Source organism: Xenopus laevis, chromosome 1L (assembly GCF_017654675.1).
Source record: "Xenopus laevis strain J_2021 chromosome 1L, Xenopus_laevis_v10.1, whole genome shotgun sequence".
In the NCBI taxonomy this organism is placed as follows: domain Eukaryota; kingdom Metazoa; phylum Chordata; class Amphibia; order Anura; family Pipidae; genus Xenopus; species Xenopus laevis.
Window position 1 is genome coordinate 68,629,145 of NC_054371.1, and position 72,089 is coordinate 68,701,233.

Below are 72,089 nucleotides of genomic sequence, written 5' to 3' on the forward strand. Positions count from 1 at the left end.
ATCTATCGTCTATCTATCTATCTATCTATCTATCTATCTATCTATCATCTATCTATCTATCTATCTATCTATCTATCTATCATCTATCTATCTATCTATCTATCTATCTATCATCTATCTATCTATCTATCTATCTATCTATCTATCTATCTATCATCATCTATCTATCTATCTATCTATCGATTATCTATCTATCTATCTATCTATCTATCTATCTATCTATCTATCTATCCACATGACCTGCCCCTGGCTGTCTATCTATCCACATATTGGCCACATTGTCTTATAAAAGGCGTCTTTTTACCATTTACAGCCACTAAAACATGAACCAAACAGAGAAACACAAACTTTAATGTCATTTATGTTTAGTATATGAATGATAGGTGGACGTATGAATGATTTGGATTTTTAACTGCATACATCTTTGTTGGCACAATTATGTCTGTAGGCTGTTGTACTAACCTCATTTCCATAGAGTTACTTAAAGTGGACCCGTCACCCAGACACAAAAATCTGTATAATAAAAGTCCTTTAAAAATTAAACATGAAATCCAATTTCTATTTTTTATTAAAGCATTCATAGCTGTTGTAAACTCATTTAAAAATCTCAGCTGTTAGTCAAATATTGTCTGCCCCGCCTCTATGCCTAGGCATAGAGGCGGGGCAGACAATTACTTTCACTTTCCATTCAGCACTTCCTACATGCCACTTCTCTCCCCACATTCCCCCGTTCTCTTCACCATTTAATTATGTAGCTAGGACATGGAGATGGACATCAGGTCCCCCATTCTGTTGCACAAACAAGATTCTGAGATGATACAAGGCTTGTCTTAATAACAGTGTCCACAAAATGGCTCCTGCCTGCTTGTTATAATTATGAATTCCCAGACTGAAGGAAACAAGATTCAAATAATTTATATAGTGTAATTAAAGTTAATTTTTCTTGACTAATGTGATAAAATAAGATTTTGAATAATTTTTTTCGGTGATGGGTCCACTTTAAAAGAACAGCTCAGTGTAAACATAAAAACTAAAATAAAAAAATGTTTCTAATAGTTAGTTAGGCAAAAATGTGATGTATAAAGGCTGGAGTGACTGAGTTAGTCAGTGACTTGAAGGGGGACCACATGGTACATAACTGTTCAGTAAGTTTGCAATTGATCCTTAGTATTCAGCTCAGATTCAAAAGCAACAGTTATGGCCCCCCTCAAGTCACTGATTGGTTACTGCCTGGTAACCAGGGTAACCAGTCAGTGGAGACCAAGAGAGCTCAAAAGCAGGAAGTAGTGGTCTGTTCTGTTAGACATCCAGCCACTCCAGTCTTTATACATTACATTTTTGCCTAACTAACTATATTAGAAGCATGTTTTATTTTGCACATCCTATCCATTTACCCAGTTTTTTTTATAGTTATATACCCACACAGAATGGTGCCTATTCTATGAGAAGCTAATTCATCATCCTGTATGTGTTAGGATTCTTATACTGAATTGAGTGCTTAAAGGAGAACTAAACCCCTTTGGCGCTAAAATCCCCCCCCTCCCCTTTGTTGCCCCCCCTCCCTCCTCCCTCTTAGCAAATGCCCCTAAGTTGCTACTTACCCCTTGGCGCAGGTCCTTTCCATGGAGTTCATAGGAGCCATCTTCTCCCATGCGGTCTTCTTCCTGGATTGCCCGGCGTTTGGTGGCGCATGCACAGTAGGAGTATTTGCCGGTTCAACTTAACCCCCAAACTAATGAAAACCATCTCATGGGTGTCATCTTCATCACTTTGGGAATTTTTGGGTCCCTTGGCAATTTCCGTGGCTGTCATATAATGCACAGTTGTTTGGGACCGGAAAATTACTACAACTGCGCATGTGCCGATACGTCACTTACTTACTGAAGACTCCAGAAGCGGTGACAATGGCACCTGTGAGCTCTGCTGCACTGACTCTGCATTGAGGGGTAATTAAAGAATTAGGGGCATTTACAAGTATTAACACCTGTGCAGGGGGGTGAACAGGGAGGGGAACTATAGAGGGTAGGGGGTAGGGGTTTTCATTAGTTTGGGGTTTTATTTCTCTTTTAAATATACAGTTTTGTGAAAAAAGATAGAATGATACAAAATATAAATTCCGACTTCAAGTGAATAAGGAAACTTTCCGGACAAGATTTTGTGCCAGGCACAAAACAACTGATAATTAGCAATAATATTTTTCTTTTAATAGGATGGATACTGTAGGACAACGCATTTGTTTTTGTATTTACTGAAATAATATCTATGAAAGCATTTTAACATTTCCCCTGTTTGTTTGCAATGGACTGGAATAAGGATAACGGGAGAACATGTGTGCTTTCTTATGCTGACTTGGGTGCATTCCTAGATAACAGTCAATCAATTCAATTTTTTAAAAGACAGATTTATGCACATAGACTTGTTCTTCCAAAACCAAAAAAAAAAACAAGTTGAATTATAATGTACTCATTAGTGTTTAAGCTGGAAACTAAATAAATCCCTAAATGATTTAACAAATACTGTTTGATGAGAGTTGACTGCAATCCCTCTTCCCATTACCTCAATGCAAAGGCTAATGTAAAAAAGACAAAAAAGTCTAGAAAACAGTTACATATACATAAGAAAAATATATCTAGTAGAAACTCACCACCGTGTGAGATACTGTATTCCTTTTACTTTGTGGTAGAGCTGTTTCTTACAATGATCAATGTCTCCATAACAAACTGATTGTCCCTTCTTAGGCTAAATGCTGCAAGAAGCAAATGAGTGCTGAGTAGAGATAATTAAAACTCTTAATCATTTCGGCAGATCGGTCAGCATGATATATCAAAAACGAGTGTATGTAAAATTGTTACTGAAATGTTTAAAAAAAATCTTTTTTTTACTATAGTTTTACAGTTGAACGTTTCCCCATGGCCGTCCTCTGGTCTAGGTTCTGCTCCCCAGAATATAATATTTGTGTCTATAATAGTGCTACCAAAATCCTATTGCTGAGGTGAAATAATCCAATAGTATACCTTGTACCTGCCCTTTGCGCCCACTTGTTATGTCTTTGAGCATCATTCTATCCAAATAAACCAAAGGTTTCCAGATATCTGCCTTCATTTTCCCTTTTCAGGGCCCCCATAGCTAATAATAAATTTACAAATACAGGTATGGGATCTCTTATCTGGAAACCTGTTATCTAGAAAACTGTATTACAGGAAGGCCATCTCCCATAGAGTCCATTTTAAACAACTAATACAATTTTTTTTCAAATAATTTCCTCTTTCTCTGTAACAATAAAACAGCACCTTGTACTTGATCCTTACTAAGCTGTACAAACCCTTATTGATGCAATGGCTGCTGTTGGGTTTGTTTATTGGTTTAATTATTGGTTTAAAAGATTTATTGCGAATTGGTTTAAAAGATTTATTACGAATTATTGGTTTAAAAGATTTTAAGAAGACTTAAAGGACCAGTAACATAAAAAATGTAAAAAAAATTTTTGTACTTAACAAAAAAAAACTCACCAAGACACTTTTAACTTTAAATTCGCAAAGTCTTTGTTAAGAAATAACTTACCGGTTCTCCACTTGCGCTCCTCTTCAGTAACGGCTAAAGGGTGATAATCCATCGTGCGGCGCTCCTCCCTGGCTATCTCCTTCGTCGCCCTGTCGCCCAACCTTAGGGGGTTATTTATCAAGGTCCGAATTTATCTCAATATCGGCTGCTGCAAACTCCGATCTAACCCGCTCGGGTTTTTAACACTTATTTATTATTACATTTTCCCGAAAATTACCTTTGCAGGAAAAGATCAGATTTTCACGATTTTTTGGTGAATTTTCCCCGAAAACACAGAATTTTTTGGAGTTTTCACCCGAAATCTCAGAAAACATTGTGAAATTGCCGGAAACCCCCGACACAACCAAAAATCAATGGGACTGTTCCCATTGACTTTTATGCAACCTCGACAGGTTTGAGATGCCGTGTTTTTATATTCAGCCTTTTTTTTTCCCGCCTATTATAAAAAAAAATCACAAATTTGCGGATTTTGGGTATTCGAGGTTAGTTAATAACCCCCTATGTGTGTAGGGGTCAAGGAGTGATTGTAAATCACTCCTTATTTAGAATATTTACATAATAGATAGTAATAACATACTGTTTAAAATAAACCCAGTGCACTAAGAAGAACATTCCCACCATCTAACATTAAAGGTGTCTCATATATTGCCACAGTGTCCGGGACAAGTGCAACACACCATTACCCTTCCATTTGATAATAAATAAGATTGATGAAGTATTCACTTAAATATTAGACACTACAGTAAATTCTTGCTTTTCTGAACCTTTTTAGAAGATCATTTAGAAAACATTGGCTAATCTTTTTGAGCTGCTCCACTGTGAATTATTTTGCTGGCAATGAACAATTGAAATAAGGTAAGTAGAGTTTTTCCCATGCCAAGACATTCCGTCTATCTTTACTAATGTGACCTGTCATATGTTGTCGATTATTCTTGCCATTAATTTTGCCATTATTCTTATTATTAATTTGAAACCACTGTTGAAGGAAAACCTTTTACATTATATTTGAGTATAACCCCCCCCATATTTCACCTGCCAAAGCAACGAGTATTCAATCACACGAAACCTCAGTTAAAATTTGGCATGCTCTTATGTCTAGTACACCATTAAATGCTTGGGATTTGATCTTGCAGTTAAAGAAATCAGTATATAAATTTTGCATTATTTTTAGAATGTGTTCCTTTGCTATTTGTGTTGTGTACAAGTGTTTTTACCAGCCAGAGGACAGGTGCCTCTTTGTTCCACGCCTTATATTATATATATTTATATATATATAGCACCACCAACATGTAATACAGTTCTTTGCAGAGGAATCATAATTCCAATAGTGCTTACAATCTAAGTTTCACATTTCATTCACACAAAACAAGCGGTAGGGTCAATGGACACAGAGAATAATTAAAAGCTCCTTGGAGACAGTGCCCTGGTCTGGACTGAACCTAGGACCCAATCCTTACAGAGTACATGGCTCAAAGTAAAGTAGATTAAAGTAATGAGTAGAAGCAGGTTTAAATAAAAATCACTACTGTACCTCAGCTGCTGAGCAGTAGATCACTGTTACATTGCACCCTCAGATGGGCTCCCCCTGAAAGTAGAGGAAGGGTGATGTATTTAAAATACAACCTATATGCTCTATCTAGTAAAGCTAAGTAAAAAGCAAACAGACTTTCATTAAAACATTTCACAACTCATAGGAGCAGCTTCTTCAGTTCAACTGCTGAATAAAAAGCATAGCCAGAATATGTTTTTAACATTTGCAAACCCATTTGTGACCTCTTCCGGCAGTGGAAAAAAGTTTTACGCCAATGGGCAGTGAATGTAATAAAACTTCTTACTGACAAAGTTGTTTGTTCCAAAAGATTATGACACCTTCAAGCACTTCTTAAAAATAGGCAATGGGCAATTAAAATGCGCAATGCAATAACAGTTTAAGGAAGAATATTACATTGAGAAATGTGAATTTTTACACTTATTGGTGCAAATTGTTTTTCTTTTTGTGAATTTTATTACATTCCCCCACAAGTGCTCTTAATCTGGTAATATATGTTGGCTTTATTGCCATTATTTATTTTTACTGTCTAACAGAGGGTAACATTTGTACCTTTTAGCTTAGAGTATCTGAATCAGCCATTATTAGGTTGTTTCATTACGAAACATGATTCAAGATTTCAATCTCTATTACAGATCTTTTGATTTGTGTGCACCTTTGATCTTTTTAGATGTTAGACAAGTTAAGTTATCCAGAATCAATATATAGTCCTTAAAAACAACTGTGTTCATTGTCTGTATCTTTACAGATCTTTGTGAATTTGAAGAACTGAAACCACAAGGACCCCATAAAATCAGGGCTGAAATTTACTGCCAAAACAAAGATGGACAGTAAAGGGCTTTCTCTAATTTTACAGCCACAAGTCCTAGGCCCCTGATTTTTAAAAAGAAATACCATCACTTTTATTTTTTCACTGACTTATTTTCTTTTAACTGTTTTTGTTTAATGGCATGTGGTTAACCTATGTTACCTATGTTAATGTTTATTAAAAGCAATATCCTTGAATATCAACAGCAATTACTGCCTTAAAAGACTAGGCATTTCTATTGATAAATTGTTATAGTTCGAACCCTAGTATTTGCTAACGCAGATGCTGGTCTTAAAGTTTCACCAGCAGCTGCTGATCTTGTCCCTGGGCCCCACATTTACTAAGTACTAACCAATATCAGATGTGCCGCCATAGTCTGATCTAAACTAAATGAAAGTATTTTCAAGCTCCCTTGTCAATCTCCTTCCTCTGCATGAATTTTCCCCCCTGACCATAATCTGTTACAGTTGTGAAGGTTTTCCTAAGTCAATTTTAGAAAACGGATTTCAACTAAGTTACTATTGTTTGTAAAATGTAAACAACCCCCCCAAAAAACCCCAACCCCCCAAAATATTCTGCTGCTCAGACATGACAATACTATTGTACTTATGTAAAATATGGTTTTTTTTACAAAAATTTTTTTTTAACCTAATGGTTACCTAATGATTATTATATGTATTATTAATCTATAATGTAGAAGATATATATCATGAATTGTATGCTATGCGCCAAATGCAATCACATTTGTGTGCTTGTTAATCGTGTACATGTTGAAGCTAGCATTATCATGCAGCAGGTTATATTTTTGAAAACCAGACCTGACCCACACCTGGACCCACTACCCATATTTTTACCCACTTGAATTAGACCTGTAGCTGCCTTATCCACAACCCAATCTGTGACCCACTGACCAACATGAAACGTGAAGTGCTGTTGCTGTAACCTGGAAGTGACATCAACAAAAGTGGGTGGGGCAGTTTTTAAAAATGTGTAAAGGAGTGAACTTTGCTATAGTTAAAGGGGAACTCCACACAAAGATAACTTAAGCTTTTTGAAAAGTAAACACAATTTCAAGCAACTTTGCAATATACATCAATTAAAAAATATGCATGGCCATGATTTTAAATGGTTTGGAACAGTTCCCTAATCCTAGCCCCCTGCTCTCCTGCTGATCTTTCTGACTACTTTGCTGAGCTGGCTGACTACTGTTACTTTGTATCAACAGCCATCTGTCCTCAGCCTGCATCCTCCAAACCCCACAATTCCCTGCAGACACGATTTCAATAAGGAACAGAACATCACAGTGCAATGCATTGTGGGTTATGTATGCATGTGGTCTGTAAGCTGTGGAGAAGTTGTAACAATTTGTAACATCAGTGTTTAGTCCCTCCTTCCCTGCCAGGATTTCAAATGATGCAGAAAGAGAAGAACTGTTAAACAGCTGGATTTAAGCATAAAACATGGCATTTATTCATACTTTTTGAAGAAACAGGTAACTGTGATGCTTAAATTAGGGGATTATGTGTTATGTTATCTTTATCAAATTTTGGCTTGGAAGTCGGAGTTCCCCTTTAAGACCTGCAACCCGACCCACAAACCCATAAATATGCCAACCCATTTCTATAACCTCAACTGAACATGGAGGTAAAAGGAACATGTTTGGGTGAAAGTACCTCTTATGAATGGTATCAATATGTACAAAAAATTTTGTTTTTGCTTGCTTATTGTTTCAGTTGTAAATGTAGCTTCTAGCATAAACTGTATAAAAATATTGTTTTTTATATGATATAATTGTATAAATTATAACTTTTTATTACAAGTTTAGTTAATAGTTTATAACATTATATCAGTGCTTTGTAAATATGCCCAGCTAAAATCTTTCTGCGTTTGCAGCTTTTTACCCTTTCAATTTCATCTGTTAGCACTGCTTTTTATTTTTGAGATATTGGTGGTTTTTTACAAAGACCGAGGACTCAAGTGCAACAGTATAAGAGGTGCAAACGTGCACCCCTTAGTTCTTGTTCTTGCGTTTTGGGTCTGGGTGAGTTCCACACCTTATGCAGGATAAAAAAAGTGAGGTACAGCCCTTTCCTTAATATCTGCCTTAGGGCAGGCAGTAAGAAGGGGCAGAATAATGCATAGGCTTCCCAGTGTGATTATGGGCTAGTGTAGCTTTTTTTCACTTATTAATTCTATTATCTTTTCTTTTAATATATATTTTTATTTGAGGTCCGATCGGGCACACCTGCTGGGAGCATAGGCAGGCAAGGCGTGTGTGTGTGTACCCAGATACATGCAGATCCAGTAATATAAGCAAACACCAACCTGACCTGGTGTAGAGAGCTTGGATGCACATGAGCTTGGATCTGCACACATCCACCCTCAGCAGTAGCCTAGAAGGGGGGCCTGTGGATGTAGCCTAGGGGCCCCACATTTTATTAATCTGCCAGGGGCAGTGAGTACAGGGTTTGCTGCAGCTAGCTCCCTCATGCACTAACACAAGTTGGCAGACAGGTAGGGGGCAGGAGGGGGAATATCTAGGTGTCTCTCATGAATACTGCACTGCCGAATGAATGCAGTGTTGTATTCATCAGTGGAATGCAGGCCCCTGCACTCCTTTTTGCATCACAGTCAAGTGCAGGAGGGAAAGTGCAGAAAACAGTGCAGAAAATAGTGGATTGTGCCCTTTTTTGCACTTTGATGCTGTTTTGAGATCTTCCAGTATTAGAATACAAGCATATGAATAGCAATGAAACAATGCAGCTACTTTTTTTTTTTTTTTTTTAAAAACTTATCTTGTGGCATTTCAGAGCTTCCAAAGTGAACCTTCTGCTGAATGCCAAAGTCAGTATAACATTGCAGAAGCCAGAAGTAATGGAATGCTTGTCAGTAATCAAAATGGTTCTTCGTCAGTCTGGCAACCAATGCAAGTCTTCAGCAGCATCAGGTTTGCTTCCAAGTTAGCAAAGTAGTCAGTTTTCTTTGAAAAGTGCCTGGCAGCTACCACATTGCTCTTTTATATTTAATTATGAACCGCAAATGAATGGATCTGGAAAACTTAATCGTCTATATTGCCTAATTAATAAGGAGTGACTAACATTTACGTTTGAAAGAATATTTTACTGGTCTGTGAACAGCTCTTGCAAACTGTACTTCATAAATGTTTTACCTCTCAAGGTGTGCGGCAAACACTAACATGTAGTTGACAAGGGCAAGCCCAACCCGCTAGTCCAATCTAGAGCAGAGGTTTCAGACTACTTTGTTCCATTTAATAACTCCTCTTTAATGCACAATAAGGTTAAATATATGTCCAAATATATGACTGGGCTTCCAGTTGAGTTCACTGCGGTGGGGGGTGGGTAGTTTGGTAACCACGCATCTCACGGGAGATGGAATAAATTGCAAATTGTAACACTAGGAGCAGCTTTAAATGGACTTCACTGAGCCAGCTATCTTTTATTTTATTCATTTTATAACATTCTTTCTTCTTTTATGCTAAAGTTTGGAACAGGGATTTTTCTAAGCAAAAGTATATGTTTCTTTGAAGCTTTGAAGTTCCAATGTATCAGCAAAGCAGTGATATGCTCCTTCCACGTTCCCTCTCCCTTCCTTGCTACTCCCAGCGAACGTGCAAATGAAAAAGACATTATCATTTCATGGGGAGTAATTGGAAACAAGTAGGTTATTTGTTTAAATGTTCTGCTACGTTAGCTGTGCCAGTCGTGATTTATTTACACAGGCAGAGATGCGATGGGCAATATAGATGAGGGGAAAAAAAAGGTTTTGTTGAAGAAAACCAGTTACATGGCTGAATAAAAACAATATCAAAGGCACAGCAACACATGAAACATAGATAAGAATATCTGGCACGGAATAAAAGTAGAGGCACACTTTTTACTGACAGATAAAAAAAGGTCAATGGCAGGGTTTGCTGTTTGTAATTGGTGGAGGGAATCTGAGCTAAAGGGAACTGCATTGTATTCATTATGGGGCTCTAAACTGGCCCGAGACTTCACACTTTTGCTCAATTAGACTTCACAGTATCTTCAGTTATGAGAATGATGATGGACGTGTCTGGATTGCCCCACGTGAGACCCATTACATGGTACTATTTCTGTATTGAAGTACTGCAAGTTTTATCATACAAACGTATTCAACAAATTCATACATATAGAAACCCCATCCATTTCAAAATATAAAGCTGTTTTTTTCTTGCTTGAATCAGGGTGGTCTTGCCTAGGCAGCCACCTAGCTATCTGTAAATGTGTAAAACTAATCCCACTTAAAGTGCAGGAGTCCAGAACCAATTTGTAGAAGAAAATGCGATTTATTAGCAGGGCATTTTGTACTCACATTCAGACAGGCTTTCACATCGTTGGCACACACAGATTTCATGCACATTCATTTTTCAGGCAGACTCATCACAGCCATGTAAAGCTTTTCACTAGTGAAAAATACAACCCCAGTTGCCATAGACATATCCCTTTCCAGGACCTTGCACCACCTTCTGGTCCTAGCAGCCCAGCATACGCTCGATGTCACCTGCCCTACTATACAGTATATGATCATAACAACAATCATAGAGATGTTAACGTTTGGCAATGTCAATTAGGGATGTAGCGAACGTCGGAAAAAAAGTTCGCGAACATATTCGCGAACTTGCGCAAAAATGCGAGCGGTTCGCGAACGGTTCGCGAACCCCATAGACTTCAATGGGAAGGCGAACTTTAACATCTAAAAAAGACATTTCTGGCCAGAAAAATGATTTTAAAGTTGTTTAAAGGGTGCAACGACCTGGACAGTGGCATGCCAGAGGGGGATCAAGGGCAAAAATGTATCTGAAAAATCTGCCTGTGTGTGCTTGGAAGAGATAGTGTAGGGGGAGAGCTGTTAGTGATTTCAGGGACAGATGATAGTAAGTTTGCTGGCTAGTAATCTGCTTGATACTGCTCTGTATTGGAGGGACAGAAGTCTGCAGGGATTTGAGGGATATTTTAGCTTAGGTAGCTTTGCTGGCTAGTAATCTACTGTTCTCTTTAAACAACTGCCATACGTTGACCTTGTAGGCATTGTTTGCCCAGTTTTTTTGGTCGCAGCCACTGAAGCACAGTTGCCAGAAAAAATATGCCATATAAATGCTGAAAATAGTAATTTTTTGCCATATACGTTGAGTCAACGTATGGCAAAAAATGACTATTTTCAGCATTTATATGGCATATTTTTTCTGGCCTCTGTGCTTCAGTGGCTGCGGCCAAAAAAACTGGGCAAACAATGCCTACAAGGTCAACTTATACACTACTACAGCGATGGATACGGATTACGTAAAATATATTATGGCTGCTTGAAAAAAGTCACTCCGGTGTTTTTTCTGGAGACGGTAATATTATGGATATTTAGACAGAATGTGAACAAGGTCACACAGCTAGATGGCAGTTGGTTGAATAACACACTGGGCAAAAAATGCCTACAGGGCAAATAATGCCTAAAAGGTCAACTTATACACTACTACAGCGGTAGTAAAATAAAAAAAAGTAAAATAAAAAAAAAATGAATATTAAAAAAAAAAAATTAAAGTTGGTGCTGCTGAACTACTAGGAGCAGCAGATTAGCACACCAGTCCCACTCCCCAACACTGCTAGACTAATAGCACTGGGCTCTTATAGTAGTAGTAGTAGTAGTAGTAAAACAACAAAAAAATAAATAAAAGCAGTCCTTACAAGGACTACTGTTATTGCAGCAGTCAGCAGATGAGATCAGAAGCAGGACAGCTGCCCACTGCAGCTACATACAGAGCACTGCAGTAGAAGGTAGATTACTAGCCAGCAAAGCTACCTAAGCTTAAATGTCCCTCAAACCCCTGCAGACTTCTGTCCCTCCAATAACAGAGCAGTATCAAAACGATTACTAGCCAGCAAACTTTCAACTGTCCCTGAAATCACTAACAGGCAGCAGCTCTCTCCCTACACTATCTCTTCAGCACACACAGGCAGAGTGAAAAAACGCTGCAGGGCTTCGGTTTTTATAGGGAAGGGGAGTGGTCCAGGGGAGAGCTTCCTGATTGGCTGCCATGTACCTGCTGGTCTGGGGTGAGAGGGCAAAAAAAAGCGCCAACAATGGCGAACCCAAAATGGCGAACGTCGCGCGACGTTCGCGAACTTCCGGCGAGCGCGAACACCCGATGTTCGCGCGAACAAGTTCGCCGGCGAACAGTTTCGCGCCATCTCTAATGTCAATTCAAAAATCCCCCTTTGAGCTAAGAATACAACTATATTTTTAATTATTTTAATAAGAAGAAGTGATGGGCGAATGTATTAGCCAGGAGCGTATTTGCAGCGAATTTCCGCATTTCGCCGTCAGCAAATAAATTTGCTAAACTGCTGCCGACAATTCCGGCGACAAGTACTGTAGATGGACACCCATTGACTTTAATGCGTGTCAAATATCGCTGGCATCGGCATTGTTGCTGGCGTCAATTTTTACGCCCGCAAATTATTCCGTGAATGTTTCGCCTGTTTTGCGGATTTCACGGGAAATTTGCCCATCATTTATAAGAAGAAGAAAAAAAAGATAAACTATAGTAATAAAAGAAAACTATAGTAATATACAACAATCTTTTCCTCTTCCTGCAAACATTTTATTTGATTCAAAGACACATTGAGAATGTATCCACTGGTTAATATAAAATCCTGTATTTAGTCACTAGATGGCACTAACATATTGCTATTTATTTCAGCCGGCTGTACTACATAAGCAAGCTCAATTACTCTACAATTATCATTTAGTCCTTTTGTGCTAGGAGACAATCTTAATCTGGTGCAGTCATTAGAAATACAGCCGAGCCTATTACCAATAATAGCAACAATGAATGTTTTCCTTTCAGAACAACAACTTCAAATCTTGTTTTAGAGCAAAATATATCTCACTCACTCTATGTGAAAAGTTACAATGCAAAATGTACAGATATTAAACTCCTTTATTACAGGAAATGTATAGTTTGGTGGTATTTGGAGGTAGTGAGCACACAGATTTGTTTGCACCTTCTGCAACATCATACTTTTATTTATATATATTGTACATTTTAGTAATGTAAATGTAAGCAAAATCTTTATACTACCTAAGCTCCACATAGCACATCCTTTATACTTGGAGTGTTCCAATGCATATCCTTATTTATATAGCATGTATATTATATTTGTATAGGAACTGATGTGCATGAAAACAATGCATCAATAGAATAGTGAGGGAATGGTGCATTAATAGAACATAGACAACTGTATTCAAAATAAAGTGTTAAGTGTTCAGAGACTGAAGAGGAAGAAGGATCATGTAGACAGTACAGTCTAAGATGGTTGGTAACAGTTCAAATAGGAAGGTACATTGCTGTCATAAAGGAGTAGAGCATGTATATTCTAGAACCTAAAATGGAAAAAAAAATAGTTTATACCAATTTTAACTCATAAACATTATAGGAACGTCTTCATTTAAAGGTGACCATCTAATTCACTAAAACCGTAAAGCGCAGATTTTTTACAGTCTAGATAGATTTTGTGGTGGGTTGTCAGGCCCTCAAATTAAAATTCCTACTGCACATTTTAGAAACTGGAGTGCTTCACCAATGGGGCCAGGTTCTATCTTTTGAAACTTGGATTTCTTAAGCGTTCGGTTGCAGACTTTACAGTAGCCATCCAACTTTTTGCCCCATCCAAGTGCAGGAAAGGTATGCATGGAGTCAGTGATGAGTCTACTACTTAGGGATGCCTCTGGTTTTCTTTGAGGGTGATTGGATTATTTATCATGCTGTGTAAAAAGTGGAGTGAAGCATTACTGGTGATGTTGCCCAAAGCAACGAATCAGCAATTAGATTTCAACAGTTAGAAAGCAAAAGCAAAGTTCTGATTGGTTGCTATGAGCAACATCACCGGCAATGTTTCACTCCACTTTTTACACAGAAGGATAAATAAACCCCTAAGTCAATATAAAATGGTGTTGCTACAGAGATGAAGACTACTGTTAGGCAAGGCTCATTGAAACTGCTCTGTTGACTCGTAGATACCAATCTCCACTTTTATTTTAAAGGATACCTGTGTTTTGAAGTGAATTGGATTGATAGGTACTACTGAATTTTTGTCAAGGTTTTGGTTATTTTAATATAACATATGTATTTCTAGATGTTAAAATTAACATTAAATTTAAACGTTAATATTAGGTCAACTTAAAAAACCCATTTCCTAATGTCTCTTTATCTGTATGTAATTTCTCTTTTGCAGGGTTGACCTTTCTCTCCTTCTCGTGATCTCTTTTGGTTTGACCCTGAGGTCATTCCTTTCTCTTTACACACTTGTTTGTTATATTTTAGCACAGTATCATTTATGCAGATGACACCCAGTTCTTCACTGACCTCTCAACCTCTGTCTCAGGTTTCCAGATGTCTTGTGACAAATTTATCTTCAAGGTCAGAGCAACACCTGAAACTGAATATGTGAAATAATAACTCATAAATAATCCCCAATATAATATTTATTCCTGTTAACAAATCAGTGATTCATTCTGTATCCAATATCCGCTATTTTGTTACCATAACTGACAATTTATTTACTTCATCCTAGAATATCAACATATATATATGAAGGATTGCCACCCTATCAGGAAACAAATGTTTGCTTTCATATCTATGGTAACTCTCTTTCCTATTTAATTATTACCAGTCAGTGCCGGGCAACGCTGGGCAGGCGCCCTAGGCAGACCTGGCACTCGCGGCGCCTGTATAGTGTGCGCATGCGCATTTGCGCTCGCATGCGCAGAAGCGCACAAAGCGCAAAAAGTTGGCAAGAGAAGGGAACTGGAATTGGGGTAGGCAACAGAGGAGGTACGTGCCTGGCGCCCTCCCAGCTTTGCGCCCTAGGCACATGCCTACTCTGCCTACCCCTAGTTCCGGCCCTGTTACCAGTCCTGGATTTGTGCAAAGGCCACAAAGGCTCAGGCCTAGGGCGGCAGAATTTTGGGGGGACAACATTCTGCCCAACCACACCCACATTGGTTCAGAAGCACTGGGGATTCGCAGGAGATGCAATCGTTTTTAAAATTTCCTGTCCTCCAAAACCGAAACAAAATTGCACATGTACAAAAAAGAAGTGGAGGGGACAGGGGGCGATGAACAGCAGTGGGCCTAGGGGTTCCTACTACATTATATAAATCTGGCCTAAACCAGGTTAATACTAGCAAGAACCTGTATACTATTGTACTCATTCAAAAGACATCAGTCCTTTAAAGCATCCATATTGTCAACAAATCAGCGTCTATTTCCCTAGAGAGAGTAGTCTTCATACCTTAAAGGAGAAGGAAAGTTGTCTTGCACTTGGGGGTGCCAAATGTTAGGCACCCCCAAGTGATTGTATTTACTTACCTGAAGCCAGTGCTCCTATCAGCAGAAAACTGCACTGGCCCGGGGTTCTTCCAGTGAGCGCCATGAAGCAATCCTCTTCCATTTTCCCTGTTACTATGCGTGGCTGCGCATGTGCAGTAGAGCGAAAAGCCGAACTTTAACTAAAAAGTCGGCTATTTTGTTCTACTGCCCTTTGCCCTGGGAAATTTGAAGAAAGAAGAAGCCGGAAGAGGATTGCGCCATGGGGCTTGTTGGAATAACCCCAGCCCGTGCAGTTTTCTTCTGATAGGAGCACCGGCCCGGGGTTTCAGGAAAGTAAATACAATCCCATGTAAATTAACTATATATATATATATATATATATATATATATATATATATATATATATATATATATATATATATATATATATATATATATATATATATATAAAATAATTTTTTGTGTTTGAAACAAACCCGCCATTAATGCTCCATTGATCTTATTTGTATATTGTATATTGCTTCTCATATACCTAGAGCCTAGAAAATTCAGAGTCAGCTCTTTTTTACTATCCAGTGTAGTTATATCCAATTCTTGTCCATTCCCTATAGAAAATATATCTTCACACCCAAGTCAGCAACGTTTATAAACATTCCAATTTTCACACTCAACTATTTGCCCATCTGATTCCATGGTAAATGTTCTTCAGTCCTGTGTGGTCTGGAACAGTGCTGGTTTACTTTAGCTATATGTAATGAATATATGTAGTATTTATATTTTTTTAAGCCAAGGCATGTTATTTTACCTAACAGGTTCTGTCAATCAGGAATTAAAGACTGTGGTCTATAATGAATAATTTGATAATACAGAATACCTACCTAACAGCAAATTCAATAAATGAATAATTCTTTGCCCTGGCTGCCATTGATCCTGTGTGCAGTGAGACAGCAATAAAATTATTTGCTAAGAAAAAAAAGTAATATATTTTTGGACATATATTATACATTATTACAATCACCATCTTGTACAGTTTTCTTTAGCAGTGCCCTGAATATATAAATGAATCTCCAGCCATAGAGATAAATGAATTTCCATATTATGTCTACAGATGCCACAATTTAAACAACTTTTACTCTTTTTTTGGATTTTGTTGATACAAAAATGGTCACTGTAAATGGCACTGTATTTGGAAAGATAATAGTTTTTAACAGCATATACTGTATGGGTGCACTGATAAACTCTACCCTATCACAAGATATATAAATCTAAAGAAGACAAATTAGTTATGAATGGACTGGTAATAAATGGACTAGTATCGAACTATGCAAAGCGCAGAAACAATCACTACGATTAAATGTACATACATATCATTATATTTTCTGATTAGGTCTCAAATGAAGAACAAAAATGAAAGAATGAATACATAATAATACATAATTCTTAATATTATAAAATGCTTCCCTGCATACTTTATGCAGTGGCCCAACCAATGTAGGTTGTACCATTGAGGGCAGCTGCAAAGGCTACTGATATTTCTACATACCATGGTGAATAGTGCACCATTTTCTTATTACAGATGCAGTTAAAAATAATTCACTTTTGTGCTGCCCCAGCAGATAATTGTTTCACGATGTTTAATATGTATGTTCAGTTGCTTATGCTCTGCTGTCACCTACTGGCCAAGCTCACTTTGCAAGCTCTGCATTTCCTTGTTTCTAAAACCCTACTATTAATTTTTCTTACGTGTGATGTCAGTTCCTCCCTTCATCATTTTGTGTCCCTGCCTTCCATGCGTGAGGAGCTGCGCCAAAGGTTAGGAAGGGAAATATTAATTTTGACCTCCTACATCCACTCCAGCATTTTTACATCCACTCCAGCATTTGTACATCTGCGCCAAAATTTGTCCATCCACCCCAAATAAAGCACCTTCATGGGTTCCAAGTGTCTGATGAGTAGAGCTAAGATTGCCCTTGATTGCTCCATACAGAGCAGACAGAGAGGTCTTGTGGGAAAATCAGTCACTAACACAGCAATTGGAGTCTGAATATATTTTATCATTTGTAAAGCATAACATTTAACACACACATACTGTATTAGAATATTCTCCAGCATTTACTTTGACCCTCATGCCCCTTGTACTGTGTCAAGACTGAATTATCGGTTCATCATTAACTAAACTTTATGCACACATTGCCATCTGTTCTTCTACCTCCATGTAATCTTCATCAGTTATCTCATCATCAGTCTTTCACCCAAGGTCAGGCCTTTTCCATGCTGCTTTCTCCGTACCCTTCTCCCTTATATCCTTAACCCTAACTTAAACTAAGGTTACACTTTTAGGGTTAAGGGGTTTGGGTGAGGTGGGAGGAGGGCTAATTATGCCTCCAATATGTCTTAATAATTGTAAGTTAAACATTATGGAATGTCTTTGCAAGCTGAAAGTGCACAATTCATTTTGGTATTTAGACACACACTTATCCGAGTGTAACATTTTTGGGATTAACTGATCTCCACAGGCAGAAGGAGATATAACAACCACTAAACAAAAAAAAACATATCCCAGTCGGGAAAAAATAAGGTGCTGTTTTCTCTCCTGCCGATTATACATGAGGTTCAACAACAGACATTGGTAGATTGGTAGTACTTGTTAAAGATCAGTGAAACAACAGTGCAAAAAAATTACTGTTTTTTCCCATCACACCAACTAAATATTTTACAAACATGTTTTCCAATTAAAAAAAGTTTTACAATGACAAATGTGCTTCTAAGGTTATAAATAAGGCTGTTGATATGGTAAAGGAATGAGGAGTGCAGGAGGGTTTAAAATAACCAATTGTGCATTTACTGTATGTCTCCATAGGACAGCATGAGGGTTGCCCCAAAGAGGTATGACACTTTCAAGTCACTCAGCAATGTTCCCATTGCCATCCCAGCCAACAATTACCCAACACAAACCCAGCTGTTCATGTTTAGTGATGTGGGAATAAATTCGGCAGGCACAAATTTGCGTCTAATTTCCGTGTTTCGCCGGTGAATATATTTGTGAAACTGCTGCGAAAATTCGCCAGTGTCAAAAAATTTACCAAGGCGTCAAAATTCGTGGTTCGCAAACTTTTCAGCGTTTGACGAATTTCACAGGAAATTCACAAATTTTTTGGCAAAGCAAAATGGGACAAATTCGCCCATTGCTAATCATGTGATGTTAGAATACTCCACAGAGCATGCCAAGGATCATGTTTTATTGTTAAAATAAATGAATACTGTATTATAGGGCAGTGCTGTCCAACTTCTGTGGTACCGAGGGCCGGAATTTTTCTGACCTACATAAAGGAGGTCCGATGGAAGCCAGTGTTGACCACTCCCTGTTTATCAACGACATCCCCTGGTCTCGACCCTTGCTTCTGCCTTTAACAGCCTTTCACCACGGGAGGAGCCCTCGGTTAATTGGATGCTGCCAGGTCTTATTAAGAGAGGATCCAAGCGAGGGTTCTGGACGAGCAGAGGGGCACGATTGTTAAACAAAGTCTTTGGGCAGAAGTTCACAGTTCAAGGATTAGATGAAATCGTAGTCAGACAGGCTGGGTTGGTGCAGGCAGAATTCTAGCGGAGTCAGACAAGCAAGGGTCAAAGCCGGGAGATCAATCAAGAGTTCATCCAAACAGGCACAGGTCAGGTTACAGAGAGTAGAATAGTCAGGCAGGGGTCAGGATCACAGAAGTCAGAATAGTCAATCAGGCAGGGATCAAAAACAGGAATCAGATACCAGGAAATACAGGAATAGCACCCAGGAACTCACTAGGATGAACCAATAACAGGCAATGAGAAATTACAAAAAGTCACTTTAAATAGGTTTGAATTTCGTGCCATTGCGCGATGACGTCATCACGCCAGCATCAATGCGCCTATAAAAATGGGAAATGTGCACCGCGCGGACCCTAAGTAACCGGCACTAAGAGAAGAGAGGAGAAGTGTGTCGGGCGTCCCTGCCAATGGCATGGCGGGTGTCCCCGCCGGCCCCCTAGACCACCAGGGTAAGTCCTCACAGTAACATTGCCTGTATCTGTGCAGAAAGCACTGTGTTTGCCAGAATCATATATTTAGTGATTAATTAAATGAATCAGTTATAAATCAGCTGGTAAGCTATACCAAGCATGAGTCAAGACATGTTTCTTTTTGCTATATATTATTCTAATGGAGTAAGCTTGTGTGTTACAGCAGACAAGGCAATTTAATGTAAGATGTAAGATTGGAAAGAAAGGTACTTGACCTCTGTGTTTTAATGGACTGTGAATGAGACAAGAATTTGTATCAGATGTGTGCTAGCATGAGTTTTTACATATATTATGGCATTCTTTGGCTTGTGGTGGCATAAAATGAACCACATAATGATATGGAAGTCATATTTAAGATTCATGCACTGTGCTTTCTTATCTAAGTATGCATAATTTACAGGGAAAAAATACTCGTCTTTGAAAAAGGTACATAAACACTATCTAAAAAAATATATATATCCTTTTTATTTTGCACAAGCATGCTACCTGAGACTCAGAGGACACCAGAATGATTTTAACATTCAGCCCATCCTCACCAATCCTCACCTCACTCCATTGTGAAGTCATGGAATCTGGGACTTGACGTCCCTCTGCTTTCCATAGTGGGTGGTGCACAGATTCTATGAAAACTAGAGAATTGTTTACAGAAATAAACTATCACCAGGATTTGAAACATTTAAATCAATACTACTATAAAAAGATGAATACAATTAAAGTATGAACATATAAGAAACAACTTTTCATAGTCACAACATAAAAATTTTCCTCTTTAGATCAGGACATTATAAAAGTTGGCGAGATTACTTCGAAACACTTCTCTTCAGCTCTCATTTCTAGACTAAAAATACAGTTATATGTATTCTTTTGTACCAAATTACAAATATTTTTTACATGTATTTCTTTTACCCTAAAGAGGGTTCATGTTTCCTAGAATCCATCTACTCCTTCTACACGTGCCAGGTTTTTATTATAGTTCATTTATACTGCGTACAAGAGATTTTAAAAATACAGGCAAGCCAATAAAAATAAGAATAAAACTTAGGTGCCCAAAAATTATGCAAATGATTAAATAAAATGAAAGAGAGAGGGATTGCTTTTTTTTCTACAAAGTCAAGTGTGCCTGTTGAAATAGCACCATTTCTAAAATAATTGCACAGTTAGTACAGGGTCGATGATTTAACAACAATTTATAATATCCCCCACTGCATATGCTAGAATTAGAGGTATGCAACCAAAAAGTTATTTTATATTGAAGAATATTTTTAAGTAAAATTTACATATTTAGCTTCCATTAACTTCAGTTAAAGAGGGAACACTTGTATTTCATACCTAGAACATTGATTTATAGATTCTAAATGGGTTGCAACCAACATACCTTATCTCTCAGTTGCAAATCTCAGTAGAACACTAACATCAGGCCATCCAAAATGTGTAAGGTGTGCACACTTGTTTACTGGGAGAACAATAGAAGCAATATATATGGGCTATGGAAATGAGGGTCTGCTTAGGTGTGAGGTCTGCCTCACCTGTAACTAGAAATTGTGCTCTGGGAGAAGGTGCTGCTCTGCACTGAAAGTAAACTGGGGAGTGACTGTGTGAGAAGCTGAGATTACCCCTAGACACTGTGAGTGTAATTCTCATTCCGGTGCTGTTGGATTCATTTGCCATAACTGTGGCTGGGGTTCTTTGGAAAAGGGCTAATTCTTTGGTAGCCAGGACCCCCAAGAAAGCATCATGGAATCTCATAGAACTGTGAGTGTAAATCACACTGTTATTTCTGTTGAATATTTCACAGGTATGAAGCCTATTATCTAGAATGTTTGGGGCCTATAAGGATAAGGGATCTTTCTGTAATTAGTAAGGATTAATTAAATCTTAGTTGGGATGAAGTATAAGGTTCTGCTTTATTATTAAAGAGAAAAAGGAAATCATTTTAAAAATGTGAAATTTTTAAATAAAATTGAGTCTATGGGAGAAGGCCTTCCCATGATTTTGGATAACTGGTTTCCGGAAAACAGATCTCATACATGTATAACGTTAGTTAATGCCGTTCCTACAGGTAATTTTGATGATTTATGGAAGTTACAAATTGCTGAACCTACTGTGAAGTTGGATAGGCACAGTCCAGTACGAATATTCCCTGCAGTTGCTGCCACTGCTATTTTAAGGGGCAGATTTATCAAAGGTCGAATTTTGAATTTATGTGAATTTATCTTTACTCTAATAAATTCGAATGTACTCAAAACTCGAATGTTGTCTTATTTAAGAAAAAACTCGCACATCTACAATTCGAACTAATGTTACTAACCTGAAAACTCAAAACGAATTTGAATTTTATCCAAATGAAACTCAATTCAAGTTTTTCTCCTAAAAAAAACTTTAATGTCAGGAAGACAGTAACATCTTCAAATGGGCCAATGGACTTCTTGTAAATGAATTTGGCAGGTTTTAGGTGGCTAAATATCAAATTAGAACTGTTTCCATGGTCGAGGTGTGATAAATCTCACATTCAAGTTAGTGCTTTTAAATTCGAATTTGTGAGTTTTGACACAAAAAAAATTTAATTTACCATTCAAACCTTAATAAATTTGCCCCTAAGAGTGAATTCCCCACAGGTGACTAGCTTAAATACCACACTTAGGGGCACATTTACTATTGGTTGAATATCGAGGGTTAATTAACCCTCGATATTCGACCCTCGAAGTTAAATCCTTCGAATATCGAAGTCGAAAGATTTTGCGCAATTTGTTCAATCGAACGATCGAAGGAACAATCAGTCGATCAAACGATTAAAGAAGGTTTGTAATCCATCAATCAAACGATTTTCCTTCGATCAAAAATTAGTTAGAAAGCCTATGGGGACCTTCCCCATAGGCTAACATTGGTGCTCGGTAGGTTTTAGTTGGTGAGGTAGGTGGTCAAAGTTTTTGTTAAAGAGATAGTACTTCGACTATCGAATGGTCGAATAGTCGAATGATTTTTCGAAGTCGAAGGTCGAAGTAGCCGATTCGATGGTCGAAATTCGAAGTATTTTTTATTCTAGTCCTTCACTCGAGCTAAGTAAATGTGCCCCTTAAATATAAAGTTTATTTGCAGGAAAACAATATTCATTGTACACAGTAACATTGCAGAATGTTTGGAGAATCTGATCCCAGAAATTCGAATGACCAGAATCACAGTCTCTACTCATTCAGTTACTCATTCCATAGTTACTGTATGTTATGCTTTTATTCTACTGTCATGACTGAACAGAAATCTAATGCTAGCCATGGTTTCATTGCTTGAACTTGATTAATTCTTCAAGATAAATACAATTGGACCAACATATAAATAACATGCAGCCAACAAACCAGAAAGCAATATTACATGGCAAATCAACACAACACAACAGTGCTCCTTGGAAAGGTAACAAGCCCTAAATAAAGATATTTAAAGGAGTGTTGTACTTTTATTGTATTAGCTAAAACCAGCGGATTAGATGCACATGTACCTTTGTAACTTCTGTTTCTATGTCAGGTGCAGGCAACTAGTTTAACAGAACTTCCTTGGAAGAATACAATATATCCAAAAAACACACATTTCTCTCCAGTTTCCTGTCTGTAGGTAATGCTGCAGTCATTTTGGATTAGTGATAAACAGTCATGAAATTAGAAACAGTTTCTTTTAGCTTTACACAAATATCTGCAAAAACATGGATCCTTGTACCCAAAAAGTGTGATTCCAATTCAAACATTATAAAATAATATACAGTGCATTCTTAACTGCATGCACGTCTATAAGACCATATTAAATGACATTTCCAGATGCCAAGACACCAGAACAATTTCACATTAAATTTTACAGAAACATTAAGTTCACTTAAATAATTCAATGCTTAATTTTTTACAACTTTGCACATCTCATCCACCCCTGTTGCCTATCATCCAAATAACACATTTATTTATGGTCATTTTCATTATTTCACAATTGATATATTGTAACATGACAGTTTTAAAGGCTCATTGCTGTTTACAGCAGCAAAATTGTCCTGTTTATCCCATAATTCTGCATTTTCCCCATAATTTTTTTGCAAGCACGGTTCACCTGCATCATGCACCAGTATTGATACGAATAGTCAAGTTTGAAATGCACATTTCCCCTAAGTGTGTTTGTATTGGCATGCAGCATTACTAACATCATTGCTGTCCTATTCACTTGGTGCAACTTAGGCTATAGATGTGAGGGAACCCTAAAATTAGCATCAATTCCACACTAAAGGTAATACTAGGGTGTCAGTGCATGCGCATGGGCATAATTCATCTTAGCAGTCTAAAAGGATGCACTGGCGCTTGCAGCATGTATGCACATTTCTGAATACCATCAATGTATGCTCAATTTTTTATTTGTCCAGACTATTGCTTTGCTCTTATGTTCTTGCCTTACAGAGTTTTAAAAAAATATTTCCTCTTTCTCTGTAATAGTAAAACAGTACCTTGTACTTGATCCAAACTAAGATACAGGTATGGGATCCGTTATCCGGAAACCCATTACCCAGAAAGTTTCGAATTACGGAATGAACATCTCCCATAGACTCCATTGTAATCAAATAATCAACATTTTTAAAAATGGTTTCCTTTTTCTCTGTAATAATAAAACAGTACCTTGTACTTGATCCCAACTAAGATATAATTAATCCTTATTGGAAGCAAAACCAGCCTATTGGGTTTATTTCATGTTTCCATTATTTTCTAGTACACTTAAGGTATGAAAATCCAAATTACAGAAAGATCCATTATCCGGAAAACCCCAGGTCCCAAGCATTCTGGATAACAGGTTCCATAACTGTATAAGTAATCCTTATTGGAAGCAAAACCAGCCTATTGAGTTTATTTAATAATTATATGATTTTCTAGTAGACTTAAGGTATGAAGATCCATATTACAGAAAGACCCTTTATCTGGAAAACCCCCTGGTCCGAAGCATCCTGGATAACAGGTCCCATGCCTGTATTAAATACGTACAAAATACGTACAAAGCACTGCACATGTTTTTCCCTTTTAACTTTTATTACATTCACCCATTTGTGCGTGTTGCAGGAGTTGCATTCAATCAGAAGCTTTACCCTCCAGGATTTTACTGGCATCTTAGCAATCTAAAGAAACAGCTAAGCTCATCCTAAATACTTGCAAAATACCATTAGAGGATCATTTATCCAAATAGATGAAAAATGTTTGATGGAAGTATTTTTACAGTCCCATAACTGGAATCTGAAACTCAGGGTATAGACATTTGGGGTGTTTCTCATTTTGGGGTCTTTACAGCTCTTTCAGAGACACTGGCAGTTGGGTTGCTGTCTGTTCTTTTCTATGGGATCATGCAACAACCCAACCATGTAAAGCACACAGAGTTGGGCCAAGACCATAGTCCAGAATCCATGACTATTTGCAAAACCTATTGTATTATTCCCAGAATATTGGGCTCTGGCTGGGTTATGACACTTCAGACATATAAAAACTCTGTCAGTATTATTTTAATACAGATAGAACCAAAGTGCTCACCTCTGGGTAAAAATACAAATGGCTTAGTTAGAAGTGTAAATAACAACATGGAGTCTGACCATACCAAAGTTTTCTTACATTTCAAATATTCAATTATAGTGATGGGCGAATTTATTCGCCAGGCGCGAATTTGCGGCGAATTTGTGCGATTCGCGAAATGCCAGCGAAAATTTGCGGCAAAACTTCGCGGCCGCAAATTCGGCGCAAATTCGCCCATCACTATTCAATTATTCTATGTAAACAAACACAAACAATAACTACCAGTATAGAAATATAAGTCAGATGTATTATATTAAACACATGATTACAACAATATATAACAGAGAACTACGTTTCCATAAGACCAGTGTCGAACTGGCCAACAAGGATATCAGGAAAATTACGGGTGGGCCCAGGTGTCTGTGGGCCTTCTTGCTTCTAACCATTTGGTCATTCCCTATTTCTTTATGGGGAAAAATGCGTAATAATGGAGAATAGAGTATAGTAAGTAAATATAAAATACTAGGAGAATAAAGAGGTTGAATGAGGAGAGAAGGAATAATAGTTTGGAAAGTGGGCTCAAAGTATAGGGTTTGCCGGTGGGTCCACAGTCTAAGGTTTTCTAAAGGGCCACTGGCATCCCAGTCCAACACTGCATAAGACTGAAAATTAAATTATCATAATACATATTGCTAGTATTTCTTTTGGTAAATGTTATAAATGTCCTATATTTGTGCCAAGAATAGTGCAAATATAGTAACCAGTGAAATTAAAGTCTGGAGGTTTAAATATCAGGATAGGCCAGGGCTCTTTGTGGCTAATTACAAATGATCCCCCTAATATGTGATGTGGTGTTGTGTGACATTGTCAGCGGTGTTATCTTTGCTTTTTTTTACATTCTTACAATCAAGCTGTTTAATTCTTTTATTTATAATATTAGAGGAAGGCTGATAGATAGGATGATTTTTAGTTTTGCAGCTAAGACAGAAATTCCCTGGATTTCTTATTGAAGGAAACTGGAAGTGACTTTAATTGGGGAGCTTTGATTTCATCCAAATCAGCAACAGCAGCACAATCTGGAAAAACTTAAGCACGGTGGATACACAGTTCTTTTAACCTTCTTGAGTAACGATGATGGATCCCGAGGCTCATTCTGTCACTAGTATTTTATATCCTTTTACGTTGCTACTGATTTTCCGGTTACTGTACCTTCCTGCCTGTTTATTTAGACAACATATCAGTTGAAATGATACATCAGTAATATTAAATGATGTTTTAGTGTGTTAACCTTTTTTGCTCAACCCATTAAATATATAGGCTGCTAAACTACGGCGATACCTCACATGGGTGCTCAAAGCAATGCCCTGAGTGGAACATGTGGCATGTTATGATCATTGTCTTTCAAATTAGGGGCACAGCATCCTGAGGGGGGCATGGAAGCAAGCAGAGCGGGAAAGGCACCAGGTACAAAACTGTTACAGTGGTTACAGAGATTGGCTCTCTAGGGTTGGCAATCTGTGTGCTCCCGGACTTCTTGCTTCATTTTCTCCCTAATGCTGGGGGTGGAAGGGATGTTGTTAGGAGACAATGTAATACATAGATAGATGAGAAAAATCTCAACCTTCGGCTATAACAAAATCAATACACTAGCTCTATATTATGTGTCAGAAATGTGATTATAGTTTTAAAGGTAAGTTAAAATCCCTGGGTGGGTGCCACATTTTAGTCACCCCCCAATGATTATAATCAGTTACCTGTAAAGTAACCCATGGCAGGTGCACCTGTTATCTGAAAGCTGCACGGGTCGGGATACTTCTGTAGAGCAATATGTAGCGATCTTCTCAGCTTCTTTGGGTCAGGTGCGTATGAGCAGTTGAGTGAAAAGCCGAACTTCAAGCAAAAAAGCCACTTTTGCACTCGCATGCGCTGGCCCTGGGTTGATGAAGAAGAAAGATCACTCTGTGGTGCTCATAAAAAAATACCCTGGGGCGGTGCAGTTTTCAACAAACAGAAGCTCTGGCCCAGAGTATCCGGTAAGCTATTATAGTCAAACATTTTGGTATGCCCCAGTGATTTTAGCTTTCCTGATCCTTTAAATTCATAGAATTTATACTCTGGAACCCAGTTATAGTGCTGCTTTTTCTCTTCAAATGGTTGTATCTGTGTTACTACATGATGTTGTCATAAAATGCTCACTAACATTCTATTTCAGACAATAAGGGTCTTTATTTTGAATAATATTGCTTTATTTATAATAATTATTAGTATTTAAATGTAAGTCTGTGTCAGGATATTAGAAAATGTTGCCATCATGAAAATAACAAATGCTGTTTGTCTACCCTTATAGTATATCCATGTGGCAATGAGGTGCTACTTTTTGTGCTGGCAGTTTTTTTATTTTTAATGCCTGACAGTTTTTTTTCTCTTACTTCTGTTTGGGAGGCCTAATGTAACTGCCAAAAAGTGTGCTACATAGAACCTTTTAAATATCTGCCAGGAATAAAACAGCTAACCTGTTTCCTTAATGGATGTACAGAAAGAAATAGAGACTTTAAACTGGACACTCTCCTGAATATAAGGTCTGTCTAGACTGGACTTTGTTTGTGCAAACTTCTTTTCTAAAGTGGCCAACATTTTAATTGCAAAAAATAACATTTTTCTCTACTAATCCTACAAAAAAAAGTTTAAAGGACAAATAACATTTGGAAGTGTTTAGGTAACAGAAGTCTGGAGTGGAAAATGAGCAAATCCATGAAACAGGTGGGCTGAATGTTTTTCCTTTATCTTTTGCATCTGTAAATGTTCATATATTTTTAATGTCATGGTAAGGCTTCTATTATTTTTGGTGGTGTTTATGAGGGGAATGTTACAAGCTTTGGTTGAGCTATAACATGCTGATTATTACAGTTACAAAAGCAGCTTATTAATAAATTACAATTAAATAATAATATTTGCTAGTATTTTCTTTATTTTGCCCTTTAACTGCAATGGCTCTACTCTAATGTGTGTCAACCTTGGCATTGGCAACTAAAAGGTTAATAATACAGATTTAAACATATAATATTTTAGGTTTTAGTGAAAACCATGTTTATGGGTATAAATAGAGTTACAGCTCTACGGTTGTTACCTTTTCTATAAAAAATATCTGCCTTCCTATCTTTTATATCATTCTTCTGAGAGGGAGAGTTAATCTAGAACTCAAAGTATACATCATCCAAAATGGGTTAATATTACACACTAAGGGGGTTGTTTACTAAAACTAGTTTTTTTTCATATTTTAGCAGAAACAAACTTGGCCTAACTCCCATCCACGAATCTGGCTAATTTACTTATAATTAAATTCCACAAAATCAGATAAAAAATAGAAAAAACAGTTTTTATGAATACCTATTTTTTTTGAGTTTATAGGCTTAAAAAACTTGAATTTATGGAGTTTAATAGATAATATTAATTGAACAGATACTTAAAATCAGACAATTCTGATTCAACACAAATAGTGTCTGTAAACATATTTATGTCAATACTTAAACTACATATGATGGTAGAGGGGAATAGGGGTGGGATATATATATATATATATATATATATATATATATATATATATATATATATATATAGATATAGATATAGATATATATATATATATATATAGATATAGATATATAGATATATATATATATATCTATCTATATATATATATATATATATATATATATACACACACACACATACAGTTTCTCAAAGGGGCCTTAAAATGGGGATAAACTAATAGTAACATGAAACATGAAATTCTGAATTCATCCTCTGTGGTAATCTGGCATCCAATGTATAAATCCAGAATACTTCGCGTTTCCGTATAGTCCCCACCACGTCTGTTCAAATTTACCCTTTCAATGCCTTGTACCCTAAAATAATTAATATTTCCCATAGCACATGACCAAAAATGCCAAGATACATTTGTCTCCTTATTGATATGAATATCCAATAAATGCTCCTGAAATCTTTCTTTCAGTTTTCATGTAGTTTGACCTAGATACTGTGCTTGACACATGGGACAGGTGATTAAATATACAGCACAACACATGTAGGGGGTTATTTATCAAAGTCCGATTTTATCTCAATATTTTCTGCTACAAACTCCGATCAAATCCACTTGGGTTATTAATGCTTATTTATTGTTACATTTAATAAATTCAAAGAATTTGCTTGTAAGAAAAAAATCAGATTTTCCCAATTTTTTCATATTTTTTCATCCGATTTTCAAGATTTTTTCATAATTTTCACCCAAAAAGTCTGAACACTTCGGGGTATTGCACAAAACCCAGCTCACATCAAAAAATCATTGGGACTTCTCCCATTGACTTATAGGCAACAGTGCCAGGCCAAGTCGGCCAGGCGCCCTAGGCAACCCAGCCAACTTCCCCACTGTTCTCGCCAAGGATGCGCGACTGTGCATGCACGAAAGACCCGAGGCAGCGTAAGTGCACACGCACGAAAGATCCAAGGACCCGTGAGTGCGCATGCGTCGAAGAAGCACACTCACTATTCAGTACCGCTGCAGATTAAGGACACAGAAATGTTGCAGGTTAAGCGAACAAGGGTCCGAGCAGTGGATGGCGTCTGAAGAGGTACGTACCTGGTGCCCCTCTGCCTTTGTGCCTTAGGCATGTGCCTCTTCTGCCTACCCCTAGTTCCGGCCCTAATAGGCAACCTCGACAGGTCTGAGATGCCGGATTTTCTGATACAGATTTTTGTATTCAGAGTTTATTAAATAATATTGCATAATTTTCAGTGGCAGAACTACCAGGGGAGCAGGGGGTGCGAGCGGTCCAGGGCCCGCACCCCCTCAGGGCCCCCCGGCAGTCCGCGCGACATTTGCGCTGCATATTCCCGGCCAGTTCCGGGTGTACGGAGAGGGGCGGGGGGCCTGGCTGCGCGTCCTGCGCCAGGGACCACCCCCCCATGATATATTTAATATGGGGAAACTGGAGGCTATACGTCAAAATACAAGTCAGTGCATTGGATCGCAATGTTTCTCATATTTATAGAGAAGATCTGTTCTAGGGGTGTTTAAAGCTCTCTTAAAGGCTTCAATCAGAACTTGCATCGTACATCACCCCCCTCCCTCCAACACCCGGCCTCTCAATAGACAGGCCTCTGTTACAAAATCTTGTAAATTAGAGAAACATTTGAGTAAAAATTGCCCACAGGTATATTATAGACAAGATGTTTAGGATGGGATAATGTATCTCCCAAAATAGTGTTGGCAGTGCAATCGTTTCTATATAGAGAGGTGACTACCTCCTTTCCCATTCCCTCCAATTCAACACCAAGGAAACCAAGGAAATTCTGACGTAAATTGTAAATTAAGATAATTTGTATTAAGATTCAATACATTCTTCAAAAAGAACTTGGTCCCCCTTCCAGATGAACAGGAGGTCATCTGTATAATGCTCATAGAAATGAATATAGTTTCTAAAGGATTATAATCACTACAGATAAACATATACTCCCAAAATGGCATGTATAAGTTGGCATACAATGGGGCAAATTTTGCCCCCATGGCGGTCCGGAATAATGTATTAGTAAAAAGTCTATGGCTTCAACTATAAAATCCCTCAATGGCCATTCATAAGAACTATACCATTCTAAATGGAAGGAGATTGCCTTAGTGCCCAAATGGTGGGAGAATCAAGAGTATAAGGCGTGAACATCTCCTGTGGTCCAACTATATTCCGGATGCCACTCCATAGAACTTATGGTATGCACTATTTGGCCACTATCCTTAATATAACTTGGGAGAATTAACACCAGAGGTTTGAGAAAAAAGTCAATCAACTCAGAGAGAGGTTCACTGAGAGAGCCAATTCCCACAACTATTGGTCTTCCTGGCGGGGGTCTGGTTTGTGTATCCTTGTTAAATGATGGAAAATAGCCATCGGAGGGTACTTTACTTTAAAAAAATCTAGAACCTGTGGGTCAATAACCCCCAAATTGCTGTATTTATCAATTAATTCGAACAGTAACACTTCATATTCTATTGTTGGATTCTTTGTAAGAAAGATATACTGTAGGTATTATAATCAACTATTTGTCTCTATGACTCTGTGTGTACATGGATTTGTCCATAAACACAATGAGGCCTCCCTTATCTGCAGATCTAATACTGTAACTAAAGATTTTTCATTTCTAAACTAATACAAAGCTTGACATTTTGGAATAAAACTCAAATTAGTTTAGGACAAATGGAGATACTATTGTTTTTAACTTTATTTTTGGAGGCCCTTGTGGAGTGCCTAATACCCCTCTTTTTGTATTTTAAAGGGAGCTCTGCCATTGACTTTTACATGAATTCAACAGGTTTTAGCTGGAGAATTTTCAGATTTTTTGCTGCTTTAGGGCATACTAAAGGGGTTAGTTACTCAAATTTAGTTCACAAAGTTGTGTTGGGAAAAAACTAGATAAAATTGTGCGAAACCCCAGGATTTTTCAGATTATTGGATAAACCCAGCGCAGATCACAATATTTTCGATTTGTCTTATACATGACCTCAACAGGTTTGAGATGGCAGATTTTCTGTTTTGGACTTTTTGCAAATAGAAAAAAAACGTTTTGCAATAGATCTCAAAATATGCAAGTTTTTTTTTCTCTAAAAATGATTTTTTTGCCCATAAACCGTTACCAGAAAAAAATTAGGTTTAGTAAATTACCCCATGAATCTATAAAAATAATAAAAAAAATAGAATTTTTAGAGAAAACAAAACAATAACCATCCTGACATCATGAAGGCTATCTCCAAATGCTTCAAGGGACCACTGCCATTGACTCATACATGACCTTGACAGGTTTTAGCTACAGATATTTTTGGATTCCAGCTATTTACAGGGTTGGGGGTAAACCCTTAAAATATAGACCCCTAGATCTCATCAACCAAAAAAATACATCAATATGTAAAAGGGAAATGCTTTTATTGCCTATTATTATTATGGCCTTACAATGCAGGCTGAGGCAACTAGTAGCCATTGATTGACTCAGCAATTTGTCTTTAAGGAGAAACTAAAGACAAATATAGCTAGAAAATTGTATTGTATTGAAATAACTGCACCAGCTGAAGATCAGCTTCTCTAAAATAGTAATGATCAATGCCTTTGAAGTTGTCACATGGGCTCACCATCTTGGATTTTGTCAGTGGCGCTGCACATGCTCTGTGTGCTCTGGACAGCTGTTGAGAACAAGGTTTGTGTTTGCATTGTAGGGAAGGTGTATAGTTATTTCATGAGATGGGCAGCTGGTACAGCTGTATACTGTAACTAAGGTGTGGTAGCTGTGAGACAATGTTAAAAGTGGTTGAATGACAGAGATCTATTCCAAAGTAAGTCTTGTTTTAGTAATATAGTAATAGATGCCAGTGTTGCTTTTGTCTCAGACCTTTTGTTTGATAGAGATTAGGATAGTAGCTAAAGATGTTATCAATGGAAGCAGAATGCATACAGTAGATAAGAGACTGCCAACTAGTGCTGAGCCTCGTCGGCTGGGTGCCCTAAGCAACTTGGCCGGCCACCTCTTCCCCCTCGGAACAAGCACTCGAACATGTGCATGTGGTGTACTGGCACAGCAGGGGAGTGCATAAGTGTGCTAGTGGACAAATATATTGGATGAGTTATCGGTGAGGGGACAAGAGTAGGGGTAGGAATAATAAGAGTCCTCTTTCCATGGCACCCTAGGCACATGCCTCTTGTGCCTACCCCTAGTTCTGGCCCTGCAGCCAGCACCTGTCCCAGGTAACAAAGAGGAGGTAGTAACAGAAACAGGAGATTCTAACAACAGCTGTGGGTAATGGTCTAAAAATAAAATTTTCTGTATCTCAAACCCACACATAGGATTTAACACTTGTCTATTTTTTTGTTGTACTGAATATATACTGTAATGCCATAATAATGGCATAACTATAGAGGAAGCAGGCCATGCAGTTCTGGGGGAGGGGACACAGGAGCCAGGACCTTCACTGGGTAGGTTGAAGTGTGCAGGGCACTTCAAAATATCTTTATTTTTTTTTCTTTTTGCTGAGGGGCCGGCACCTTGTTATTACACTTCTGATCATAAATAATACACCTTTGTTAAAAAGTAGGAGAAGGAATAGTTTGCTCCTCATTAGAAAGAGTTAGTGTCCAAACCCACAGTAAAAGTTTAGTGTGCAGCAGAGGTCCATAACCTGGTGACATCAGAACTGACATGTAATAAACTAAACAGTCCTCCCACTCACCCTGATTTAATTTAAACTTTACATAAAGTTCTTTTAAGAGGCCTTTTTCATAAAAATGTGTTTAATATCTAAGCATCAGTCCTCGCAATAAACAGTCTTGTAAATGATCTTAATCTGAATGAGTCATTGCATGGAGGGGAAAACCTGGCTCATCTTCTTGTTCATCAGGCGAAAGTCAGCAATGGAAAAAAAAATGCTCCATTACATAAAATATGGTGAATTTCAATGTTGAATCAATAACTAATTATGCTTTGTACACTGGGGTGAGGGTTAAAAATATGTATGGATGTGCACTCCACAAACCAAGTCGGTGACCTGGGTGCCAAGTAACAAATATGTAAAGTAAAAGCTTTGTATGAGCTGGTTATGCTTCCTAAACCGCCCACTCTGTTTCCTCTGTATGCACTCTCTTTGCACTCTTTACTATCCTTACTCCTCCAATAAAATATCACTATTTGACTGTAACAGTAACAAACTAAAGATTTTTGTAAATATATAGAGTAATTACATTTCTAACACATGTACTGTCTTTATAAACTGTTGCCCCGCAACCATTTACCTTATTGGAAGGGGTATATATGTTTGTTTGCTGGTGGTGGCTCTGTTTGTTTCCTAATCCTGATGAAGGTTTCATGATTCCTGATGATGTTTAGGACCAAAAGGTTGAATGAAATAATTTTTTTTGCATATCATACAAACCCTGAGTTTTGTTATGAGTGCCAACATGGCACCTGCTTAATCTAACATCTTTATGGACTACTTTGAAAAGACTTTTATTTCTTCTAAAGATGATTTTTCTCATTTGATCCATGCGTATATGTGGACAACACATTTTTTCTTTGGTCTGGTATCCTGGAAAAACTTAATGAGTTTCTCAGCTATTTGAATAATGCCCATTCCACGATTAAGTTTACTCTGGAGGTTAGTCCCACTGAATTACATTTAATGGATGTAAATATCACATACACTAAATCATCAGATAGAAATAATTTATGACCCACCAAAGGTTTCACAAAAAGTCAATAATTACAGGTCATAAATATTACATCCACTTATAATTGTTTGACATTGAGTTAACCCAGATGATGATACCATAGTTCATTGCTAGTATTAAAAGGGGAAAGTTATATAGGCATCCTCACTCCTGTGCCCTACTCATCCCATAGCTTGCGGATCATTCAGACATGTAAGTTAGCTAAGTTAGCTAATGACAGCAAGCAGGCAGAACCATTTTTGGAGGTTGTTATCCAGGAAAGCTTTGCTTCATCTTGTATACTGTGTTTGCTAAAAAGGAGAACCGGATGCATATGTCCATGCACAAGCTACAAACTTATAGACAGTGAGGAGCCAGAGGGCATGTGAGGAGGTAGGGGCCAGATAAGGTTTAGCCATGTATGGCTGCCTTACTGGTTCAAGGGATGTACTTACCTTGACTAGGTGGTATGTGTGAGGCTCTGTTCATGTGTTTTACTGTATCTGTGCTACTTACTGGATAGAAAGCTTAATGGTCTGCCAGTTGAACTGCATGCAATTTACGCAGGAATTTTAAGAAGGAATGTTGCACTGTGGATAAAAGCACAGTCTACATTATTTAATGTGAGGATAAGGCAATATTATCTCATGGGACACAATGTTTTTGTTGTTTTTTTTTAGTTAAAATATATTGCTTTAATATAAGTATACCTGCCTAATTTCATGAAACACTTCACAGTTCAAATCCATGATTATCTGCTGCAGCCCATTATTATTTTATCCCCAAACTTTACCGTCGGCTTATGGGTGCAAGGCAGGTAGCAAACCTTGGCATCTGCCAAACTGAGATTCATCTATTCATCAGACTGCCAAATTGTGAAGCATGATTCATTACTCTAGAGAACATTTACACTTTATATTCCAATGGCAACATGACTTATATCACCCCAGCTGATACGTGGCATAGTGAGTTGGGATCTTAGGCTTGTGTGCAGCTGCTCTGCCAAACCCAGTTCATGAAACTCGCAATTAACACTTTTGTGGCCTGATATTGCTACCAGAATCAGTTTGGCAGTTGTGAAGTATTGCATATGTGGATGGTTCATTTTTAAGTGCAATTTGCTTTAGCACTCAGGTGTCCATTTCTTGGGTTTGCTGGGCTACCATTTAAAGGTTGAGCTGTTGTTGCTCGTATAATGACTGACCAAGGAAAGTTGCTAGGAAACTCTAGAAATATAACTTGCTTGGTGGCTTTTTGGGGACAACTGGGGAATTCAACTGTAAAATGTTTTTTCACCATTGCTCACAAACTTTTTATAGAAGTGAACAAGCCTGTGTGTGGGGGAAAGAACCATGAGTTCCTCCTACATACTTGTAGGTAATACTGATAGGTTAAATGACTTCTGTGCATAAAAAACTTTTGGTTACAGGATAGTTAGAATGTAAGTTCCCATGAGGCAGAAACGTGTATGAATAAATAGTAACATGCTCTGTAAAGTGCTGTTGGTGCTATATAAATAAAGGATATTAATAATACTAACAATAATAATTTAAAACAACACCTTTATTATTGAGGGCAATGATCTCAGCAATGTGGTCTGTTCCTTAGGTTAGCGAACTGAACTTTGCAAAACCTGCCTTGCATAGTGGAAACACATTGCAAATAAAATTGTTATTAAGTTTTACACTTTTATAGAACATTACCCAATAAATGTTGTCTTTCTTTCAAAGATTTTTTATGAAACAATATAACGGTAAGGTTGTCTAAAGAATGACGATGAGATGATTCATGGAAACATTTATTGACTGAAGGGGATGTGACAGGTTAAGGAATCCATGCTTTCCAGACCTTATGATTAAGTGTAAATTGGTGGCGATGCCCAGTATTTATAATTGCAAAATAGCATGTAAGGCTAAAATCAAAATAACCTTTCAGCAAGGAATTTAAACAGTGCACCATTATTCCAGATGTTCTACATGAAACAAGCACAGTGATTGTTAGCAGACTGATAGCAAAAGCAAATGTCTAAAACAAATTTAGAAGATGTTAGATGGTTACGGCACCTGCAGGATCCACGACTATGGAAAACACCCAAGGGATTGAGATCTGTGCCTTATCCATCACAAGTGTCACAAACGAAACATCCCGTACCAATGGCATGAATGAAAATCATAGTTGTGTCATTCTATAAATCAACTTTCTTCAACCTGCGACAGTTATTGAACCATGTCTCACAAAACTGCCAGATGAAGCTGGAAGTTCACAAACAGACTGTAGAGCTTTGTTGTAAAACAGACAGTAATGTCTTACATTAGATGACTTTAGTAATGGCTGGAATCTATTATTAATAAAAGCCAATATGCATCTGATGTTCTAGGTTCCCTGTGGATGTTTTCTCTAAAAAGTATGTATTTATACTATCAACAAATCTAATTCAGACTGAAGTATAAAAAAAGGTCAATGGATACTACTTCCAATCAAGGGTTGTAGTCATAAAGGTTGATAATTATTTAGATTAAGAAAAGAAAAATAAAAGGTTTCAGTAAACCAGGTACAATAATATTTGTAAATAACCTTGTAAAATATGTTGTTAAATTATCAATTTCTAAAAAATGAACATATTGAATCTAAATATTTAGAATCATTTGTAAGCCTTGAATATAATACACATACATGGCTCCTTTAAAATATTTTAAATGACTCTACTCAGTGCTTCATGTTCATTTTTTAAGATCAGTCATTCTTTTAGGATTTGCCAGTAATCAAACTCTGTACTATTTGATAATAAGGCAGTGCATGGCCTCATTGACTTTTGGGATACGGCATCACAATGTTTATAGGTATTGCTATTTGCTGTCCTATGTCTACACTCACCCCCTACTCCCTCATTAGGTCCGTGTGGTTTTGGTCTGCAATTGAGGAGCTTTGTGGGCCTGCTTCCGGTGGCAGATGGTTGCTGATTGTTGAAGCTCCCAAGCCTGATCCCGCATGCTATTTTGTTGTATTCCTGTGATTACCTTGCCTGGTTCCTGTTTAATCTCCTGATATTGACCTCAACCTGTTGACTGAACTGTCCTTTCCTGCTGCCTGCCAGTGACATTGGTCTACTTATTAGACATTCCTTGCCAGCTGCCTGCCCAGCCCTTCTGGCAGTTTTACAGACTTGTTATTTTTTTGCTGCCTGTCTCTGACCACTGGCCTGGTATAAGGACTTGAGTATTTAATTTCCCTTTGCTCTTTATCTGTTGTGCTGTTTCCTTGTTTCATCATTAAATCACAACTCTTCATGCAGCACGTTCACTGCTATTCATCAAGTTAAGTATTTGCAGTGTTGGACTGGCCCACCGGGATATCAGGAAAACTCTCGGTGGGCCCTGGTGTCAGTGGGCCTCTGGTTAACTTTTGGCCTATTTCATGGTCATTACCTATTTCCTTATGGGAAGAGTCTTATTAATGGAAGGACAGAGTATTATGCAGAGAAAAGAGACTAGGAGAATAAAGGGGTTGAGTGAGGAGAGGAGGAACAATAGTTTGGAAAGTGGGCCCTCAGCCTAAGGTATTCTGGTGGGCCTCTGGTATACCAGTCTGACACTGAGTATATGTATTACCCAGGTTACACAGCACATAGGCTCCAACCTGCCAGTCATTCTCTTGTGGCCAGATTTGTCAACTAGTGTCATATATGTAGCTTCTACCCATGTTTTATCCCTATACCTCCAGTGTAGCTTAAAGCTTGCACAGGCACCATTTCAGTGATCCAGCCATCAACAATATACAGTTGTGGTTAAAATTCTGACCACCCTCGCATTCTACAAGCACTAGCCACACACAAATTATGGTAGAGGCTGGGAGGCAAGTCTTATGCATGCAAAGGAGGAAGACAATACCAAAATAGTGGACACAAATGACGTAATTGTCTCAGTATAAGCCAGGGATTATATCTACTTTTACTTGTGGCAGTTTGCTTTGCACAGGGGCTTTCTATTTACTTTTTACTTCTCCTAACAAAAAGGGATTTAGATTATCTGACAAAATAAAATCATTTTAAAAAATTTGGATTATTTTAACAAAATTGAGTCTATGGGAGACGGCCTTTCCATAATTTGGAGCTTTCTGGACAACAGGTTTCCAGATAATGATAGCAGCCTCTTTTACCTCTTGCTACTTAACTGACCTTTCCAACTACACTTCCCATAATACCACAAACCAAACTATTTTATGGCTGTATTTGTCCCCCTAGTCATATCCTTTCACTCCATCTGTTAGGCTTGTTTCTCAGAACTAGTTATGGGCGAATTTCTCCTGTTTCGCTTTGCCAAAAAATTATCTTATTTCCAGAGAAAATCGCAAAACGCAGAAAAATTTGTGAAACTCGAAAATTAATGCTCGCAGGAGTGGGAGTTTGGTGGGAGTTTTGCGAATTTATTCGCTGGCGTTGAAACACAAAAATTTGCAGCGAATTTGCTCCAGGTGAATTTATTCCGCCATCACTACTCAGGACCGCTGCCTACTGCATCAGCAATATACAGTATTCTGTAGTCTCATGCAACATTCATTGTTCTTATGTTTATCTGGCTCCACTGCATGATTATCTTTAAATGGCAAAATTTGTACTCCTGATCTCACCATTCCTGTGTTGAAACTAATATTCAAGTGTTTGAAAACTGTACTATTGAAGATTGTGCTTTTCATTAGACTTTCTCACACAGACTAGAACATTTTCATACTACTTCAGGAGGTTATTCAAAGGTTTGTATTATTATAAAAAACATCTGCAGCCTAAAGTCTAATCCACCAGGGACAGTTATAGTGCTTGGAATTACAGGCATCAAATTGAAATGATTTAAGAGGCCATCCAACTGGGGCATTACAAGAAAAAAGTGAACGATGGTCATTGGCCAGGTAAGATATAAAATAAAGATATAATATGAGTGACATACTGTATAAGGAATTGAATGACAAAAACATCCAGGAGCTACAGCATGTGAAAGATTGAGGGAGAAAAGGTTCTCTAAACACTGGGAGTGTACAGAATGATTTTAACATGTATGTCAGCAGATGTTTTAAACTGCAATCTAAGTAACATTTTTTACTATATTGATTTTCATATGTTTCCTCCAAACAGTGGCCCAGTTTTACAAAGCATGTGTTCCTTGCTAAAGCTTTACATTGAACAGGGTGTGCCGGGACTGAAACAATACAGTTTTCCAAAAGTAACTGCCCTATTTTAGGTCATTTTATGTGATCAAAAAGATCTCTGTTAAGATGTATCTGTGTAATTTTGTGTCTGCCCTTTGGTACACGTACGCTGATTATTTACTACAGCATTCCTCTAGTTTTCCTTCACTGGAAAGGTTTAGGCCATCTGTATTTTAATTAAAATAATTTCTTTCTCATGTCAGCATGGGCTTATCGAGAACAGCAAAACATGCTCCCCACAATGAACTGATTTGGAGCTTTTGCAGTGCTGTATACAAAACATGTAGCCATATGTTTGATACCAAGTATTCTTTTACTCTCCCACATTTCTATTTATTTTCTTATTTGTGTATTAATAGGATCTCAGTCTGTCAGACAAAGGAACTGAATATATAATCAAAATAAGTCTTATTAACTATCTCATACAAAGGTGGAAATGGTCCTTTGATTGCTGGCATCCTCCAGGGTCTTTGCAGAAAATTTCACAGTACACCAGAGACGATTGCATAGCGCATCCATTATTTATGCCACGCTGTATAACACTGATTGTTGTGCAGCTTGTTTCATGTTATGATCTCCAACAATGCCAGTTAACCCTTTCATCCATAAGTAATGTCTCTCTGTATCCTAGCGAATTTCCATTTAACTGTGCTGGTTAGCCTTGTGTCCCCCCATCTTTTCTTGGGAAAAATATTGGCTGTCCTATCTTTATTATCATTCTTCCCTGTAATAACAATTTTTTTTTTACCCAGTTTTACCGGCCTGGGTATTAGCACAATTTCACAGGTTATTTTATTAGGTTTTGTTTTACTGTTTATAGCACCATCCAATATTCCATAATGTACTTCTCCTTCTACAATCCATACGTAAATAAATACCGATTAGTCAATGGTATGAAAACAAATTGAAGAAAGAATGTGCCTGCTGAAAAATTATGCAAAATGTTATGCTAATTGGTAGGTGCAAAAGATAACATAAAAGAAGAGAAAAAACATACTCCTGTAAATGTCACACATTCCCATCAGGGAATGGTTCTTCTCACCCCCCCCCCCCTCTTTTTTTAATTTTCTTCTAACATTCATGCATAGGGAAATTTGTACTTTAAAGGAGAAGGAAACTCTAAAATTAAGTAAGCTTTATCAGAAAGGTCTATATAAATACACCAGTAAACCCTCAAAGTAATGCTGCTCTGAGTCCTCTGTCAAAAGAAACACTGCATTTCTTTACTTCTTTTGTGTACACGTGGGCTTCTGTATCAGACTTCCTGTTTTCAGCATAAACCTCCAGGGCAGGGCTTGAGCATGCTCAGTTTGCTCCTCTCCCCCTTCCTCCTCCCATCCCTGCTGTAATCTGAGCTCAGAGCTGTAAGTGAGCAGGGAGAGACTCAGGCAGGAAGTGATGTCACACCAAGCTTATATGGCAGCTTCTGTCCTAAACAAACAGAGACAGTGTCTAGAGCTGTTTACTCAGGTATGGTAAAGCATTCTGCAGAATAAATATAGCGTTCTAGCTTGCACTATTGTGGCTAATCTATTGGCAATAAACTGTCTTGGAGCTTTCCTTCTCCTTTAAGCCTGGTCAATAGAAGGTGGAAAGCAGAGGGATTCCCTTGCACCTTATAACCATGAATACTACAATTGGTTCTACTTAAGTTCCAAGTGATACACATAAGGGTGTTATTGAATCCCGACAATACATGGGCATGGCACAAGTACAAGTATAGGACCTGTTAACCAGAACTCAGGATCTTTGTACAAATCATACAAAATTTTCGGATTTGACACAATTTTTTTGGGTTACTGCCTGAAAACCCTGAATTTTCTAACAAAACCCAGACCAGATCACGTTATCTTCAAATTATAAAAGGGACATCTCCCTTTGACTTGTACATGACCTCAGCAGGTTTGAGATGGCTGAGTTTAGGATTCAGACTTTTAGCAGCTTCGAGGTAAAGTAACTCACAAAATATTCAAGTTTTCTTGAGTTTTTGCCCAAAAAAACCATGACCAGAAAAAATCGATGTATACTAAATAACACCCTACGTCTACTAGGAAATCATTTTAAACATGAAATAAACCCAATAGGCTGGTGTTGCCTCCAATACGAATTAATTATATCTTAGTTTGGATCAAGTACAACCCACTGTTTTATTATTACAGGAAAAAGGAAATAATTTTTTAGATTAAAAATTTGGATTACTTGGAGAAAATGGAGTCTATGGGAGATGGTCTTTCCCTAATTTGGAGCTTCCTGGATAATGGATCCCTTTATGATTTTTTTTAACACAGACATATTCCACAGTGTACAACAGAAGGGTGCACATAAAAATGACATGTTGATCAACAATGTAAATAAAGAGGGCCCTTTTCAATAAAGCTCACAATCTACATTTTTATTATACAGTGAGTTGTGCAACATTTTACTTACTTTAAGAAGCTGTGCAGCTTTTCTGAGACCAATGATACATTTTAGAATCCCCAAACACTACTAAAAGTATTAATGTATAAACAAACAGCAATATCTCTGTTACTTTTGATGTTCTCTAGAAATCATGTCATGTCACATTTTGAACAGAGGGTTTTTTTTTTGTGCAAATGAACTACAGAAGACTCATCAACATGTGTTTGTGAAGGATGCAAATCTGTAGCCACTAAAAATCAAAGCAGAGAATTAAGGGACGTGGTCAAACTTTTTCCAAATGATGCCACATTGAGTAAAAGTTACAGCTGTAATCACAACAAAATGTAAATAAAACACATGGGGATTATTTTTTGCTGGGTTAGAAGCTTTTATTTTTGTTTTAAATGGTTTACTAAATCGTATACTATAACAAGAATCAGTTTTGTGATTCTACTGATGTGTTCAATTGTGGGACCATCAGTTTCACAGATTAAAATAAAACAAAATAATTTTTTGTTATATGAAACGTCTTTTATGAATATATGTATGTAAGGCAGATGCTGTTGTTTGAAGGGAATAACATATTAATTAGAGTGCCCAATTTGCCCCTGGGTACAGCAAATTTATGAACACTCTCCATTGTGACTGTAAATACAGGTGTGGGACCTGTTATCCGGAATGCACGGACCTGGGGTTTCCTGGATAACAGATATTTCTGTAATTTGGATTTTCATACCATAAGTCTACTAAAAAATAATTTAAACATTTAATAAACCTAATAGGCTTCTTTTGCATCCAATAAGGAATAATTATTACTTTTGATAAAGGATCCCATACCTGTATATGATAATATTAATATTTTCTAGCTAGACACAAATTGTATATATAAATACATTACTACTTTCAGCAATCGTATAACCTCAACAAGGGTAGTTTTAGTAAAAACTCAAATTTTTAGGGATAAAAAATTATGAGATTAATTATGCTCAGAAGCTGCAAAAAGCCCAAATCAAAAATACACCAGCAAAAACCTGTCAAAGGCATGAAAAAATCAATTTCAGAGGTCCCTTGACCAATTTGAAGATGTTTTTAGCCTTCATGATTTTCTAGTTTTTTTTGGTGGTTTGCGGTTTGTTTTTCTCCAATAATTCGATAAATTCGAGTTTTCCCCCGACTGAATTCAATCAAGTTTTTAACATTTGCGTATTTTCATAAATAAGCAAACATTCGAATTGTGAGTTTATTTGAGGTACAAAAAAACCTCACAAACATCGATCTTTGATAAATAACCCCCTTTAAAAGCACTTTGTGAATGTCAGAACTAAAGCTTATTAAATACGTTATAGCAGAAATAGTACAAAATATGAATTTCTATTACTTGGACAGCTTTGTTACAAATTTAAAAAAAAAATGGACAATAGGAGGAGGCAACTTTTCATTACAGTGGATGGAGGTTGTACAGCAAAAGTGATTTTGAAATGTATTGTCTACCTGCCTGAATTTAAAGAAACTTTTTAATAGCAACGGCTATTCTAACTAGGGATGTAGCGAACTGTTCGCCCGCGAACTAGTTCGCGCGAACTTCGACCGTTCGCGTCCGCCGAATGTTCGCGAACGTTTGGGAACGTTCGCATTTTGAGTTCGCGTTCGATCTTTCGAACATTCGACCATTCGAATTCCTTCGACCACTAAAAATCGAACGATTTCCATTCGTTCGAACGATTGTAAGCATTCGATTCAATGAAAAGCATTCGATCGAATGGCTTCGATCGTTCGATTCGAATAAAAATCCTTCGATCGAACGATTAAAATCCTTCGATCGTTCGAATCGAACGATTTTAGCGGTGTTCGAAGTTCGCGAACTGTTCGCGAACGTTCGCATTTTTTGCCGGTGTTCGCGAACGGCGTTCGCGAACACCAAATCGGCAGTTCGCTACATCCCTAATTCTAACAGTATTTACAGGTTTATTTTGTAGAAGCCTGGCACCAGTTAGAGGTTACCAGTTAGAGGTTGCCTATACATTATCCTGTTGCCTCCTGTTTTGCTAATAGAAAATATCCGCCCATTGTTTTTATGTTTTTGTACCAGGTGGGAGTCAGGTCTGGTATGGGGATTTAGAGATGGAGAGTGACATAATTCAGTGCTGGATTTTATGAAATCAGCTGGATTGGTGGACTATTGGACTAAACGAGGAAATGCTATTTTAATTTCTTTGCTTAAAGCTTGAAATATTCTGAAAGCAACTGATTTTGATAAGGAAACATTTTCTAATTTCAGAATAAATCTTTAGATATCTCTTTATCTATCATTCATCTATCTGTCTATATATCTAAATAAGGAATATAAATATGGTTGTTCACATATTTTACTAATCTCAGCAAAGTACGATAGGGCTACTAACTAACATATATAATATACTGTACCAGTGAGATAACCAATAACAGTCAGTCTGTGCGTTGATGTTATAACTTGTAGTATTCTGAAAAAAAACTAACTGCGGATTGATTGTTATTGGTAACTGCACCTTTGTAAATCAGCGCTCATAAGCCATAATTGTCTTCTGGATTTTCCTGTCTAACAGAAATAGAAATATATAATAGACAAAAGCCACAAATAACATGTAAAATACAGCATTTTATACCAAGCTTGGTGATGTCATTATTACATTCCCCTTACAGTTATGAGACAGCCCAAACAAGCTGCAGAAGGAGGATTCAAGAGATTATAAATTATAAATTAAGCCATGCTCCTCTAAAGCTGTGGACTGATATTGGAGCTGTCACTGCATAGAAAAGAATATTCCCCACATGCAGCTGGTAATCTATGCATGCATACTTTATATTATATTGAAAAATATTTGGTAAGAGTCTCTTACTTAGAAGCCAGGTAAGATTAAATATTAGTGAGCAAACACTTTTTAATTCTATTGGAAAGGGTTTCTCTGTTATTATATTGAATCAGGATAACGAATCTTCAAAAGGATTTAGGTCTGTTGAGAGCACAAAAAAATGATCATTTTTACATGACGAGAAATAGAAATGTTTGGCTAAAAGCATCAAAATATCACACAGCCTGTTTTCGTCTAACACTGGCCAAATGAATCATAATTCTTCTGGGAAAGTAAGCATTTTTTTATGATCATGTAACCTATTTCAGAATAACAACAACAAAAGAAAGGCAAAATATCAAACAGGCTTAGTCTCTGAAAAAGATTTTCAGATGTGCTTTAATTCCATGGCCGCTCATGTTGTGGTTGTGAGGCTGCTAAAAGTACAGTAACTGAGGCTCTTTGATAGTATTTTGAGGCTAAAACCGCTAAAGTGCAGTTAATCAACCATTCTCTATGATTATTGCTCAAATAATTTAAAAAATCTTAGCTGATAATGTATATTCCTGCTTGAGAGATTTTTACATTATTGTGAAGATGTATCATTTGTAAAGCAAGTCTAGTGTGTTTTTTATTTGGACAGGATAGCTAAAGTTGCCACAAATACACAATGTTCTTATTACAACAATGCATTTACACAGTCCCCCGAATAACAATAACAATGGGATTGCACAATGAAAAGTGAGAACAACCATATGTGTCATCACTCTCTTGGGTTTAAAACATTCAAAAATGTGATGTGTACAACAGAAGGATGTGTAAAGCTTCTAATAACTGGATATCCAAAAGATGATAAAACTGGTTCTTAATGAAGAACTAATCCCTAAAAATAAATATGGCTAGAAAGGCTGTATTTTATATAATAAATGTACTGCACTAGCCTAAAGGGTCAGCATCTCTATATCAGAAATGATCCAGACATTCAAAGTTCTTACAGGTTAACCTCTTGGATTTTCTTAGCCGTGTCAGAGACACACACTTGTTCAATGTGCTCTGGGCAGCTGTTGAGAGGCTATGCTTGGGGGTCATCGCGAATCAACAAGCAAAAAACAAGGCTCGCATATCACAAAAGCCGATTCTGAAGGGCTGATTATTAAATTATGATGCTAATTCCACTGGTTTTGGAGCTGCCATGTAATGCAGATCTGGATTACTTACTAATCAGCATTGTATCAAGACTTTATATTCTAAATTATTAGATGCTCCTAGTACAGCAGAGAATATGTCCCCGTTTTCTTCTCTGCTTTACCAGGGGCATCTTCTGAGAGACAGATCTTCATTGCTAAAGGGTTGTGGTTGCTGGTACAGAACCAAAAACATAATTTGTAGAATTTCTATTCCTACTTTGTTAACCTTTAATACCAAGCCTCACCGGGCCAAAGAATCAGCAAAACAGAGCAATCAGTTAGCAGTGCATGTCAGTTATCTTCTCCCTCTGCACCAGTCAGCAAGATCCAGGGGGTCTTGCTTTGCAGGGCTGCATCAATTAGTTGATTTTGATACATTCCCAACTGTTGCAGTTTCAGAAACAATGTACTTTTTGGAGGAATGAGCATGTACAGTACAACAGCTTTCTTTCATTGGAGTAGCAGCCATCAGGAGCAGAACTGTGCAGACAGGATAACTAGTGTGCCAGACAGTAGGGTTATTACTATATGAATAAAGTTCAGCAATGTACCTTATCAAGGAATTAGCAGCATTATTATCTAGGGGAAAACAGATAAATTGTCAAAATAAATTTTAAGGTGGTATGCTACCAGCACTGGCACATACAGACGAAGTAGGCATGACACATTTGATGTGATAAACCAAAGCCAACATTTATTGGACAACTCTCCTGGGTTCACAGAGGCAGTCCTGTGAACCTCACTCTTTCTAGTTGTTTCCATATACAGTGCCCAAGCGTCTCCCAGCTGTCTTACTACAGCTCATAGGTTCCCTCTAATCTATTAGTGATTGCTTACTTGGGGGCTGTATCCCAATACTGTATACTCTTCATCCCAATACTCACTCTTCATGGGGACTCATGCTGTCCTTGTAAGCTACTCTAACTACCTCTCGCTCCTAATGCAAAGTGATAACAATCCACTACCTCTCTATCTAATTCTAGCAAGGAACAGGTATTGTATCCACTTGTGTATCTTAAAGGGTAAGTAAAGTCTAAAATGAAATAAGACTAGAAATGCTGTTTTTTGTATACTAAATATAAACATGAACTTATTGCACCCCAAGCCTAATCAAACAAATGATTTATGCAAGACCAAGACTGTGCACATGCTCAGTGTGGTCTGGGCTACTTAGGGATCATCATAAATGATCAAAACAGCACAGATACAGCAAGACTGATTAATAATCAGAATAGGCAGACTGTACTGGGTCCTGTGTTGTCATGTAATCTAATGTGGATTTTATAGTTTTTGTATTGTTTAATACAAACTTTCTCCAACTCTGCAGAACCAGTGGCTGCAGCAAAATAATCCTCCAAATAGAATCCCAGTTTATCTGTTTAAATCTGGCTCCATGATCTTTGTCCTTGCTGCTGGAGTTGGAAACAGTAAAGGGGATGTAAATAAAATCCAATACAAATCTCTACACAGTCGCAGACTGCTCTACAGGGAAACAAACAAAGCTGCTTGAGTTCTGCATGACTGGGAAGTAAGGCGGGGGCTCCCTCTACTGTTCATAAGTATGATTATTTCCCTGCAGAGCAGTTAGGGAACGTCTGACAATTCCTATCCACAGCAGTAAATGAAGGGAGAATTTCACTGCATACAGTCAGGTTTCTTATAAAAACTGTATACTTTTTTTAATTAAAGTATATTGGAGATAGGTTTCTTTTTCATTAAAGAAAGTAAAAATGTGATTTTATTTTTTCGCCTTTACATGCCCTTTAACTGCTGATGATGTTAGTCTAAAAAAGGAAGTTCATGTCTCCTGCACTTTATAGTTTCCTGAAGGGAAACCCCCCTTTCAGACCAACCGCATTTGCTGGTGAACTGAACTTAATATTGCCTGAGCTATTTGAAAAATGAAAACAATTTTCACCTCCTAACAAGCCTTTAATAGTGAGTAGGGGAAGTGTGCACACTGAGAACCTACTGTAGAACTTACTCTGTCCTCAAGCAACACATTGATACCATCTGTGTCAAGATAGGGAATGAGACATATCCTTATACATATATTTTGAGAATCTTCGACATCCTGTCTGCATACTGAATACCAATCACTCCATTTTAATATCTATGAACATAAAATATTTACACTGAATATTAAGGTATATATAAACTACTGGTGTCTTTTCCTCTGAGAGTGTTTTCTCCAATATGACACATAATAAATACAGCACTCTCACTTGACAGAATATCTTTCTGTGATTAAGTGTTCTTTCTAACCTTTTGTCCTGCCAAGCTAGTCTGTCCCTAAGAGAGGCTTTCACAGGCCAGCAGTGATTTTAGGGTATGCTGTATGTGAGGACAGCCTGAATGAATTGATAATAAATATAATCACGAGCCTGTGATGATGGAAGAAACTGGATAATAAAGAGAAAATGAAAATAACTCTACAGAATGCAGCTCCCCAAGATACTCCTGTGATGGATAAATATAAATGACCTTTATGTTTTAGTTTGGAAGTATATTTTATATTCTAACTAGAAATTATATAAATAAATGTTTTATATGTTACACAAATACATGACAGTCACAAATCCACCATTGCTTTTCAAGAAATGTTTCTAGTTTTATCTGTCCATGCCCTTGTGATGTATATTGGGGAGAAGTGTGACATATAAGATGTGCATGCATACAACTTATACTAACTTGGCCTACAAGAATGGGTACAAAAATAGGATTGTTGGGTTAGGTCAAAGGTGTTTCCTGGTTCAAAATTATTTTTACGGATAAGGTAACTAGGGAGCATAATAAAGATAAGAGGAAGCAGCGACAAAGAGAAAGTGTTAATGATCTGCCTACCATGAAGGTTATTAGCAAGCCAGTCTCAGAGTCATAAAAAGCCCATTATATTATGTGTTAAAGGGGTGGTTCACCTTTAAGTTATCTTTTAGTATGTTATAGGATGGCAACTTTTCGATTGGTCTTTATTATTATTTTTTTAATAGTTTTAGAATTATTTCCCTTTTCCTTCTGATTTTTGCCAGCTTTCAAATGGGGGTCACTGACCCCATCTAAAAACCAAATGCTCTGTAAGGCTACATATATATTGTTATTGTTACTTTTTATTACTCATCTTTCTATTTAGGCCTTTCCTATTCATATTTCAGTCTCTTATTCAAATTGATGTGTGGTTACTAGGGTAATTTTAATCCTAGCAACCAGACTGCTGTAACTGCAAACTGGAGAGCTGCTGAATAAAAATCTATATAACTCAAAAACCACATATAATAAAATATGCAACCAAAATGCAAATTGTCTTAGAATATCACTCTCTACATCATACTAAAAGTTAATTTAAAGGTGAACAACCCATTTAATGATACTTTTGACTATACTGAAGATTAGATGTTTCATGTTATTGCCTTGTCCAATTAATAATATACATTTTCTATTTTTAAGGTTCATTTAGCATGTTCCTACCACGTAGGCAACATTATAAGCAGATTTCTAGTCAAAGGATATTTCAGAAGCCACCTTTATGACTAAATATTAATGAACCGATATACTATATGTTTAATGTTTGCTTTTTTGGTTTGTAAAGCTCTAGATATTTAGCATTTTATACGTTTTCATTTATTCTTTTTTCCCCAAGTTCAGGTAAAAGACATTCTCACATTGTTGACCATATGCTCCAAAAGTAAAATTAACTGTCATCCCTGAGGTCCCATCTGGTAACAGATCTGAAATGCGCCATGCATTCTTTGAACTTCATGGAGGTTTGTTGATAAATGTTCCAGTCAACTAGCAGTATCTCATTTTTACATTAGTTGTGGTTCATCAGTTGACCTACACATTGCAAGTCTTAGTTCCATTTTTGTCTAGGAATACAGTACGGTTTGCACAGAGCTACATTTATCATTTCTGAGGTGTGAACAGTCACAGCAAAATCAATATTTGTGTAATAAGCAATAAATAGTTATGAAGTTATGATTAAAAAAATAAAGTTTTATTTGAAATTGAGAAGGACGTTTATTGACAACTTTTCTACTTTTGCAGAATAATGAAATCCCACATAAAACACAAGGACAAAAGAGCAACATACAGTCATTGAAGCAAATATAGGTTAAGAAGATGGTTAAGAAATCATAACTAAACACAGGAGGTTTTTGGCACCATTTTCCCCATATGTTGTCTCCACTACTAGTGATACTATAATATGTATGACATTCTCTGGTAATATCTACTTCCTAAAGGCTCAGTACTGTATGTCCTGACATATAATCTGTGCTCCCAAAACCAACAGTCATCTTAAGCACTTGACAGTTACACATTTGTAAATTCATCTGTGACTGCTCGGAATTGCTTTTTTCTCACTGCTTTTCTGTTGAATCACAACATTACCATTACCCCATTTTTCTTGTTTTAATTCTCTATTGTAGCCCATTCATTATTCTCAGCTTTATTGTGCAGCTTGGTGTTAAATGTTATTGTTTTATAAATAAAATATAATGCAATCAGCCTTTGAGAGAAGTAAATCATACATATTTTAGTAAGTAGACTTAGGACACTTTTTTTTTGCTCTTAGAATCGATGTGGACAGTTACAAGATTTATTATCTGGGAAACCTGAAAAACTGTCAGCAATGCCACTTTTCATAGCTCCATTATTATTATTATAAAATATAAGACAATTGGGGTAATATACAGTAAGAAGTGCTCAGGCACACCAAAGTGCACAAAATCAAATCCTTTAGTGTTCATTTAATAACCACTTGTGTACTATACAGTAGGTCAAGCGCTGCTCCAGATGCTTCCTAACTAATGTGATTGCTTAAGTGCTACTCAACACCCACACTTCAGGATTACAGTGCTTCCAAATGCAGGCACATGTAAATATGTAGATGTTTTGAAGTCCAAGGACCTGCACCCACAGGTATAGTGGGGCAGGGTGCAAAGTGTAAAAATCATGATGGCTTACTTCTGTATTTTACACATTGCACTATGCTCCGCAAACAGTAAATGAGCCCCCCATACCTTGTACTTAAAAAGCTCAGTAGGAAATTGTAGTTTTTCACTACTTTCTATTCCACTTTAGATATATGGGCCCAAGTGTAGAGTTTTTATGGTCTCCTGTGTTTCAGTAGGTATCTACCCACTCTCTAGAAAAATACTGTTAGGCTAATAATGGAAAAAATGATTTTGATTATAAGCTATGCTGAGCCAGGGGATGATTAATTATATCTTGTAATAACTCTATGTTGTAAGCAATATTTAATTTTTAATATCTTTGTACTTTTTGAATTATTAATAAACACATTTCCTGTCTGATCTCAATGACCCAGTTCAGTTACTGTCCTCTAAAAATTGCTTTCTACCATCTCTCTCTATTTTATTTGCTTTATCTTACAGAAGGCTTCTTCCTCCATGCTCCCTAGACCTATACTGCATGATGCTCCTTTCTTGTAGTAATAAGAAACAAACACTGGTAATTTCCTGCACAACTCACTTCTCCTCAGTTGCATGTCGAAAAAGACATCTGACAGCATGTGGGATTAATTTCCTGTGCAATTTAAGATAAGCCACCCCTAAAATGGATCTTGTTTTACAGAGGAGAGTTTTTAAGCCTCTACTAGCACACTTTCATTCCTTGTAAAACCAGGATTTCCTTCAGACCCTCATGCTTGCTGGGATAATCTGGAAAATTCTATAATACAGCAGAAAGCATGGAATGCTCAGAGATTGAGACTGGGGTTACTTTATTGCACTTGTGTTATAAAGTCTGATTTTGAGGCCTAAAGTGAGAGTTGGGCCACCTTCCTGTGAACTACACTGTAATGGGCTGATGTAGGATATCTATATATTCAGCAGCAATATTAGTGATATTTTGTGGGTAGTTTTACAAACACTCAATATTAACGACGCTGTTATAATGACAGTGTTGTTAGGTTACTGAAACACAGATGTCAGACAAATGCCAGAACAAACTGGCACAGCACCCTCATTTCTTATTGTTGGCAGTCTATAATTTTTGCACATTGAGTAAGACTTTGTTGATTTATGCGCAGAGGAATCCAAATAGACGCTGGCTTCTTCAGAGAGAAAAGAATACAGAATTACTAAGATACAAAATAATTACTATGTTGTGTCTTTTCAAAAAGACACCTGGCTAGAGCACACAATGTACAATATGTAACTGTAAAGGTTTTTTTTTTTTGTTTTTTTTTAGAAATCCAACACGTCAGAGATACGGGCTTATTTAATCATACAAGTACAGTGTGTAAAGTGCAATTTTGGATGCTTTTTACCATTTTATTACCCAGAGTGAATTTCTTCCCAAAATGACATCATAATTGTGGTCAACAGGGGGAATTGTGCTTGGCACAATTGTATCTGATGTGTCAAAATGCAAGGGTTGGAATCTGTATCTATTTTCCCACAATGCTTTTTGCTCCCCTGTATTTGTCCTCTCTATGCCAGGTACAAATCTTTGCACCTGATGCCAATGGAACAATGGAGGTACAAGTTTCCCCTCTTGTAAAGGGCAGTATGCAGTTCACCCATAAACATTCATACTCTCTTACTTGTGAGCCAAATATCTCAGAACCCACTAAAATATTGAATGAATGTAAAATCGAAAGTGCTCAGGGAAGCTCTCTTAGTAAGTAAGCATTGATTTTTTTTTTCTGGGTTTAGATTCCCTTTAAAGGAGAAGGAAACCTAGACCGCGCAAACCCCCCACCCCCCACCCGTTTGTTGCCCACCCTCCCTCCTCCCCCTGGCCTACCTGTCCCGCTGGGCAAATGCCCCTAACTTGTTACTTACGCAAGGTCCAGTCCAGGTAAAAACACACGCGGCGATCTTTTTTCTATTGTTGCTCGAAATCGCCTAGCGAGGCAATTTCGAGCGACAGTAGAGAAAAGATCGCCGCGTGTGTTTTTACGCTGGCGATTTTTCGCGATTCCCCATAGACGCCAGCGCAAAAGTTTCCCCAGCGATTGCGGCTTAAAAGTCGCGGCGAAAAGTCGCCGCGAGTCAAATCGCGGCGCTATCACCTAGTGTGGCCTTAGCCTAACAAATATTTACAAAGACAATTAGAAATATGTATATGTTGGATCTAAATCCACTGCCTCTCGGATACTCATCCTTCCATTAGGTCTGTCATCTATGTCCTCCCTCCAGGAACTCCCTGCACTCTCTGACTAACTTAGCCTATTGTATTAACCTATAGAGTGACCATAAGTTCTTGTCAGGTTCTGATTGGTGGGGTAGGGCATGGATTCCTGTGGCAGTTCATTCCAGAATCAGGACAACGGAATGGGGAAAGGCAGTGTGTAAACAGGAAGGTTTGCTTTTCCAGCTGCCCCTGGTCAAAGGGGAGGGATTTAACAACTGTATTCTATATAGGGTGTCTTTGAAACTTGTCTTTGTTATGTCCTGATACTATCTAATATGTAAATGACACAGCATTCTTAGATACAAATCACAATGTGTATATATATATATATATATATATATATATATATATATATATATATATATATACAATATACACATATTGCATATAATAAAGATATAACACAAGCAAGTCTCCCTGAGGTAACAAGCTCAGACCAGGCGAAGTGCACTGGAGTGCATAGATCTTCTTTATTCTTCTAGAATGGAAAAAGGTTCTAAGTTCAAAAAACGCTGGCGTCTTTTCCTTTTTTCAGAGTGAGCCTGCAAATGTCCTTAAAATTTTTTCTGGGTAACTGGGTTCCCCCATACATTTTCAAACATATGGAACATGAACTATAAAGTGGGCTCATGTGTAGGGCATTATAACAACTCTTTTCTTTATTAAGGTTCCCTGGACTTGTGTAATGTATTTGCTGCAACATATACATCCATTCAACTTTAAATTTCCTGCCATCATCAATTTCTCGACAATAGTTCAAAGGCAGGCAGAATAGAAGCAAGTCTCAGGTTCATGCAAGGCCAGAAAGTCCAAGAATACAAATAAAACAAATTTAGGAACTCCCAGGAAAACATTAACAAATTCTATAATCAGGCATTGACCCCGTGACCTCGAAGTCCTTTTATTTAAAATTTTCGCACCAGGCGTGTGATGTCATCGTACCGGCATCGTGGCCCACGTGGGTCATGGGTGCCGCCATCTTGGATGCGGAGCTGCCAGAGAAGGGAGCACCATCGGACGCTCGTGACACCACCATTAGAAGGACAAGTCATCTTTCACATTGCTTTCACTTATTTACTGAAAACAGGAAATTTCAAGAGGCTCTTACCCACAATTCCTTGTTTTTTTTGAGAATGTGGGTTGTGAACCCACTGTATGGTTAGGCAGTGGCTAAGATACACATCTCACATCATAATTAACATAGGGGGAGACATTTGATGTTTATAGTCAGAATGAATGGGTCCATATTTCCTCTGAAGTCTTTATTTAAAACTTCTCCCCAATGCCAAGCTACCACACAATGTAAGCCACATTTAGTTTACTGAGCAGATATTAGTTTGGTAAAACAACCACAAAGACTTCCGAGGATATTATGTTCTATGTTTCCTTGTTAAAATAAAGTATTATTATTACATCTGCAAAAGTCATTATGTTGAAAGAACCCTTCAGAACTGCAACATATATCTCCTAAAGATAGCTACAATGAAAATAATAGAAAAATAAAGCACATTTTGTTTGTATTCCTTAAGACTGACATCTGGTTAGGAAGAGAGATTAAGTTGGTATTTTTACATTGTGTGATTGTTCGCAATAACACTTTGCAGTACGTGCAGTGTGTGGTTAGAAATACAGAAATGGTCAAGAATAACGAGAATATGCTCGCTTTTTATGGTTATCCAAAAAATGTAATCTGCCAAATATGTTAATTGGATATTAACCATCCAAGAATCTTAGCAAAGTTTGCCAATAGACAGCTTCTCAAAATATTTGCCAAATGCTTAAGCAAAGAAAAATGACTGTAAAATTACAAAATGCCAAACTACTTAAAATCTTTAGATTTATGTTTTCGATTAGTGTTTGGAAAATTGCATGTTAACATATTCTACTGCCATCTGTAGCAACAATCATGTAGGGAACCTTTGCAAATCCAAAGGTTTAAACAATAATTGATATGGTCATGGCTATTATATAGTAGAATGTCAAATAATATCAAATAATGCATATTACGTGTAAATGCTATTTACTTCATATTTTTTCTATTTCGAATAGCTTTAGCCAGTAGCCTTGAAATTATTGTTATAATAGTATAATCAGCAATACTTATACAAAGTTTGGCCCACCACTTAATGCTAGTGATGGGCGAATAAATTCACCGGTGAAAATTTGGCGGCGTCAATTTCCGATTCTCCCAGTTTTTTGGTGAAAACCTTAAAATTTCACGATTTTTTTGTGAAATCCTTCAAATTTCACGTTTTTTTAGTGAAAACCTTAAAATTGCATGATTTTTCAGTGAACTTTCCGATTTCATAATTTTTTGAGATTTTTTGCAGGAAATTTGCACATTTTTTGGCGAAGCGAAACGGGAGAAATTCGCCCATCACTACTTAATACCTATAAAACGGAAATGGGTTAGTCTTAGTAAGTACCCTAATCATTTTACCCTATAAAACTGACCGGTTTGATTAACTAAATGCCTGTGCTGTTCATAGTATGGTCACATGTCCTATCCTGAGCACATTACAATAAGGAAAAACACTGCTGCTAGAATGATCTATTTCTTTGCTTCGCATCAACCAGTTGCTCCCAGGTGTTTCCCTCTGAGGGAGGTATACCAGTTTTAACTCTATGTGACTGCCCAAGTAGTGATACTTAGGGGCAAATTCACTAAAATGCGAAGTTGCGCCAGGGGTAGCGAAAGGTTGCGGAGTTGCGCTAGCGTTGTTTCGCTATATAAAACGAAGTTGCGCTAGCGAAGGCTAATTTGCATACCGCGCGAAATTCAAATTTCAATGCAGGAACACGTATCTGCACTACAAATGCCTAGAAAACCTTCAAATCAGCCAATTAAAATTTTATTTTGCCCTACACATGTGCCCACTGTCTAGGTAAGTTGCCATGAGTCAGGAAATGTAGGGGGGAGGAAGGGGAGCCCCAAAAATTTTTCGATCTCTTTCAGCCTATCACCCGTCATATAGAAAACACTCCAGCGTTTTTTGGGACTTAGAAAAAATTTTGACTTTTTTTGAAACAATCCCTATCTACTCTATTGCGCTTCGCCAGGTCTGAGGTGGCGAAGGAAGTCTAGCGTAAAAGGTAGCGTTCGCTACACTGCGCAAGTTAGTGAATTTGCGTAGTTTCGTCGCTAGCAAAGATTCGCCTGGCGTAAGGTTGCGAAGTAACACTAGCGAAACTACGCCAGCGTTCGTTAGTAAATTTGCGCAGTAGCGAAAATGGCCAACGCTAGCGAATTAACGCTAGCGTACGGCGCTTCGCGCTTTAGTGAATTTGCCCCTTAGTGTTGGCAGATGCTGTTCAAGTGTGAGCTACTGTACAATACAGAGCTAGCAATACTTTTGAGGGCTAGAAGGACACTAGGTGAAGAATAGTGTTGTACTGGTGATCTGGTTTGTTTTTCCATAGTGAGACAGGGATAGAGGTGAGACTGAGCCCACCTGAATTTATGTTGCCCTAGATTAGCTAATGGACCAGATTTGTGGTATGTTTTAGATTTCATTAGACATGACACTGTGACAGATTTAAGTAAAAGAAAGTTTATCTTGTACATTTGTAAAAGTGCATGTAACCAATGCATATTAAAGCTGTGGAAAGGTTTGTTTTTGTACATCCTATAGCAGAGCCAGGCCAGGCCAGACAGGTGCCCTAGGCAACCTGGCCGGTCACAGCACCAGCTGGATGCATGCATGCGTGGATTGCAGTGTGCGCGTGCTAGAATTGTGTGCGAATTGTAGCAACAGCGAGTGGAATCTTAAAATAACTGGAGTATAGAACAGGCAGTCGGGGAGAGCGGGTACTGGACATGGGGTAGAGTAGGCGTCTGGTGCCTACTCTGCCTACCCCTAGTTCCGGCCCTGTCCTATAGTTACAAATATGGCAGATACCATTCATAATAATATTAGTATTATGTAATATAGAAGCCCCTATTAGAAACATAGTCAGATCCCACTTAAAGGGGACCTGCCACCCACTGCCGTTCATATTTGCTTTTCTGCTTCTATGGTTCAGGCATAACATTTACTTTCAGTTTCATTTCTCCTCTTCCTTGATTTCACTGACCTCCTTACATGCTCCATTCGCCTCCTTGTCATGACCTTCCTTGCGTAGGCTATGCATAGGCATGTGTTTAAGGTCCTTCTTTCTAAAGAGTTTGGAATGATGCAAAGCTTAACTTCCTAACAGTTTCCACAAACTGGCACATAATTATAGATTCTCAAATCCAATCAAAAAAGCATTTTTATTTTGCTTGACTAACACAATAAAAAAGCATTTGAATTAGTTATTTCTTAGGGTGACAGGTCCCCTTTCATCAATGGCACTAGCATTTTAAAAATCATAAGCTCCCTCAAGTCATGAGAACTTGAAAAAACAAATTCCATTCAGCTACTGGTTTTATTTAATAATGAGTCTCATTCTGCAAACACATAAGGGCAGATTTATCAAGGGTCTAAGTGAATTCGAGGGAATTTTCGAAGAAAAAAAAATTGAAATTCGAAGTAATTTTTTGGAAACTTCGACCATCAAATCGGATACTACGACTTCGACTTCAAATTCGATTCAAAGTAAAATCGTTCAAATATTCGACCATTCAATAACAAAGTACTGTCTCTTTAAAAAAAGTAAAAAACTGTCTCTTTAAAAGTCAAAGTAAAATCGTTCGATCGATTGCTGAAATCCTTCAAATCTTTTGATTCGAAGGATTTAATCGTTCGATCGCAGGATAGCCAAATTCGATTAAAAAAAACTTCGACTTCGATATTCAAAGTCGAAGTATTTCAATTTGATGGCCGAATTTCAGTATTTTTAATTTCGAAATTCGACCCTTGATAAATCTGCCCCATATTAAGCTTTAGAATAGTAATCTGTTCAGTTGTCTGTGGCTTTTATGTGCCAGTGCATTTTTTTTTCTAGATTTTGTATAGACGTGTGATGGAAACTATTTTGACCACACAGACACATTTAAATGTGTTTTGGTATTATTATGAAGTAATGATCCAAGATTACAAAGCAACGATGACTGCTATGGTAGCTTAGAAGGTCTTCTAAAATAAACAACTGTCAAATATGGTTGATCTGGAAATTGTGCTGTAACACCTACCCTCTGAATAAAGCATATGTTTGTTTTATCTTTCTGGCAATAGAAATTCTGGATGTTTTATACACAGGGGTGTGTATAGAGTAAACTACAATCCCCTATGATTAAAGCGAACAATTGTTGCCAATATAAAATCAAAACAATAGTGTGAATCCCCATTTGGAAGCAGTTACAGAAGGTGATGATGACATTTATTATTATATATGTAGCTCAACTTATTATATGCAGGTCTGTTTATTGACTTATTCTGGCACAGTTTGTACTTACCCTATATAGGCCATCCAAGTTGAGACACTAGTTCGATTTTACAGGTCTCTTTCACGTAATAAATAACAACACTTACTATTATTGTTCTTGGCAGTAGTACATTTATCTCTTCAATATCCCTCACAAATACTAGAAGAAATGTGCTGATCACTTTCCATTGACAGATTTAAGCAGATTTGAGCAAGGGATGTGTCCTGGAACTTGTTAGCTTTGAGTCAAAAGTAAAGGTGATTATACAATATAATAAATCCTCAACACAAGCAAATCAATCTGGTCTAATTGAACTGAACTGAAACGACTATGAAATGCTATAACATTTTGCAGTTAATAAAATGTATTGGTACTAGTTTGTCATACCTACTAATGGTCAGTGTAACAAAGCTAAGGTCCCCAAGATCCCACTTTAATATTTTTAATAGTCTTGACCTCTAAGTAGGCTGTGTACTATATATGAGAATCCACAGGAGACCCTATACCTATCCTTAACAGTGGGTCCAGCTGCATAGGAATAATGTATTCTTGTTCCCTCTATTCAGTGGTGGAAAAGGAATAGATGATAATTAGAAAACAAACATTTGCGCTGATAGAATAACATGAACAGGTAAGTTGGATGAAGTCTCTTAAGACTAGGATTTAACCAGAGGATATTAAAACATAATAAGGCTTAAATTATTTACTACACGGTAATTCAGAAATGATATATTCAATGTACTACAATTTGGGCTGACTATGAATCCCACAAAGGTTTATTAAAAATTAGTTTTATTCAAGTATTTTTATTCAAGTATCAATACAGAAATTGCACAGCTGTGCATAGCGGCAGTACAATGTGGATCAAATGTGAGTTTCAGTCTCACAAAACAAAAATAAAGGCAGGAGTAATAAAATGAAATAAAATATATATATATTTTTAACTTTCAGTGAACTAACGCTGACCTCATAAAAACACCAACATTTTAAAATCCATGTTAAATACTGTTTACGTTCCAAAAAATAAATAAAAGGTCAATCGAGGTACAACTTGTATAGACTATAAAAACAAGATATTTGAACATGAGTAACCTGACCTATAGCAAACAATAAAGACAAAATATTAACAAGAAAGGTTAAATAACAATGATTTTAATGCTTTGGAAATTAATTGTAGAGGCAAAAAATATTATGGACAATATTGAAACTGTTGCCATGTACAGGGCCAGCACATGTTGCATATTGCATTTGCATCTCTTCTGTCTCTTTATGAAAGCGAGCAATGCTAATATGGAATTCTTACAACAGCAGTGTTATTATATTCCTGATAACCTCTTTCAGTTATGAGGGGCATGTACAAATATAGCATCTCTATTATGCATCGCTATTATTATTTTACATTTTTACATTTATTTATAAAGTACCAACATATTCCTCAGTTCTGTATAGAAAAAAACACTAAGAGGGTTGAAAACCCCCCACATTTCTCATGTTTTATGCCCAAAACTCAGCGCTCAACCATGATATATTCAATTTGAAATGGGACATTTGCCATTGACTTCTACAGGACCCTGACAGCTTGGAGAGTATTATCGGATTTGGACTTTTAGTAACCTCAGAGTATAAAAATCATGAAAAATGCAAGGTTTTTTTCCAGACAAAAAAATCAGATTTTATAGTAAAAAAACTAGAATTTTTTGAGTTTTTGCCTTTCGAAATTTAATAAATAACCCCCCCCCCCTAAGTAATGAAGGTCTTGCCACAAGGCATAAAAATATGCAGCTTGTGGGATGTTTATGTTGGAGAAATATTAAAGGGGTGGTTCATCTTTTAGTAAACTTTTAGTTTATTATAGAATGGCTATTTCTACTTTTCAATTGGCCTTCATTTTTTATATAGTTTTTGAATTATTTGCCTTTTTATTTTAACTCTTTCCAGTTTTCAAATGGGGGTCACTGACCCCATCTAAAAAAATATATGCTCTTGAAGGCTACAAACGTATTGTTTATTTTTATTATTAATTTTGCTGTTCTGGCCCTCTACTATTCATATTCAAATCAATGCATGACAGGCCAATAAGAAGAAGGTTACAGAAGTACAGATTTCAGTGTCTGGTAGTGGAAGCCAGTCCAAGAACATAGCCCTGAGAGACCCCTATATACATTTCATGTGGCAAGGAGATTTTCAAGAAAGAGACAGAGAAGGAGTACTTAAACATGTATGACCAGATCATGGAGAATTCTTTACCCCTCTATGCCAAGGGAAAGTGAAATATCACAGAGGAGATGATGGTCCACTGTGTCAAAAGCAGCAGATGTATTACTATGGAGAATAGGTCTTTAAATTTAGCAAACAAAAAGTAATTGGAGTCTTTGGTTAATGTAGTAGAATGTAGTCGGTGGAAACCAGAATAAGTCTGAATAAAGTGGGCCAGGTAGAGATTTAACAGAGAGAAAGCGAGTTAAAGGAACAGTAACAGTGTTTTAAAAATATCATGCACTGTTGCCCTGCACTGGTAAAACTGACCTGTTTGCTTCAGAAACACTACTATAGTTCATATAAACAAGCTGCTCTGTAGCAATGGTGGAAATTGAAAAAAGGCTATATGGCACAGGTTAAATAGTGGATAACGGAAACACCATTAAGTTTCAAACACTTCCATTTTTTAATGTTACTGTTCCTTTAAGAGGGAAGGTAAGAGGACATTAGCTGGGAGGAGCCAAAGGATCAACTGAGGATTTTTTTTGAGTAGGTGTGGCAAATGCATGTTTAAAGTCAAGAGGGAATGGGCCCAAACGAAGGGCATACAGTACATTTTCTGCTATAATTGACTCTACTCCTATGGAAAGGCTATCTGCTAAATTTTGGAACATTGTTGGTCAGATTTGACCATGACATTTTTGTGCAATTGCATTTTCTATTCAAGTACAAGCTTACAAGAGACAAGAAAAATTCTCTACAGAATTTTCGTGGACACGTTGTTTCATTGAATTTTCAATGATGCTTCAAATTTTGAATGCTTTCATACTGTAGAAAGTAGATCAAAAAAGTTGTTTTAAGACAATTTCCATTGATTTCTATAGTTATATAGTATCTTTTACTTTTTCCATGGGGTTTTCTATGATTAATCACAACTATTTGAGATTATTGCGTACAATATATATTGGCGTTAAGGATTTTTCAAGAATCATGAAAAAATGTAAACTCAAATTTTGATAAATAGCTCCATAGTGTTACTTGTCACCTGTTTACAGTAAATATTTCATTGATTGCTGTGGACTACAGACCTGAAGGAAACGTGGCAGTTTAATTACATGATCACATTGCATTCTGAGGAACTGAAAACATTAACATTCAAACACACACAAATTATTATTATGTTCCATTTAGTGTCATTATTTCTAGGTGCTATTTGTGTACAGTTGTATTTGTGCTTTTTGACAATCACATATTTTGATAAAGTATTGACTGGCAGGACTGAATAAGTGATATTAAAGATTAGAAAATGCCAGCTAAAAAAATCCATTTTAGTCTTATAAAGGTTTTATTAGACATGCTTTATCTTCTGCACAGTTGTGATTTTGATATTATAAACTGTACAAGTATTTATTTATTCTTAAACTGTAATGGTTTATTTCTGCTTCAGCAAGGGTTCTTATCCTTTGCTCTCTCATAGCTAAATTAGGGGGCAGATTTACTAAGGTTCGAGTGAATTTTCGAAGTTAAAAAAGTTTGAATTTTGAAGTAATTTTTTCAATACTTCAACCATTGAATAGGATACTACGACTTCGAATTTACTTCGACTTCGATTCGAAGTAAAAATCTTTTGAATATTCAACCATTCAATAATCAAAGTACTGTCTCTTTAAAAAAACTTCGACTTCAATACTTCGCCAAATTAAACCTGCCGAAGAGCTATGTTAGCTTATGGGGACCTTCTACAACCATTCTAAGTCTTTGTATATTGAAGGAAAATCATTTGATCGTACGCTAAAATCGTTCTAATAGTTTGATTCGAAGGATTTAATCATTCGATCGAACAATTTTCCTTCGATCGTTCGAACGCTAAATTTGGTTAAAAATCCTTCGACTTCGATATTCGATGTCGAAGGATTTCAATTTGTGGGTCGAATTTCGACGTTTTTTTAACTTCGAAATTCGACCCTTAGTAAAACTTCCCCTAGATGTTAGATAAAAGCTAACTGGTCCTTCTGTGGGTCTTGTGAGACAATTGCTTTGATCCCAAGTGAACATCATATTTTCAATTCCTGCCTTGAAACAAGACTGGAAATCTATACTATTTAACATGATGATAACATTCATTTTAGTTTCCAGAAGCCTGTTAGCCAGAAAGTTTGAATTATGGGAAGGACATCTCCCATAGAGTTGAGTTTATAGCAAATAATTATAATTTTAAAAAAATTCATTCCTTTCTCTCTATAATAATAAAACAGTACCATAGTACTTTCAAGAATCCATATTGATGGCAAAACAATCCTATTGGGTTTATTTAATATTTAAATGATTTTTTAATTTTACAGTAAGGTTTTTATTTCAACAAGTGTCCCTTTAATTATATTAAAAGGGAGATACCATACTGAAAGAAGAACATATGGGGTGGTATCTATAATTAGTGATGAGCGAATCTTCACAAAAAAAATTGCAAAAAGCATTGAAGTCAATGGGCTGCAAAATTGTTCTTGCTCCAAATGCACTATGTCAAGTCAATGGAAATTTTTCTTGTTGGAACTTTTTTTGTCTCTGCGACTTTTATGTCCAAATGCATTACAGTCAACGTGCATTTTTCTTATTGTATCGCAAAATGCAGAATTTCGCCACAAATCCATGGCTGGCTAGAAAATTTGCTCATCACTATCTGTAATTTTAAGAGCATTTACAAAGGCATGGAGACTCTCTGCACTTGTGTCTGGAATAAACAGAAAAGGTTCAGATGCATTGCACGTTCCCCAGTCAGTAGAATTAACAGCACAGAGAGTGCAGAGAACACAAAGTGCACTGATATGGTAGGGGAAAGTCAGATGCCACCTAGAATATATTAGGAAAGACCGTATCTCTTGCTACTTTTCTGATTTTATTATACATGTTCCCTACAGAGTAATCAAGTGTATATTTTTCAGTGCCCCAAGTTTTAGTTTCTTGTAGCACTAGAAAGATTTATAATAATGGCACAACATTCTGACAAACTATAAATAATGAAACAGCCAATTCTTACAGTAACAGAGCAGCCAACAAAATGCAGGCGAAACTGTTTCACTTGAATGAATCCCTGATGACTTATAGCAAGAATGTGCATTTATAAAAACATTTATTTACATTTAAGCCCTGTCATTACCTCCTGAACGTTTCCTGTTATACGTATTATTTGGAAAAATTAAATGACAGATATAACATTTTGTGGTAATTAATAAAACATCTACTGTGTGATTAGGCATCAAGCTGTGAAAATGGTGACACGGTGAAGCATTTGCTGCTAATATTTTAATAATAATGACTCTACTGGGATATTGAAGCAATCTAAGCTGTAAAAATATATAAAATGAACTTTTATCAATAGGTGTCCTAAATGATGATTTAAAACAAAGTAAAAATTAAAATAATAAAAAAAAAAAAAACAGTAAATTAACTTTTTCTAGCAGGAAATATTTATCAAATGACAGGGTTCTCCTACTCTAGGAGAGATCTTCTTAAAGATTCACTATACCTTATATCTCGCTTTACACTGGTGATTCCCACACTGTGGAGCTGGCCCCTGTAGAGGGACCACAGTAGTAGTTGGGAGCCCAAATGAGAAGCCACTAAAAGGAGAATTAAAGCTTAATGAAATAAATAGGCTGAGAATGGTGCATATTATGTTTTGGGCTTCTGTACCAGCCCAAATCAACCACATCCCTTTAGCAGGGAAGATCTGTGCCTTCAAAGATGCCCCTGTAGCTTCCCGTCTTCTTCTCTGCTGATTCACTGTACATGCTCTGTGCTGATGTCAGTTACTGAGCTTAGGGATATACACAGAAAATATATATCTCACATTATAGGACTGATTAGTAATTAATACAGATAATTACTACATGGTAGCACTAAAACAGTGCAAATAGCATCAGAATTTAATAATCAGCCTTGTAGCACCAGCTTATATTACAGACCAACCTCATTTTCACCTTGTGATGACCCCTAAGTTTAGCTTCTCAACAGCTGCTCAGAGCCCACTGAGCATGTGAGTGTCACAGACACTTTCCAAGATGGTGACCCCCTGTGATAAATTTGAAGTCCTGGATTATTGCTGCTATTTAGAAGCTGAAACTTTAGGCTGGTGCAATAAGTTCAGTATATAAAATATGGAATTTTTAGCCATATTTAGTTTTACGGTTTAGTTCTTGTTTAAGGTGAAATTTAAAGCATGAATATAATATTTTCTCCGCTAGATACTGTACTTCTGTACTTCTGCACAAAATGAAGACCCTCTAGGGTGAGATATGGGTGAACATATCTGTTTATGCTCTCATAAATATTCTTGAAATTATATTTTATTATTTGAGGAATGAACAGCTGAGAATGAATGGCAATGAAGAACTCCAGGCAAAGCATTAGTGCTATTCAGTACACAAAAGTTCAATAAACCTACTCCAAAATATGTATTCTCCTGAAGTCATCTGGGAGATTTTATAGCATAAGAGTGCTTACAATGTACCCTACCCCCTCTTCCTTGAAAACAATAAAAAGAGTTTACAAAAAAAAGAGTGCTTACAATGATCTTTTAGTGGCATATGTCTGTATGATGGTTTATGGCATAATAAACAACAGAGTTAATTTCCTGTACAATATAATTTCATGCCATCCTTTACTATTTAAGAACATACAGTACGTATCTAGATGTATTTTGTTTTTCTTAACATTTTCTAGTGTAAGTTGAAAACATTTTTCATGACTATAGCTTGTTTTTGCCTTAAAATGAAATACATATTCATGATAAGAGTTAGTAAAATCTTGGCCAGAAGTGCTAAATCCAATGAATCAATTTCTCCAGAGCAGTACTCTATTCAACTTTTCTTTGGCAGCAAATATAGTATATTGAGATGACAGCTACACATTTTTATTGGTTCCCTAAGATAAGGTCTGTGATTAAATCATGTCTAAAGGACACAATATTATGTGTGATTTGATTCTGTAACCCATTCACGAGAATTACCTGGATATGTATGTGTTGTCTGATTCATGTCATAATGTCTGAATCATGAGATGTGTTTATATTCTTTTCTACAAGCATACATGTATCATTTTATTTCAGGAAGTTGAAACAATAAATAACTGGGACCCTAACATGAACACCATTTGATGTCTAAAATCAGTGTCAGATTAATATCTGTTGCTGCCTTAGCCTACAGTCACACTGGGCTGATTCTCGGGCTGCGGTTAAATACGGGCTGAGGATCAGCCTCTACACTCATATCAGAGCTCTTCTGTGCCTGCACCCTGGACCACTGCTTCAGCCAAGGTCAAGGTCCAAGTACCTGCATCCAGGAAAAAGCAGTAATCTCCAGAAGCAGGGACAGGAGAAGGCTGATTCAAGTGTAAGGGCTGACTCTCACGCTGTGTTTATCCATAGGCTGAAAATCAGCCCACTATGACCATAGCCTTAAGCAGGCCTTCTTGTCTACACTATCTCTTAACTGATTAGTCTGTGTGCTATGCAGTTAGTATATGGAAATAGTCAGTGATCTAGAAAGTCTTTAAAACGTTACACATAACCAGGATGTCAGCAGCATTATACCCATATTAGACAAAGCACATTCATTTGTTTGGACTTCCTTGGGCCTCATCCTCCACAGGTTATTGCATTGTACGTATCCTTCAGTTCTAAAAAGAGATCAGCAGCCCCTCAGGAATGAGATACCCCCAGACTGATGGTGAAGTATGCAGGCAAGGTGATATGACTGGGCGAGAAAGAGGTGAGGAGTTTGTGTTGGGCCGGATATGAGGTTAAATGGGAGGTAACTTGTACTAGCGCCATATTGTTTTCCATTCCATTTCCCTTTAGGTGTGTAAAGGCAGGGGTAGGTTTGTGTTTCTGGTTTACAAGTGTTAACCGTACTGTAACAGCTGGCAGGGAATGCTTGCCATGATTAGGCCTGGGTTTTATTACAGCAAGGTAGACTGGTAGACAATGCACTTTTGGTTTTCACTTGCCCATCTGACTACTGTCATTGATGGGCTGGCATGACAGGTATCCTGCAGTTTGATACGGTGGTTAATTGTGGTAAGTCTTTCATGGTAGTTAAATTATTCAGTTATATATCTTCATAAAATATGTTCCATTGCACTTTGTTATGTACAATAAAAAAAGATGTCACTAAATCTGTGGCCTTTCAATCGCAAACCTACTTCCTTGTTTTATTGTATAAAAGAGTTTGTCAAATTTAACATCCACTGCAAGGGTGAGGGGTACTATGGTCAGGGATAGGGAGTTGACCCCTCGATCTTTGACAATGCTAAGTTATGGGGTTGATACTAAAGAAGGTGCTGTACCCTAAGTATAATAGTGCTGCTTGCAATGAAAAGCAGCCCATCAGCCCCATGCCCAAACTTTTTTAAATAAGCCCATGTGAAATTGCAACTTTACTTGCAATCAAAGATACATAATCCTTTTTTTAAAAAAAAAAAAAAAAAAAAATCTCAACATTGTAAACCAATTCATGCAGACATCAATAAATATTTCTATATGGCTGCCTGACTAGTAGTGTAAAGGTAATGTTCCCAGATGAAATTCCTTTTACTAAATGCCAATGTTCTTTAGAGTATACAGAAATCCCAGGTCAACTGGACAAGTACAAAATGCATTGCCACCCAAGGCGAGTAACATTCAGAATAGTTACAGATGCCATTTACTATACTCACATTTTCATTCAATATATAAGTGATCCCCAACCAGTATCTCGTGAGCAACATGTTTCAATCCAACCCCTTGGATGTTGCTCCCAGTGACCTCAAAGCAGGTGCTTATTTTTGAATTCCAGGCAAGTTTTGGCTGCATAAAAAACAGGTGCTCTGCCAAACAGAGCCTCAGTGTAGGTTGACAATCCACATAGGGGCTACTAAATGGCCAATCAAAGCCCTTATTTGGCACCCCAGGAACATTGTTCATGCTAGTGTTGCTCCCCAACTCCTTTTACTTCTGAATGCTGCTCATGGGTTATAAAGGTTGGGGATCCCTGCGATATAGGAAAGGATTGGCTAAGTTCACCTGAATACTTAAATAAAGTTTTACATTTCTGATATGAAAAGTAAAACTCAGCTGTAGTCACAGAACTCATAAAGCAATTGCATGGGTAAGTGTGTTATTAAATAGCATTAGTACTAAAAACTAAAAACTAAAGAGTGGGGTGAATACAGAATCCCACATGCATGAACTTATTAAAGGGCAACAGATCCCATGGCTTTTGTTTTATTGAGTGGCTCACTTAGTTATTTCGATTATAAATCAAAAGTGAAGATTCATTGTAGATTTCTCCTGCACTTAAAAAATATTCAATGCAAGTTCTTTGAAAACTAAACAAATAAACAAAAATATCTGTTAACATGCTAATGAACTGATCCAGAAATACTATTGGTATAAATACAAAAACAATTGTGCAATACTTTGTTTCAGTATATACTTCTTTCACATGTAACTGTCTAACTATGAAACTATAAATCTATTTTAGTAGGTGTAAAAACTTGCAATTGTTTTGTATGTCCTTGTGTGACCCATTTGGAGCCAATGAAAGAATGTTCAGGGTTTGAAAGATAATAACAACAATAAAAGAGTAAAAACATCAAAATGTAGGGGAAGATTTATGAAAAATTGCATAGTGTCATGTAAGGCTAATCCAAACCTCAGGGTCTAGGTGTGCTCTTAGTTCTATAACAGTCAATTTTGGCTTCAAGCCTGGTCCTTGGCTACATGGGTGCTGCCAGATCTTACTGCATGAGAATCCATGGACTTCCACAGGGGCAAGTGATGGAGCCAGTAAGGACAAAACTAGATGAGATGAACTCAAAAATTGGAACAAGCCTTGGTCAAAACTAACAGTCAACAGAAGGAACAGGACTAGACAGACACTAAACTACTAATGACCGGGCCCCCCGCAATAAAAAATTTAGAGGGCTTCTCCCACCCCTGACAACTAACAGCCCACTTATTTATTTCTGGCAGTGGACATCAAAAATTAGAAGGCAGAAGGGGCCAGTAAAAGGAAATTCCATACAGCAGACCCAGTGGCCTGGGCCCTACTATTCCCCAGACCCTCCTCACGGGTCTGCTGTATGGTAGTTACATCAGTGCATAAATTATTTATCCCTTCTGCCTCTTCAACATATATTAGGTTTAGTATTTAGTTCACTTTATATGAAAAGTTAATGTTAACACCTTCTGGGCATTTTGCTTGTTAATTGTATATGTTTATAAATAAAAACATATGTCATTAGTGTGAATACTATATTCTTTCTGCTGTGATTAGTAACTTGTCTCTGATAAGCTGAAAGGAAAACATTATGAACATAGGAAAGTGTTTAACAATGGATTAGCACAAGTGTCGTACGTCCTGCTGTTGTAGATATGTAATTAGAAACCATTTTCAATTGCAAGGTAAAGTATTTGGAAATGAGGCCCTATGCTTCTTTATTGAGGCTTATATTTAGAATATATTGTGACACTTTAAAATATATGGTATTTTTATTGGTACTGCAGTAAAGAACATGCTGAAGTATATTGCTAATAATATTAAATATATTTCCAGACCTGTAAAGCAATATGTTTTCCAATACATTTTATTTCTCATGGGGTAGTTAGTAATGCAGAATCGTATGGCTTTTTAATTGGTTTCATATTTTCTGAAGGTGCCTAGCAATTTTTATTTCACTCTACAGGTATTTCAACCGAGTTGTTTTTTGTTAGCAAATGTACTGAACATAATGTACTCTGGGAAATCATGGGCAAAAATAAACAAAAAAGCTACTGAAGTTCTTGAAAGTAAAATGGTACTGGGGGATTTTAATAAATGTTATCAAAAATGATATGTGCCAGTCAATATATCTTCCTTATGGACAATTTTTGCTTTGTGCACAGTTAATATACTGTAACTATTTATTATAATAACATGTAAGAGTAGGTAGCACTGAAATACAGACTTAAGCTCCAGGTTGATTTATTAGGACTTCATCCCCTTCTCCCTTTTCTTTAGTGTCAAACACCCAGTCACTACATCAATGGTCTGACCACAACCATAGTTACCTGATATTAGCAGCATGGAATACCCTATTGATAGTGATGGACGAATTTGGGCCATTCCCCTGAAAAATTAACGAATTTCACGCAAAACAGCGCCGGCATCTCGTTTTTGATGCTGGCGTCCGTTTTTTTGGACACCGGCGCACATTCGTTCAGCACTACCTATTGATAAAAATAGAGTATTATCAACTTATACAGGTATGGGACCTGTTACACAAAATGCTTGGGGCCTGGGGTTTGCCAGATAAGAGGTATTTCTGTAATTTGAATACCAAGCCTTACGGGTAGAACTCCGAGCGTTTTTCGTCGGACCGACACCTGCTGACAAACCGCATGCAACAAGCCGGATGGAGTCACACACGTGAAGATATAATTGGACTGAATGAAAAGTCGGAGGTAACAACTACACGGTCCGACTGTCGGATGAAGCCGATGCTTTCTGCATCCAAATCTGACAGTCGTGTCGTGTTGGATGTAATGTAGTTTTTACCTGTAACATTTCATTCAGTCCAATTAGAATCTTGAAGCCTTCGTCTCCATCTGACTTGTTGCGTGCTTTTTGTCGGTGGGCGTGGATCCATCGAAGTGTGCAGTTCTACCCTAAGTCTGCTAAAGATCATTTAAACATCAATTTACCATATATACTCGAGTATAAGCCGAGTTTTTCAGCCCCCAAAAAATGGATCTTCATACCTTAAGGGGCAGATTTTTGGGTACTTCGACCATCGAATAGGCTATATTTGACCATTTGACTTCAATTCGAGCGATTCAAAGTAAAAATCGTTCGACTATTCGACCATTCGATAATCAAAGTTCTGTATCTTTAAAAAAAACTTAGACTTTATACTTCACCAAATTAAAGCTACCGAAGTGCAATGTTAGCCTATGGGGGCCTTTCACAGCACTTTTCTACGTTTTTTTTGGTCGAATAGAAATCCTTCGATCGATTGCTAAAAATCGTTCGAATCGTTCAATTTTTATTTGACCGCAGGACTGCCAAATTTGTTGAAAAAATTTTGAATTCGATATTCGAATTCGAAGTTTTTTAATTCGATGGTCGACGAAGGGGGAACGCCCCCTAAAACGTTGTGATGCAATAAACGTACCAGGGGTTGCACCCCGGTTTGAATCGCTATGTGTGCCAGCTTGTATTGCTTTTTACTGCCAATTTCTTACACACATGGCTTCCTGATGTCAGAATTTTTTTTTGTAATAAAAACCAGCATTATTTTCTGGTTTAAAAAAAGGCCTAGTGAAATTCTAGCATGGATTCACAAACATTTCTCAGTTAGCAAATTTCACTGTGAAACTGTATCTTTCAAAAACATTCAATTATGCCTAATATTGAAGGTTGCTATTCATTGTGCAGTAGCTTGTATTACCGGTATAGGATCAGTTATCTGGAAACCTTTTATCCAGATAGCTCCGATTTATGACAAGGCCATTTCCCATAGACTCCATTTCAATCATATAATTCACATTTTTTTTAAATGATTTCCTTTTTTCTTAATCCCAAATAAGATATAATTTACCCTTATTGGAGGCAAATATAGAGTTACCGTATATACTTGAGTATAAGCCGTCCTGAGTATAAGCTGAGGTACCTACTTTTACCTCCAAAAACTGGGAAAGCTTATTGACTCGAGTATAAGTCGAGTATAAGCCTAGGGTGAAAAATGCAGCAGATTCTGGTAAGTTTCAATCAAAAAATTGAGGGTTTCTGCTCCCATTGGAGGTGCCGGCGTCTCGTTTTTGGACACCGACGACCATTCTTGGATGCCAGCGACTATTCTTGGAGACTATTCTTGGACGCCGGCGATTATTCTTGGACGACGGCGACCGTTTTTGCTCTTGACCCGAGTATAAGAAGGATATATAGAAGGATTTCTATCCGACCAAAAAAAACGTAGAAAAGTGCTGTGAAAGGCCCCCATAGGCTAACATTGCACTTCGGTAGCTTTAATTTGGTGAAGTATAAAGTCTAAGTTTTTTTTAAAGATACAGAACTTTGATTATCGAATGGTCGAATAGTCGAACGATTTTTACTTTGAATCGCTCGAATTGAAGTCAAATGGTCAAATATAGCCTATTCGATGGTCGAAGTACCCAAAAATCTGCCCCTTAAGGTATGAAGATCCAAATTACAGAAGGATCAATTATCCGGAAAACCCCAGGTACTGAGCATTCTGGATAACATGCCCCATACCTGTAGAACAATGTATATGCTGTTGCAGAGCTCAAAATTTATTTTGCCTTCCTATTGACTTCAGTGAATTAAGTGAATTGTTGGCGTTTTGCAAATATTTCAATGAAAAGAAGCAGGTCAGTTTTGCTCTTTACAGTTTAATTCATGTGCACTAGTTTCAACTACACACCATTCTAGAAGGGCCTCTAAGTATTAGTAAGTGAAAAAAAAAAGGTTGCACATTTTGTAATTAGTACCACTGCTCAGTAAATATAAAAATAAAACCTATTTCTGAAAAAGCAGTTATTTGGCGCCAAATAAATTAGGCCACTTTCACAGTAGAATGCACATCATGATTAACATTATTACAATATATAATGTGTTTTTCCCATTCCTGTCATAGTGAATTTTCATTCTG